This window comes from Mixophyes fleayi, chromosome 3 (assembly GCF_038048845.1).
Source record: "Mixophyes fleayi isolate aMixFle1 chromosome 3, aMixFle1.hap1, whole genome shotgun sequence".
NCBI lineage: Eukaryota > Metazoa > Chordata > Amphibia > Anura > Limnodynastidae > Mixophyes > Mixophyes fleayi.
Window position 1 is genome coordinate 83,792,286 of NC_134404.1, and position 72,089 is coordinate 83,864,374.

The window sequence follows — 72,089 nt, forward strand, 5'->3', positions numbered from 1 at the left end:
CACCTGACAAGCTTCGTTGTGTCTAATAACCACCGGAGGACATCGGTGTAAGATTGTCCAAAGCATTGATATTATCAACACTGTGTAAGTGCCTTTCATTACTAAAATGTAATCTACTTACCACATAGCGTGCACTCTTATACTCTTTTTGATTCTATACTAGAGCTTCAAACATTAAGAGCCAGAATAAACTTTTTTCTGAACTAGATAAACCACAGAAGCAGGATTGCAAGCTTCTCTCTTCCTGGCCGCTATCCTTAACCCTATACATCTTGTCCTATGGCGCTGATTACATTTCTGTTCTAGTGCTGTAAAACGCTAGGCTGCCCATTAGATATCTCACTTCGACCCAACATTCCCACAAATGGGAGAAACATATCCCCCGGGCAGGGCATAGGGACAGAGCTCTAAATTTGGAACTGTCCTGCTGAAATCGGGACAGTTGAGCGGTATGCAGATGGCCGCATATAGACCACTGAGTTTCATGGAGAGACACGGGTTCAGACTACAGCAGCGCTTTACCAAATCAAGTTATTGACAGGAGCAGAGGAATGATACATAATCTAGATACCAGTACTCTCTTGTGCACTGCATCATTGTTATTCCATCTAAATAAATACTCTCTATGGGCTTTATTTACAGTTGTATGTAAATATGCCGCATTGTGTATGAGCATGTCTGTTTTTTGAGTTGCATGCATCTTAAAATGTGGGCAACCCTAAAAGTAGTGTATAGTAGATAGGCCTGATTCATCAAGGCACTTATACTGACATCCTGCATTTGGTTTAAAAAGCACATACTTCCGGTTTGCGCATGTCCAAATTCATCAAGGCACGGAAAATTCCTGCTCTGTTGAATTCGGTTGTAGGTTTGCTGTGCTGTACTTCACAAGACACTGCACAATACGTCCAAAGCCTATATGGATTATAAATTCTCAAAACAAAGCACTGAAAAAACATATAATTAATGCCCCCAATTAATAATAAAGGCATTAATGATAAAACAGTAAAAATGAAATACATTTATTAGGATGCTGTTAATGTCTAATGAACATAAAATACTGTTTAGAGTTGCTCCTGATTGCAGACACATGTTATAGCCTGCATACAAGACTTTATTTGTGATCCGGACTTAGACTAGCCCTGTAGCTGGTGTGAGAGATACGGCATAAAAACAAGTAACTTTGCGATGCCCAGAGCTTGATTCGGACGTGGCTGCGTGCGCTTGAGTTTGACACTCCCTTACTGTACTTTGACTATGGCAAAATATCCCATCCCCAACCCGTTCACTCCCCAAAATCGTAGGCTGAAGTAAGTGTCCTTCGAGCTCGAAGATGGTGTAGACAAGGTTGCATTTACTGGCATATGTCCCATTCTGGGCATGTGCTGAGTAATTTTGCTTAAGATACACTCAAAATCAGCAGATACCTGCCTTGATGAATCAGGCCCGATGTGTCCAAAGCAAAGATACAAAAATCATCACCTCCAAAGCTTTCACCTGGTATCCTAGTGTACATATGTCAAGATGTAAATAAATGTTAATGTTTAATAATATATGTTATTCAAAATAAGATGCTGCACAAAATGGTATGCTTAACTTGCTTCTGGATCACCTTTAATGTACTGCACTTACTCATTAATGCCCCAGATTCACCCCTCCAAGCACAAGTAGCTGCAAGTGCAAGATGCAAGAAATTCTAAATACAGACACAAGATGTGCACGTGCAAAGTGCACCAGTTTTATACCACAATGCAGTTAAGTTGTTTGAAGATCTTTATGTGCAATTCTAAACCAACTGTATATGCCTTTCCTCATTTGACTTGCCAAAAAATGGAACACAGGAGAGACAGATGAAAAAAAACAGGCATGTATGAGGGGCAAACTCCAGATTTCTAGAGGGGGGGGTTCCAAATGCTGATTTTAAAACAAGTGAGTTCAGTCCATGGAGGAGGCATTAATAGCAAATACCAAAAGATAATACAAAGAACAGTGCATGTAGTTCCATAGTATCTATCTATCTATCTATCTATCTAATCTAATCTACTCTTATCTATACAGTCTAAATCACTAGTCTGTTTGTCTGTCTGGTTATGCATTCAGACACCCTTGCACCGATTGTGATTAAACCAACCGAGGTGATCCACTTGGATCCTAGCCAGGTTTTAGTAGGGTTAGGGTCCCTGGTGGACCTCCTGTTGGTGTACACTGAGCAGAACTTTGACCCAGGGAGCCTATTCTGAGCCTCCTTTCGGACACCCCTGCACCGTTTGGGATGAAACTAATACAAGGTGGTCCAATTGGATTCTGGCCAGGATTTAGGGGAGGTTCGGGTCTCAGTCGACCCTCCCGTTAGTGTACACTTTAACTTTGACCCAGGAGCTTGTTCTGGGCCTTCCACTGGATGGATTTGGATGAAAACTCCCCAGACTGGTAACACTGAATCCCAGAAGACATACTACGGGGTTGAGGTCCAAGTTGGACCTCCCTTTGGTGTACGCTTGGCAAAACTTTGACCCAGGGAGCCTGTTCTGGGCCTTCCACGTGATAGATTTGAATGACATTTAATATAAAAACAAAAACGACAATGGCCAGCCACCTCATGGGTGTATTGGAAAAGCTGATAAGCTGATAATTGTTTTTAAAATGTCGATAGTTACATCCAACTCATTGAAAGCTTAATAATTTGAAGATTTAAACCCGGGCAATGCTGAGTACTATTCCATAGACCAAAAATCTTACGGTTTAACATGTCCGATTAAGGCTTGCTACACTTACATAATATCTAAAATTTAAGAAAATGATTGCAACTCTTCTACTCAAAATTCAAAAACAAATTTAATTAAGAGAGAAAATAGATGTATTCCTTGCACAAAACAAACATGGTATGCCATCAAATCATGTGGCTAGCTGCAGGTTCAGCACTATCATGGAGTGAGATTGATGTCACTCGCAAACTGGTGGAGCTGCTAATTCAGAATGAAGCATGCCATCTATACAAACATGGTGCTACTTACTGGAGCCTGGTTTGTGAATTGGTGGTGCTATATACATAAATGATGATGACGATGATAAATGTATAGATATTTGGCGGAATAGAACCCTATATTGAGGATATAGAGCCTGAGCATGAGGAGAGCAAAGCAAAATAAAAAGGAGTAAGTTTGCTCCTGAATAAACCATTTTACAATGCAAGGGGTGCAAATTAGTTTATTACTTTGCAAATAAGGAAAATAAGGGCTGCTTTTTCATGTAGCACACAAATACTTGACTGCTTTATTTTTACTCTGAAATTTAAAGATGATCTAGGACATCCCCTTTCCCAACTATACATTTTTCCCACATTTTAAATTTTCCTCCCGCTCCAATGCAACATGGTTTTGACAAGGTGCAAATTCACTCCTTTTTATGCTATGTTCTTCTTAATGTTTTTACTAGAGCATAACTCAAGTTTGACCACCAGTACCAGTTAATAAACTGGCTGATTAATTTTGATATAAGACCTTGTCCAATGGAAGACATTTCACTTTCATCAGAGAGGGACTAATTTGATTCCTCAATTTTCTCTGATAATTTAAAACATTTATGTCTATCTGTATATGCTGATTTGAGCACTTATTGCACTAGTTTAACTTACTTTCTATTACTGTTGGCTATCCATTTGCATGAAGTTTTTATGTTAAAATAAATCTGATATGTTTTGATAAATCTAAAATGTTCTGATGAATACATCTGAAATGCTTTATTATTATATTAAAATAAACAAATTTTTATTTTATTTTAATGTGGGAACATATTCTAATATTATGTATATACCTCTTGCTGCTTTGATCTATGGAGGGTTGTTTTGCGGTGTTTTTATTTCAAATAAAATTATTTTTAAACTTATGTGTGTGTGTCTACTTTACATTTTTCTGTGGTGCACTACAAATTCCCCTGGGTGCTAAGGCATGCTGGTGGATTTCCAAGTGCCAGCATGCCCTGACAGCCATGGGTATACTGGTACTTGTAATACTACAAGTGCTGGCGTGCCCAAGCACTTAATGGTAGACAGGTCATGCTGGGACCTATTGTGCTTCAGGGACAAATTATTTTTATCATTGAATTCAATATTATTACCCCACTCTCACCGCCCCAGGGGTGTGTGAAAAGCCCTAGTGCTTTTAAGCACAAGTTTAATTAAACCTAGTGGGGTGGGGTCTGGAATTTTTTTATGGACTCAATCTCCATAGGTAATTCAGCCCTGTGCTGACTAGCTTGGGTTGGTTTGGCATGATGGCAAGGGGACCCCAGGTTGTGGGTTTCCCTGCTATAATGCCACCAGCCCAGGCTGGCAAAGTCTAGTGCTGGTATTTGTACATTTAATGGGACCCCACCCTTTTTGACCCCTGATATTGCCTAACCTGGCAGCGCTAGGTCTGGTTAAAATTTATAATGGGGGGGCACTCTGTTTTAAAAAAAATAAAATTGTTTATTTATTGGCTTATGGAGCCACTCGCAGCAGCACAGAGAACAATAAAACAGATACAGTTGCAGCCTTTGGCAGAGCATGGACTAATTAACTTTATAATCAGTCTAATATAATCAGGGCTAATATTAGTACAGTGTACCCCACACCAGCCCAAAAACACCTACCAGCCCCATTGTGGCTGACGAATGTCTAATACACTCCCTTTCAGAGAAGAACATTTTTATGCTAAGAAGTCAGCCATATTTGTGAAGCCACTCTGAGTACACCCAGCACACACTTCTATTTGATATGCGCAATGCTATGAAATCCGCTATCTTTAAAATGGTGCATTATTTACCTAGCTGTAAAAACCCAAAACATTGCACAAATACATTACCCCTCAAAGGCACTCCGTTGTCACAATAGCTGTCTAACATAACAAAACCCACCCAGGGGCAAACGCAGGATTTGTAGAGGGAGGTTTCCACACCATGCCACCAGTGGGCGCGACAAGCATGCATGGGGTCATGGCTATAATTTTAGATAGTGCTTGGCTGCACTCCAACTCTTCTTATCTCTATAATATACATGGGCAATGCTGCATGCTCTACTGTTAGGTACATGCAGCTCTCCCTTTTCAAGCAGAGCCATGTGAAGCGGGGGCAGGGTACAGCCACCTCAATTATACAGTGCCTCAGGCTTGGAGGGGGGTTTTCAGGCACTAGGAAACCCCCCTTCGGTTTGCCTATGCCACCCCTAGCCTTTAAATTCCCTGTACACTGAGTTACGGTCTCAACAAAAACAGATATCTTTTTTACTTTTTGCAAAACAGAAAGTAGAAGAAAACATCAAGATTTTAAAATTACAAACATAATCGAAAGTATACTGCAAGTGTAGTTTGAAAGCACTGCCTATTTATACTTAATGTAACATTTATAATGCAGTGGTATAATTTTGTTTTCACAGTTTTTCTCGGTACTGAAAAGAGCAACAAGTATGAAATAAAGGACAACTTTGGACAAAGACTTTATTTTGCAAGAGAAGAAAATGCCTATCTTAATAAAAACTTGTGTGCACCATTACGGCCTTTCACCATACGCATTTCTAATAACACAGGCCGGGAAGTAATCACAGTTATTAGACCCTTGAGGTGCATTACTTGCTGCTTTCCCTGCTACTTACAAGAGGTTAGTGGCTTTTTGTTGATCACGCTTGTTCTAATCGTAGCAATTTTTGATGAGCAACACAAGTTCTTTGTTAAACCCTTTAAAATGTCCTAGTAAGGATAAAAATAGTTCCAATATAAGTCCCTAATGAAAATATTGTCATTTGTGAAAATACAAGAAATGACATAAAATATTAATACATTTTCAGAGAAAATGATGTCAGGCATATTAATCAAAATAAATATTAAAAACAATAGTAAGAATGTAAAAAATGTAATTCCTTTAGAGTGGTTCAGAAACTATTTAGTCCAACATAATTTATTTGTGTAAAACAGAAGAGTTTTATTCAGTGATGAAAGGGTTTAGTTATAAAGTGGTAGAAGTTTGCACTGTGATGTCATATTTACACATTTGTATAGTGTGCCTCTTTAAATGTTTTTGTCTTTTAGTTTGTGGAGGTATTTCCCAGGAGTGCAGAGTAGGTGGGCACCTTAATTTAATTTTTAATGTATAGGTATGCCAAATAAGTTCTGAGGGAAGGAAGTAAAATTATGTTTTATTATGTTTTTATTTTACTATTAGTAGTAAAAATAGGAGAGACCTACGTAAATGGGATCTATTAGTAATTGTAAAATGTGATAATAGTATTTTTCATAGAGTAGCTGGTTCAACTATCTGATGCAAGCTTCCATGCCTGTCTACCCGGAGGAAATCAATAATGGTGTCACATGGGGATGTCACTGGCATTGGAAGCAGTCTTTGGATAACCCTAGGGATATCTTTGGCCCTATGCATAATTGGCTGATCAGAAGGAACCAGACTCTGGATGGCCATACAGGGTACAGCACCCATATTTTAGATGAATGATGTCTAACCAGGAATATCAGGCATGAATCAAAGTTCTCAGGAGACCTTGAGGCTTTCTGCAGAACAGAGGTACATGTCAAAAACCAGGGAACATTGCAATCATCTTCCCAATAATACTTGATACGTTGTGGAAAGACATTCTGCACTTTTTTGAAGTTTCTACAATGCAGTCCTTTGTGTCTAGCCATTTTCCTGGTGATACTGCTAGAGAAATAAAATGGGTATTTAGGTTGAACCCAAGAAATGTGGTGGTCTTGAAAGAGGTCAGTACAGACTTTGGAATGCTCACAAAGAACTCCAGGGGGTAAATGTATCATATCCCGTTTTTTTCATCTTGCAAACTTGCCTTTACAAGCCATCGCCCCTTTAAATTTTAGCTGTGAAGACGCCGATCTCCTGCGAGATTAAAAAAACGGGGTATGATACATTTACCCCCAGGTGTGCTAACAGAGAAAGAGTTAAGTCCCTGTGTCTCAAAAGGGTATCGATGTCTTAGTGCACTAATAGCATGTCTCCAGGTATATGATACATTGGACAGTCTGCTGACGGATATGTAACACCACTGCTTTCATGACTCTTGTAAAAGTGTAGAGGCAGTATATAGCCCAAAAACCATAACTGTCCACTGAAATAAGTGTTCTCTTCAATGGGGATACCTTCCTTATGAAACATGTTCGGTTTCAAATTTCTATTCAAAACTTTGACATTCAGGATTGTTCTTATAGAACCGTCTTGTTTTCTTATAGGTGTCAGGTGCCGTCTCCGCGCTCTCCACAGGCGCCGGAGATGGGCACCTTCTCTCCGCAATCCACGTCCTGTTGCCTAGCAGCAGAACTCTATCTCTACTCACCTGTCTGCAGCCAGCATGTCTAAACCGCCTAAATCTCCCTAACCCAACCAGGAGGCACCTAAGAGTACTTAAAGCAGCCTCTGACACCTGTCTAGTGCCAGAGTATTGGTTCTACCCTGCTCCAGCATTTAGTTTGCATTCCTGTTCCTGAACTCCTGTGTATAGACTCCTTGGCTTGTTTGACCTCTCTTCCGGATTTCCCTTGTACTTCGCTGCCCGCACTGGTATTGACCTTTGGACCGTCCCTGACTACGCTTGCCTACTCTCCGTGGTACCTCGCTTCCTTGGTTTCGACTCGGCCTTTCTGACTACCCTATTCGCTGCACTGGTGACTTCCTGGGAGAACCGCGACCTGCACATCGCACGCAGCCAAGCCCAAACCTCCTTGCGGGGGTCCCTGGTGAACACCGGTGGTGTGTTAGACTCCGCGCCTCTCAGGTTAGTAGTGCAAATACCAGTCGGTGATATTCTCTGTGTAAAGTGTGACAATAGGAAATTGGCTGGTCTAGCCTTTGGGTTCGCCAGTTCTATTTTTCCCTGCCATAGAGCCATTGCCATTATTTTGTCTAACTGAGGACTATGAAATGTCTGGCATAGGAACAAATTAAAGGGAGGTTTAACCTGGACTGGATTGTTTTTAACAACCACCTGTCTGTGGTAATCTGCTGCCAATACAGATATGACTCTGTAAGAGTTTTCTGATGAAGAGGATATATGGGTGAATATACTGTAACTGCAGCCTCTCTTAGCATTAATCCATGTATTTGTGGCTGATCCTCTGCTAGTATCTGGGAATGCCGCCTCTTTGAGCTCTTCTTGTGCCTTGGAAGTCTTGGGCTGGACCAATGGTTCTTAAAATCCAACCCCCTTGAAGAAAAGGCCTCTTGAAAGGCTCATTCACTTTCTTGAGGTCTGAGAAGAATTTTCAGGCTTTATGGCATGCTTTGACCTCTTCTATAAACTGATGCCCAAAAAGGTCTGCGTCTGTCAGATTTGGGAACTTAAAAGATTTGGGAGCAAGGACTGCCAAGCCTGCTCTGGTCAGTAACCTAGACCTACAGGTATTGTTGATGTAATTAAATAATTGGCTTATTATAATAGTTGCTCTGCTAAAGGCTTTAAGTAGAGCTAGCTTGGATGCCACTAGAGAATCTAGTGAACATTGAGGCTCCCCTTCTCTATCTGCTTTATCTAACACAAATTGCAGGGGCCCAGCTGCTTCTGCCATTTTGTATTGGATCTGTCACAGTTCCAAGGGAGCATCAGATCATTGGTCTGCCAAGTTTGGTGCTATTCCTTGCAGAGGTGCAGAATCTAACGAAGCAGATGGTCTTCGACAGACACCCCCGCAAGGAGGTTTGGTTTTTGTAGCTTGTGCTCGACAGGTTTCAGCCCTGTTAGGGAGTACTAAACGAGACCTACTGGAGAGAGTAGGAGCAAGCTGGAATGGTGGTGAGCTGGTTGATGAAATAGTCTGTATGAGAATACCACTGGATAGGCGGAGAGCTGATAGGTACAATAGCTTGTAGATGGTAGGACAATATCACTGGAATGGTGAAGAGATGCAATAGTCTGCAGACTGCAGGAGATTACCACTGGAATGGTGAAATCGGATTTATGCGATAGCCTGTGGACTGCAGGATAATACCACTAGTATGGTGGAGAGATGCAGTAGTCTGCGGCCACTGGAATGGAGGAGAGCCACAGGAGACATGTCCAGAATCCAAAAGGTAGGTGACCCAAAGAACAGGCACAGATTAGTAGGAGGAGGTACCTTTTATTTTCCTATTTGTCTGCCTTGTGCACAACAAGGTTTTTTGATATGGCCATGGTAGATAGAGTAAAAACATCACTTCAAAGATTAGCCTGCTACCATCTTTAGGAACACTGCCTTCATAATTTTAACGTTTTAACTTTTCTGCTTTTTTCCTAAAATACTGCTCAGTTGAGCCTCATTTTTGTTTTAAATAATCAGAGTGAGGACACACCAGGATTATTTTTGTTGTTTGTTTCACCAGGGTCAGAACATGGCATTGCTGGACCTAATAGCAATATTTGGAGGAGGGCCCAATGATTCTGCTCCACCTTTTTGGGCGCTTGCTTTGCTCTCATAAGAGAGCAGAGCGTGGGTCCGAGTGGGTGGAGTACAATTGCTGTGCCTTATCCAAATTTAGCAATGAGGCCCCCTAATCCCTGGGCCCTGTAGTGTCCGCAACCCAGCAGAGGCAGAAGTTCCAGTTCTGTGCCTGTGTGATACTGCTATAAATTTCAATGCATGTATTATATTAATAGAAATCTGCTTTCCCATATAAAATGTGCCTTATTAATAAAATTATCTGCAGTAATTTGTTTTTCAAAAGAAAAAAAAAAGATGAAAGACCTGTCAGAAATAATTTTATAATACCAGTGCATGGGGCCCAAATCCTCTGTTTCTTTGCTTAAAATATGTTTTCAGATTTTTTGCGCTTGCTCTTTCAAGCAAACTTCAATTATTTGATGAAAAAGTGCTTTAAACAAATAAATGTGTATTTATACATAAGCATGCACATAACTACTTTGCCACTTCCATTCAGATGCACAGAGCTTTGAGTAATGCATTTTTGTGCACAATTAAACACTTTGCTGCATTTGTGATGGTTTTTGACACACACAGAAGAAATGTCAGCTTTCTTTGTTTTATAATGGACATATTGCAGAGGATGGATATTGCTGAATGGTTTGCTTTGACAACCAGCCCTAAGTGACAGTCTCCCTCTGCGTACTTCTAATTTCAAGGGTATTGAAAGTTACTGTTTTAGATGCCCTTTTAAAAAAGACATCATTTGGCATTAAGGCTAATTGAAGTTTTCTTTTCAGCTGGAAGTGCAAGCTCCTCCGGGTACAACTGTCGGGTTCATTGTGCAGAAGTGGGATCCTTTTCTGCCAAAATTCACAATTCAAAATGAAAGCAAAGAAGATGTATTGAAGATTGTTGGGCCATATTTAACTTTTAGTTGCTTAGGTGATGTGGATTTTGAGGTATGATTGATTAAACTTTGTTTTATTTTTTTATTTTGCCTGCTTAAATCAAAATAAGTTAAAAGCAGTTTTGAAAAGTGAACAGGTTCCAAGACTACCTTTGTACTATGGCAGTGACTTGGGGGTATATTTACTAAACTGCGGGTTTGAAAAAAATGGAGATGTTGCCTATAGCAACCAATCAGATTCTAGTTGGTGTGATTGTTATTTTCTGTTGAATTCAGGTATGACAATGTGAATATTTTATGCAACCTTGTAATGTAATCTCAACGTGTGCTTTACTAGATGACATAAGTTTGAACTTCCGCAAGTGCCATTAATCTTTTGAAATTGGCCAGGCCCGGGATAGATAAGGATCTTGGAGGAGTTTGAAGCCCCAAAGCTGTAAACCATCTAGCCACTGAAGCAGAGCAGAAGTGAGAGATTCTCTGAGGTTCCCAAACATATTTCTTAGTGATAGATAATTTACTTCGGAAAGCTCTGTGTCATTTTGGGAATCAATCTGACTTAATTGAAAATGAAATTCCTTAGGTGGGGGTGAAGAGCCTTTAAGAAGGGTATAAAATCTTCTGCTTCAGACATTACATTGTGCATTTTTACAAGGGGGTCTATCAAAACTGAAATGTCCCATATTTTCAATCGTGTTCCCTCACACACCAGGGGGTAAATATATAAAGCTGAGAGTTTTCTGGTGGGTTTCAAAAGTGAAGATGTTGCCTATAGCAACCAATCAGAGTCTAGCTATCATTTTGTAGAATGTACTACATAAATAATAGTTAGAATCTGATTGTTTTTTTAAACCTGCCAGAAAACTCTCAACGTGATACATTTACCCCCAGGTCTTCACTAGTAAGCAGTGACTCTGATTTAATTTCCTATTTAATTTTCTGAAAGTTATTTGAGCAATATATTCTATGTCTTGTTATTAATATTTGTAACTAAACTTTGGAATCATTTTCAGATTAAATACATTTAATCTAATGTGTTTTCCGTAATTCTTTATGAACTTAGGAAACCCAGGAGGGCTCATGTTACATGTGTATATAATTTAAGTGTGAAAGATTAATAAGTGGTTCTGGTGAACGTAAGGACACCATAATAAATCCTTTGCGGTGACAGAAAAGGTGTATTCATTGGTAAGTGACTAAGGTGACGGCAGTCACGGGCAGCTGTTCAGATTGCTGTTTTTGGGACAGGCTGGGTGTTTGTGACAGCTGTCATTTTGTAGAATGTACTCAATGAGTGTTAACTAGAATCTGATTGGTTGCTACATGCAACATCTCCATTTCTCAAACCCGCGGTTTAATAAATATACCCCTTGGAGTGGAAACTACTTCACTGATTGTGAAAATTATTTTCACAACTTGAACTTTTTACATTTGTTAAATCTGCATGTATGACCAAAAGAGGAAACAATTTACAACAACACTGTGAATATTAAGTTTTTAATATTATTGGTTTTGCTAGGCAATGCTATTTTAAAGCAGAGAGTCTGTTTTAGAAAGACTCTTACTGTATTGATTAATAGGTGGTGCATTTTGATTTCTTTTAGCCCACTTCACCCTTAACTTAACATCACAGAAGCTATTGTTTCACGTTTTGCTTTCATGAAAGCAAATGAGCTTGAAACGGTTGCTCTCTGCTTTTTGACTAAGAACAAGCATTGCTATAGGTGAACCTAACCTCTAGGTGGCCTAACCTGAGTGGTGGTCAGAGAGAGACTGACTTCACTAGGTGTGTGACCCTACATTTGCACTACTTGCTTTCTTGCTACCTTTGCTTTTCTTGCTATGTTGGACTGGGGTCTTGTGCACTCTTGTAGTTTATTTACAGTGGAGCTATAGTTTGTAATATGTTAGTCCAGCTTTACCCTAAACTACATAGATCTTCTGAAAAGATGTGACCTTTAATGGTTGATTGAAACCTTTTGAACTGCAGGTGAACAGATATACAAGACCTATCCCCTAGCATCAAATTCCAAACCAAAACCAAAACCAAAATAGAAGGTTTAAAGGTACGAGCAATTGAACAGATCAATCTAACTAATAGGGAAGGGGGATCGTTTCAACATTCTCTGTAAGTGTGAAGCATTTTGGATCTTCAGATTAAAAACTTTAATACCGTTCGGCCTTAATGATACCATTGAACTCAACAATATTTAATTGTTTAGTTTAGGTGTATCTTTGTTAACATAGGTATGCCATCTATTTTGTTATATTTTGCCATTCTGACTTAGATTTTTTTTAGTTAGGGTATTTACTTCATTTAATCTATACAAGAATAGCGCAATTCAGGAGAATGGTCAGGAAGCTAAGGTCACAACAGGCGGTAGAAATGGGCACAATCCAGAAGAATAGTCAAGGGAAGCCAAGTCAAACCAAGGAAGTAATAATACACAATAACAGTGCTGGATACAGAAGAGCTGTTACTCTGGCACCCTAATGGTGCTAAAGCACAGATTAGATAGAGGCAGCAGAGATCTGATTGGGGGAAGGAGTAAGTGATTGATACGTGGTATATCAGGTTCTGGGCGCTAGAAGGTATAGCATGTGTGACAAAATGAGTGGTTGATGTTATTTATTAAAACATAATGTACAGGATAAGTATTCCGGCCGGAACCAAAAAAGAAATGACATGAACACTATGTAAACAGTATATGAAACAGACAAAATATATATATATATATATATATATATATATATAGACAGGTATATATATATATATATATATATAGACAGGTAGTGAAATGGTATCAGTCCGTACACATCAATGTCCACTGGGTAGTGTAACCCGTATTGTAAATTGTCCAATATGTCAATATAGACAAATGCCCTTTGAACTTTGTTGATTGTTAACAGATCAAAATGAGTCAGATGTCCCAAATCGGTACTGACATTGGAATAGGTGCACTAAGTGGACCTAGAGGCCATGTCCGTTGAGGCAATGTTAAAAGAAATGTTCGATATGAAAAAAGATATCCCAAACAGTCTGTAGGAAATCCGGGGTAACTTAGCGCTTGGTAATAGATGTCCGATGGGCGGGGGTCCCTCCTACAGACTGACAGCGTCTCCTGCCTTAAGTTTATACAGTGGTGCAGGACGTAGACACACAGCCTGTGTGTGACGGAGGTGGCGTATGCACGCTCTAGGTATCCCTCGCAGACAGCGGTTGCGTGCTCAGTGAGCTGAAATTAGCGATCTAGCATGCTAGAATGAAGGGAATGGAAATGTTTAGCACTTGACAGTGCTGAATGAATAGATGTTAGTGTAGTCATCCAATGCATTTTGCTCGTGGCCGAAAAGGTAGTGAGCTTCCTCAGGGATTATTACCCAAAGGGGTGGGTAGCCCACATTTACAAGATTGGAACCTTGGAACTTGTTTGATAGCACTGTTTCCAACCCCCAATGGAGGATATGTTATCGTAAAAGAAAAATACAGCCTGATACAACCCATTCAAGCTGCAATGAATTTGCTGATATGCTGGTCTGTAAAGCCTTTCCACTGTACGGAAAGCTGAGCTGGTCTATTGCTGGTCTATTGTTTGCTGTAATAATCTCACTTGACAGAAGACTTCTTACTGGTGATTGTGGATTGGCATTCATCAGTATGTTTGATTAGTTTTAGCGTATCTTCTACCATACAACTCTTCTGGAAACATACTACAACCCCTCCATATTGTCAATATTGTCATCAAACCAAGGTGTTGTACAAGGGGTTGTATACAAATAATGGCGATAGTGTTCATTATTGTCATCCCATCTCTATTACAGGAACAGACAAGAGAACAAGATTCCTAACAGGCACCTATTACCCCAGAGAGATCCAGATTTGCTCTAGTAGTCTGAGGAGTAGCCCCCCTCAGTGGACAAAAATTGTTCATCTCAGTGATCTATTTTGAGGGGTTACTACAAATGGGGCTATGGTCTAATAAAGTAACTGGGTTTATCGTTAGGTCAGTGTCTTCTAATCCACTCTGGAAAACAAGATCAAATTTGTGACAACTTTGCGTAGCAGAGGAAATAACTTTTGTAACGACCATAGTGTCCATTGCGCAGAAGAGGCCTTGGAGAGGGGGTAGAATTTATCATTGATCCATTCATTGAAATCCCCCAGGATAAGCCATCTTTGATGCTCCAAAACAAGACCAGAAATATGTCTGAAATTTCTTATAGAAGAAATTACCCATCTCCAGGGGGCAGTAGATGAGAAGGACTCTGAAACCCAAATCTGGACTACTCCAGGGAGCAATACAATCAAATGAGCGAGTTCTTTCCACTGGGTGGGCCCTAAGTATAAGTGGTTTTTTTTTATAAAGCAGTTTCCCACTCCACCTCCCCTGCACTTTTGTCTTGAGCAATGAATAACAGATAACAATAATTGGTTGGGACTGCCGCTACCAAGATAGGAACTATGGTTTCCTCTAAACAGGTCTCCATAATGTGTGCTAAAGCTGGTGATTTATTAAGGTCAGCAATTGTAGCAGTCTTGGATGCAAAAAATTCTTAAAGTGCTCCGAATATTTGAAACTGCAGCCCTAACACAGAACAGCAGTGCAACCACACCCAATATTAATATTCACAATACAAATTAATGATAAACGGAGCTGTTTTCATAAATAGGAACACAGACAAAACAATTCAAATATAATGCCACTCGTTAAAGCAGCAATTATGAGACCGGCCATTTTTAGTTATAAAGGCATAGTGCAGATACCATATGATTGGGTTGGGTACCTTTTAACGATGAAAGCAACGCCCACAGTAGTATGCCCGACTGGAACACTCTGAAGCTGACATGTCCGACCAAACTCTAATTGCGACTGTTAAAGAAAAAAATTACGCTTCATAACAGCGACTATGTGCGCATCCAGTAGTATTAAATTACGTCACTGTAAAACGCAACGCTACTATTAATGATGTTAAGGTATACAAGAAAGTGCCGACTGTACAATGTTTTTTTTATAAACACTTTTACATTGTACAGCCGGCGCTTTCTTGTATATTCTCTTAACAGCATTAATAGTAGCGTCGCATTTTACAGTGACGCCATTTACTAGTATCGGGAACGCGTATAGTCGCTGTTATGAAAAGTTATTTTTTTGTAACAGCGGCCATTAGAGTTCGGTTCTGCATGTCAGCTTCGGAGTGTTTCAGTCGGGCATACTGCTGTCGGGTTTGCTTTCATCGTGATTGTCAGTACCACGAATATGATTAGGGAATCCTTTTTTATATACTGTTTTCCACATATGCATTGATGGAAAACCACGTTCCTAAAGTTGCAAGTAAAAAAATCATTAATTTGATATTTATACCCACTTACTTTACTCATAAAATCAGTATTTTTACTATCATCACATTTAATTGCTCTGCAGGTTATACACATAATGCATCTGTGAAATCCTTATGTTTTTATACAGTCATCTGTTTAGGTATTGGCCTTTTCACTAATTTGTCTCTCAGGCTAGGAAAATAGGCTTTTCATAAATAATAGTTTTATGACGGGGTATTTATTACATAATACCCAATATTTCTGAAAGATATTCTGCACCTTTCTGTAATGTGCATTATAACGAGTATTGAAGGCTAGATTATATGTCCCTCTCTTCTTCTCTTTAATTTCTAATTCAATAAAACCTCCCTATCCATTTTTCCTTACCACTTCTAATGCCTTATTTAATAAATTATGAGGATACTCTTCTTTAGGAATAATTCCTTCTTCTGATTTGCCTGTGAGTTGAAATATTATTTATCAGTGAAGTTTATCTTCACATGTTTTAAATTGTCCTGCAGGCATACTACTTAACCAGTTGAAATGGTGATGATTAGTGGATTTGATATGAGTTACAGTATGTTGTTTTTTTTAAAAATTGTATTAATTTGGCCCTTTTTAATAAATATGTTCAGAACTAAGAAATTGACACTTGTTTTGCTAGTCTCAAATTAAGTTTAAATCCATAGGGATTATTGTTGAGGTATGAGCAAAAATCAAGTTCATCCTTATCTCCTTTCCATATGAAAATAAGGTCATCAATATATCTCTACCAGGTCACCGTATATGTCATTTTTTTCCATATACTATGAAATCCAACGATATATGATAATGAAAGATAAAAAGAACATGTACAAATGAAGATATTAGAACCATGCCTTTATAACTAACAATTGCTGGTCTCGTAATTGCTGCTATAATGAGTGGCATTATATTTAAATTCTAATAATAAGGGGATCATATATACTGGAGCAGATAAAGTTGAAGGCAAGACCTTGCTTGTTTGTGGTAATATTGCAGTAAATTAGAAAGACACATGCGATTAACTTCTTGCCTCTTTACTTTGTTTTAATGTCAGGGTTGTAAAGGAACATAAATATTTCATACAGTTTCTTGTGACCCTAAACACTAAATAAACAGAGACCAGCTCTCTAGCCACCGGCCAGCTTCTCTAGCATCTGTCACACTGAACAGTGAAACAAACAGGTTTTTATAACTGACACTCCTTCCACAGCCCTAGCTCGATGGGCAGATGACACTCCCACCTTCCCTTTAAAGGTGAGTTCTCATCATCTGCTTCTGTTTGATTACTCTTCCTACATACAGGGCCCTACAGCTGTGGGAAAAGGCACTTCCAAATAATGTAAGCTAAATCAAACCTCTATAGCATTATTTTGTCACACATATGTCCTCCAACAGTTTATCTTTAAACTAAGTGCACTGTTGCGCAAATGTGTTAGTCTGCTTGCATTCTTTCTCTGCAGATTGGCAGTTAAATGCCGCCCTTTGTTTCTATAGATATATATAATTTTTTGATTATTTTTTATTCATTTTATGTGGAGCTAACCTTTAACTATGACTTAAAACATCACATTAATTCTAACAACAATGGTACAAAGGATAGACAATAAAGTGCTACTTCCCCCAGCATGGGTGTCATGTTTTCTAGATTGCATTGAATTACACTTGTATAAATGTTTAGCGGGAGGAGGGGTGTATTCTGAAATGATCCCCAAATGGAATGTTAAATGTGAATACTGATCTTCAACTGAGTGCATGTTCACTTTAAATGAGAACATAGGGGGGAATTCAATTGTTAACACGGCGTTAAAACTAATTACTGTTTTTACGGTACCTTTAACGCCAGCTCAGAATTACCGTAATAACGGTAATAGTTTTAACGCTGTGTTACTTTTGCAAGTAACACGGACAATTAAATTCCCCCATAGTTTATTCACACTAGGGGAACAAGAACATAAATGTATTCAGTCTATACAGGGGAATCATTCCAGCATGACTTGTTTGTAACACATGTAAACAGAAAAGAGAGGCAAAAAACACAAAGTCACAAGTAACACTTGAACTCACATTGCCAACCAACCATTTTCCTTCCTTGCAGTAATCAGTTACATGTAAGTATGAATACTCTAGGTGCTATGGAATTATCAGTGTATGCTGTAACTCTAGTAGTGGCTTGATCAATGCATCTGCAATCATAGTCCTGGTTGAACAGTATTGCAGTCTCTCTAAAGTTGGTACTTCATAAAATTATGTTTAGTACATATATCAATGTTCTCTGTTTGTGACTACTTTATATCCATTTGATTTTCCTCCATAATTCATGTATGTAAATAAAAAATCCATCAGTAGTTGATGTAACCTGATACAATTTCCAAAGTCAAAACATAATCCAGTTGTTTTATGTCCTCCCTGTCAGCAGCCCTGTCTACTTAATCAGTCAAATTTGTCACATTTGCTGGTAATTTCAATTTCCAGCAAATGACACATAGCAGAACTCAAGTAACATTGAGAGGGAACTGCAACTTTTATGTATAGTATTTCTACTGCAGTATTTATGTCTAGCCTTGGAATTGTAGATATTGAACAATTGTTTGCCTATGTACTTTTAGTATTGATGGTTGTCTAGTAATAAAGTCCCCTCTTCTTTGGCCTTCAAGAATTCAAGTTAAAAAGGAGTTTTCACTTTCTTTGGTCCATTTCAAAACAGGTTAATATGCTCGAACATGTGCAAACCAGCTCCAGGAAGTTGGAGCCTAATATGTACATTTTTGTTTTACTTGTAAAATGCGACTACTGAATGTGAACTACTAATGGAAAACACAACCCTCAATTTTAAAACTGTGAATTCAAATCATGGTCTTTTGATGATTGTATTATGGACATGTTTGTGGCCATTAAATGGGAGAAATTAGAATGGATTTTAAACTGGAGAGATATTTTTAAAGGTATCTCTACTAATGGCTCTTCCATGCAAGATGACTTGGTTTAACTTCTCATTCCAGGCTCTGACTTCCTGCTTAAATTAATAAATACCCTACTATAGCTTGCACACAGAGGTCTGCTATAACATTGCGCATAAGTGCATTTATGTCATGTAATTGCATAAAATTGATGCACCTCATGTACGCACAACTTGTGTCTATATTTAGAGTTGCACATATCATGTACAGAAACAGAACAGGAGCTTTAAAGTACAAGAGCAGTAATTGCATGCAAGTCATGCATACTCCTTTAGATTTGAAATATGTTAGCTAAGAGATGTTAATTTTGCACCTGCATAAACCTGGTAGTTTTGTAGTTGATGTTGAAGTTTGCCTAGGGCATACTTATACACGAGATATATGCTTGCACGTACCTTAAGATGTGTGCAACTCAAAATAAAGACATCGGGTGTACGTATCAAGGTCCAAATTTTTCAGAGATTTAAAATCGCAGCAAATTGCGGGAGATAACCAGCGATTTGAATCCCAAAGTTGTATTAAGTAGCGATTTTTTGTCTGAACTTCAAAAACGCTGTTCATCTCTTGCGATTTCAACTCTCCCGTGTTTAGCTGAAAATTGCCATTTGAAAAACAAGAATCCTTTATGATTGGTTGCAGGTTTTACATGCAAAACTCTGGCGATTTTAGATTTACTAACATTATATTATTTTTTTTAAAAAAGTGTCAGGTCCCACCTTTAAGCACTATTAACCGTAGTGCTGCCAACCTACTGCTGGTGGCAAAAATATTGGGAAAATGTTTTCATGGGGCCCCTCTGATTTTCAGTCGGGGCAGATGGCATCATAGCAGGGGGACACGCTGCAGGGTTCCTCCTGTCATAAGGACAAACCAACCTCAGACTGTTCAATGCTGGGCTGGATTCCCTAGGGAGTGGGGTCTGCAAAAAAAAATGTGTGGGCTCCCCCCTCTAGGAATAACCAGTCCAGTGCTGAAAGCACTAGGGCTCTTCCTACAAGCGAATATAGTGTAAAAAAGAAAAAACAGATGCCATTTTTGTTTGTGGAACTACAAGGCACAGCCAGGTGGGGCTGCCTTAAACAGTCTGGGCATGCTAGTGCTTTTACAACTGCAAGCACCAGCATACCCATGGCAGTCAGGTGATGATGACACTTGGATAACCACAAGTGCCAACATGGTCTGACACCCATGCCTTACTGTGACCTGTAGTTCCACAAATAAAAATGTTAAATAATCCACAACTCTCTCGTAAAAAAAACCACAACATTTTAATAAAACTAATAAAACCCCAATAAATACACAAAACACCCTCTTTAATGCCACATCTATTTATTAAAAATAATTAAACCCCATATGCTCACCAATATGAAGTCTTCTTCTTTTGTCAGCAGCTTTTAAACTTGCTTGTAAACCATGTCCATATAAATTTGTATTCCCAAATAAGGTCCATGAAAATGTCCCCAATTTATTTGTACATCCAATAGTCCATGCTTGAAAATATCTTCTGATCTTCGGGTCACATAGATCTCCATATTTGTAATACCATACGTCAATGCTTATAAACAATCTTCTGATCTTTGGGTCAGGAGGACCCCCCATTTTTAATTCCATCTTGATTGAAGTCTTCTTGCTTTCGGTTAGAAGGACCCACGATTTGTAAATTCAAACCGGAACATGCTTGACGTTGAATACTGTGCTTGTATCTAATACAAGCACCCTGCCGCGACTGAAATAAACAGATTCACAAGCTCTATTTAAAGACTAAAGGGTTTCCCATGAAAGCATGGGAATTCCCCTAAGTCTGTAAATAGAGTTAGCGGCTTTTTTTATTTCCTAGGCTGGCTTGTCTAGTGCTGGTTGCGTGAAAATCGGGGGGACTCCAAGCAATTTTTTCCCGATTTTCGCACAACCAGCCATAGGCTGGCAGCACCAAAGTTAAAAGTGCAATTGCTTCTTGTGCTACCATTTACAATTTCGTGGCATCCTTTTGTGGTGGTTGACCTCTTTCCAAGAGTTAGCTTTCAATATTTTTATGTGTAACCTTTTATGAGTGTTGGGGAGATGGAATTTCTTTTAATTAACCTTCACAGTTCAGTTGTCTCTTGTCACGAACTTACCTGTGCTGGCTCCGGCGCCATCCCCACTCGCTCTGCTGTGCGGCGCTTCTGGGTGTTGGCTCACGAGACTTGGTAGTCAGGGCGGTCTTTTCAAATGTAGCCAGCTACATAATCTATGCTCTAACACTTGTTCAGTGTCAGATCAACTTTGTTCCTCTGCATCTGACCTCTGGTTCTACTCCTCAATTTGTGTTCCAGTCTCCTCTCCATGTGTGTTTCCTCAGAGCCCAGTGTATTGAACCTCTGCCTGTCTGACATTTCACTGGCTGATATTTGTGTACGGACATGACTTTTTGACACTGATTTTGCTATTTTCCTTGCCTGCTCTGCCTGCACTTGTACCAAACCTGGCTTGTTGTGACCACTCTGCTGTTCCTGTTTGGCTACTCCGCTGCTTCCACGTGTACCGAGTTTGGCTGCTCTGACTACACTTCACTGATTCCAGTGCATACCTGTTTCTGTATCCACCTCTTCTGTTCACAGTGCTACATCCTGAGACAGTCCAGTGGACTACAACCTGTGAGTTTCCGGCAGCAAAGCCCATCCTGCCTTGTGATGGTTCTTGGTGAATACCAGGGAACTCATTAGACTCCACACCTCTGGTCTACGAGTGTCATCTGGGTTAATACTAGAGTCCAACCTATCTCTTCTCACCAGCAATTGTAACACCTCTTCTGGAGTAATTTGCAAATTGCAATCACATGGGTAATAGACACATCAAAATACATTCTGTGTATTACTGTTACTTCCCAGGTTTCATGGATTAAAATTTTCTTTGTTTGAATACTTTGAAAATAAATTATGTTGCTCTGTTCAAATTTGTAGTGATTTTCACTTGGGCTAGGCACCTAGGTCTTGCAGCCAAACAATCTCTAACAGCCCATATTGGTTTTCTTGCCATTACACAGCTCATAATGTGAAGGCATTATTAATTTCATTGGTAGGTCAATTTTGTAAGTAAGTTGCTGTCCTTAGTGCTTGTATCAGAGTTTCTTTATAAGGTCGGCACATATTGGCATACTTCTTGGCATTTCCACATGAGTGTGTTTATTTCTGCAACTCCATTTTGCTTTGGAGAGTCAGCTTCTCTGTTCTTTTACTCCCCTCCATTATCAATACACAGTAGGGATGCTCAGGCTCGCTTTTGGAAATCCGAGCCTCCCTAAACTTAGGCAATCCGAGTACTGAGCCGACCCGGGTCGGTAATTTTGCGTGTCCTCGGAACTGAAATCGAGGCAAAATGTCATTGGCTCTTCGTCGGATCTCAAAAGTTTTGATTTCCATAAGTACCTGCTTCCATAGAGAACCGGCGCCATTTCACAGACAGACACAGAAGTGGTAACAGCGTTCTTGGTAATCTCCAGTGCCATTTTTCAGCATCATTGCTCACACAGAAACTAGAGGGGTGGAAGTGACCTTAACACTTTCATGTCACATTGCTTTGTGCCATTGCTCATACAGGAACAGGAGGGGTGGCAGTGTCATTGTCACTCTCCAGTCACATTGCTTTGTGCCATTGCTCATACAGAGACAAGGGGAGTGGCAGTGTCCTTGTCACTATCCAGTCACATTGCTCTGTGCTATTGCTCATACAGAAACAGGAGGGGTGGTAGTGTCCCTATCAGTCTCCAGTGGCATCGCTGTGTGCCATTGCTCATACAAAAACAGGAGGGGTGGCAGTGTTCTTCTTATCAGTATCCAGTGGCATAGCTGTGTGCCATTGGTCAAACAGAAACAGGAGGGGTGGCAGTGTCCTTGTCACTCTCCAGTCACATTGCTCTTTGCCATTGCTCGTGCAGAAACAGGAGAGGTGGCAGTGTCCTTGTTACTCTTCAGTCACACTGCTCTTTGCCATTGCTCACACAGAAACAGGAGAGGTGGCAGTGTTCTTCTTATCAGTCTCCAGTGACGTAGCTTTTTGACATTGCTTATACAGAAACGGGGGTGGCAGTTTCCTTTCACTCTTCAGTCACATAGCTGTGTGTCATTGCTCATACAGAAACAGGAGGGGTGGCAGTGTCCTTGTCACTCTCCAGTCACATTGCTCTTTGCCATTGCTCGTGCAGAAACAGGAGAGGTGGCAGTGTCCTTGTTACTCTTCAGTCACACTGCTCTTTGCCATTGCTCACACAGAAACAGGAGAGGTGGCAGTGTTCTTCTTATCAGTCTCCAGTGACGTAGCTTTTTGACATTGCTTATACAGAAACGGGGGTGGCAGTTTCCTTTCACTCTCCAGTCACATTGCTCTGTGTCATTGCTCATACAAAAATAGGAGGGATGGCAGTGTTTTTATCAGTCTCCAGTGCCATTGCTCATACAGAAACAGGGGTAGTAAACAGTGTTCTTGTTATTCTCCAGTGCTATTGCTCAGTGCCATTGCTCACACAGAAACAGAAGGGGTGGCAGTGTTCTTGGCCTTCTCTAGTCTCCAGTGTCCTTGTTCAGGGCCATTGCTTTGCTCACACAGAAACAGAAGGAGTAGCAGTGTTCTTGTCAGTCTCCAATGCCATAGCTCAACGCCATCAATATGACAGCCAGCTGCTGGCACCAGTCATAATGAAACTAATCCTTCTACATCATCTACTAAAGCCTATGCTTAAGGGCATTTAAGTCAGGGAAGCTGAAATCCAAAAAACAAGCTTTTACATTGGTAAAGAAAAAAACACCTATCTAATAAAGGGAAAGTTTACTGTAGAAAAACATGAAATTGCTCACATGCCATTCTACCCATAATATTGACAAGCATACCAGCACAAGACACACCCCCAGTAGCCGGAGCAGCAGCAGCGGGCCTAATGCTCAAGGATTCTTCTGAGGAGTCCTGGATAGGGGAGGAGTCATCTAACCTTAGCAACTTGGATGCATGACTAATTCCGATCACTAGTGAGGATATTGATGATGGTGTTGGGGGTGTAGATTGCAGGTGCAGGGATCTAGCTGAGAGAAGGGAGTTCGCTGATGCTGGACTGCTTGTTGTTATTTTATTAGCATAAGGTTCTGATTTTCCCAAGAGCTTGCCATGAAATCATTTCAAAAGACGTAACATGGTTTAGGTTCCTAGATGGTTAAGGTCCCTACCTCTACTGACTGTGGCTTTACAAACTCTACAAATGGCTAGACAACTGTTATCAGGATTTGAATAAAATGAATTCCACACATAAGAGGTGGAATTTTTAGTCTTATGCCCAGGCATGACAATGACCTTCTTCTTATAATTGGAAAGAACTACTTCTACTGGTGCATAACTTGCCACTATAGAGTTCATTAACAGCACTGTTAGCTTAGCTGCATTAAGCCCATTGGTAGCATGTTTTGTAGGGGTCCAAACAAACCAAGCATTTTAGCCACAAAACTGGCACTCCTTGTCGCTGAAGTGCTTGGTTTGTTAATGTGTGCATGTCCTTTTTAAGATCCAACATAAGGGTCGGTGGGAGGGCCCAAGGACAGTTTTATTTTGCACCACTTTTTTTTTCTGCCACTAGTGTCTGGCATTGTTTCCTAGATGTGTTCTGAACTGTTGTGTATTTGTGCAGTTACTCTGTCGATTAGATTGCAGCTACAGTAGGATACAATTTGCACTGCCACCAACTGAAGCAAGAGGTGGTAACAAGGTGGAATTCAACCCTTTCTATGCTTCAGAGGAGGAACAGCGAATAGCCATCAGTCTTAGTTCATTGGTTTGTTAAACTTTACTTGCTATCCCTCCTGATTCTGTGTGAGTTTGTTAAACCTTTTTAACATATTTCCAAAGGACAATTCCATCTTGTACTGTTTGACATTTTGGCCTTGGTCTATCAGCTTGTGTAACAGTTGACAGTTCAGGGCTCAACAATATTATTAGGTCACCAACTCACATGGTGAACAGTATAATTATGGAGGCTTTTCACATGTGGACACTATTATTTTAGGGCTTGGGATATGGTTAAGGACAAGTCTAGGGACAGAGACATCTGTAATGGTGAATTCAAGCGGGTATCAATTAATATTGTGTGAGGATGATGACAGCAACATCTTACCACTCTAGAGTTCATTGACAGCACTGTTGTGCTTAAGGCAGCTAAGCTATTGGCAGCTTGTTTTGTGTGGGCCCAAACTAACCAAGCACTTCAGCCACAAAACTGACACTCCTTGTCACTGGAGTGCTTGGTTTGTTAAACTGTACATGTCCTTTTTAATATCTAACATAAGGGTGGGTCGGAGGGCACAAGGACAATTCCATCTTGCACCCAGTGTCGGACTGGGGCATGAAGGGCCCACCGGGGGACTGCAACACTAGGGGCCCACCAGAGGGGGTGTTGCCAACCATCATAGAGGCGTGACCAAACACTAGAGGGGGGAGTGGTAAGCCCATGAAGGACAGCTAGCACCATAGCGTGGTATGTACAAAATGCAGTGTGTGTATAAAGAGTACACAGTGTTGACCTGTCCCTTAGATTGGGCAGAACAGTCACCAAAAATCAGGATTGTCCCACTAGACCAGGATTGGCTAACCTGTGGCACTCCTGGTGTTGTGAAACTACAAGCCCCAGCATGCTTTGCCAATATATAGCAGCTTATTGCTGTAAGGGTTTGCTGGGACTTGTAGTTTCACAACACCTGGAGTACCACAGGTTAGCCAAGCCTGCAGTAGACTCAGAACATTTGACAGACTGTCCTACCTATTCTTGTCCCTTTTACCACCTGTGGCTGCTGGTTTCTTTAGTTGTGGCATGTCTGGATCCTGGAATGTTGAGGGCCCTATTTGAAAAAAATAATGGGTACATTTAAAAACGCCAACCATCCCTGCCATTAAATCAACAGCACCCACATTTAATAATTAGGCCTCTCTCCAGCCTCAACATTAAAGTAATAGTGCTCACATTTGATAAATAGATCTATTTCCCTCCAACCAACTCCAACATTAATGTTCTCTGTGCAGCCCCCCCACTATAGTTTAGCATAGGCAGCCCCCCTCACTATAGTTTAGCATAGTTAGCCCCCCTATAGTTTAGTATAGATAGGCAGCCCCCCTATGCCACATAGTAGTGCCCCCTTACAACATTATGCCACACAGTAGTGCCCCCAAGCAACGTTATGCCACACAGTAGTGTCCCCAAACAATGTTGTGCCCCAATGTTATGCCACACAGTAATAACCAAAATTCACATATGCCATGCTATTGTGTCGCCAATTGATATTATGCCCACAGTAGTGCCCCCCAAATCACATATTCCATATGCAATAGTGCCCCCAATTCACGTATGCCATGCAATAGTGCTCTCAAATCACACACACACACTTTATATATGTGTGTATATATATATATATATATATATATATATATACACACATATATATACATATACATACATACACACACCATATATGTATATATACGTGTGTATATATATATATATATATATATATATATATATGTATATATATATATATATATATATATATATATATATATATAAACACACATCTATATATACATATATGGTGTGTGTATGTATATATATACATAGTGGTAGCACAAACAATATAAACAAGTGGTTTAAAGTCTACTTACCCATATGTTGAATGCTGCAGCCTCTCTGCTTCTTCTCCCTTCAGCGGCGGCAGGAACATCATCACAGGAGGAGGGGGCGGGTCACATGATCGCAGCTGCGATCGTATTTGAAAGATGACTGGCTGTCACTGACAGCCAGTCATCTGCAGCAGCGGGGACTGCGGAGAGGACTGCGGGCACCCTGGATGACGTCAACAGGCCTCCAGGTAAGCTCCACCCACGACTAAAAGGGGGTGTGGCTGTAAGGTAGCGGGGCCCACCGGTGGTTTTACCGGTAGCCCGCTGGGCCAGTCCGACACTGCTTGCACCCCTTTTCTTTTCTGCCACTGCAGTTAGGCAATGTTTCCTACATGTGCTATGAACTGCCATGTGTTTGTGCCATTGCTCTGTCGCTTAGTATCCAGCCAGCTCGCTGCAGTCTTTGGCTGGAAGTGGATGAGAATAATATTGTGACCTGTGAGGTGTTCAAAATTGACTGGAAATAACTTAAAATTAGTGTTATTGAAGTTAAATAATAATGTAGGAACAAAAAAGATCCAAAACCAAAACATGCGAGGGCGGATTTGCCAAAACCAAAACATGAAGTTAATACAGATCCAAAACCAACATTTCTAATACATAGTAGAAGAATTTAAATGATCTATTATTTTATTTATTATTTACATTACGCAGCTCTGAGATTTTCTAGCATCTCAGTGTTGTGTTTAATTAGATATGCTTTTTTTGCGTGTGTGGAGTAGTTATCTATGAAAGTCACAAAGTACTTTGCAGCTCTAATGGAAGTTACCTCTGCTCTACCTTGCTTTAAGTAGCAGTACCCTTGTGGCTTTTGCTTTTTACAGTACAGTAGATTATAAAAGCCATTTTAATGAGCATTTTAAGTAGATATGACAGGGATTAAGTATTTATTTACCCAATTTGGTACGTGAGATAACAACTCCTCTTTCAGTAATAGAGTCGCTTACCTTCGAGATGTGAAACTGTTTCCTTTTACCCATAGCTGATATGAGAAATTTAGATCATAGCAGACAATTATCTACCAACTTTATTCTGAGTTCCCAGAGGGAGATTCTGCAACCCAGTGATAGCAAGAGGAGCTGAAGATGTTGTTCCGAGTTGAGATCCAGAGTTGGCCTGAGTTCTGATACTGATGGCAATAGGAGAGCTAAAGATAGTTGACAGTACATGATGCTGTTAGACTGACATATCAGGGATGAGTGGTATGAGCATTGGGGTTCACTCTGAGAGAACTTCTGCAGGAGCATGTGATCTGAGTCTGCCCACCTGAGAGTCCTGAGCATGACAGATAGAGCAGAGAGTTAGAATCCTGTGTTGTGTGAGAGCTGGAGAGGACAACAAAGCCCAGTATTGCAGAGATCAGGAACCCAAATTGATGAACAGCTTTCTTTTCCTACTGTGAGTTTTTCATGTGGTTTTATTCAACAATATATTCACCTTTGATAGATTCCAAAGATTATTCTGATTGTGGCCCAGGTAAAGTGGCATCAATTCAGAAAAGCTGCACGTTAATATAGTTACTATATTGCTACCATTAATGATCTCTCTGATTGCTCTCAACTGCTCTAAAATGTCTAAATTTTAGTTTAGAAGCTCTTGCATTTCTTGATGCTTTCACATCTATGCTGAATAATTGCATAGCAGTTACATTTTACTATTTAAATCAAATTTATAATGAAATGTCTGCAGTGTTTTCCGCATATGTTTTGATGGTTTTCCTTCACTAGTAAGTAGATTACTACTTTAGCCTGCATGTTTTTCTTCTATCCAGGTGTACATGGTTGCTTTCTGGTCTGTGTGTGCTGAGTACTTCTCACAGGTGATCTTTACATAAAAAGCATTTCCACTTTGACCTACCATAGCTGGAAATTATTTTTAATCATTGCTATGCCTGATTTAAACTCCAGGGGGTAAATGTATCAAGCTGAGAGTTTTCCAGCGGGTTTGAAAAACCAATCAGATTCTAGCTATCATTTATTTAGTACATTCTACAAAATGATAGCTAGAATCTGAATGGTTGCTATAGGCAATATCTCCACTTTTTCAAACTCGCTGGAAAACTCTCAGCTTGATACATCTACCCCCAGATTGGCAGCCATTTATCATGTAGTCAACTTCATTTTGTGTTTCCAAAAATTTTGAGTATCAGATTACAATAACGATGTAGATTTGGTCAAGGTTCAGGTTCTTTGTAAATGAGGACAGATGGACATACTTGGGCAAAAATTACACTTGTATGCAGTATATACAGTATAAACATTATAGCATGATTTGTCTGAAACACACCTAAACAGACGAACAAAATCTGGGAGCATAACTAGAGATGCTCAAACCATTTTGACAATGGTTCTCAAACTTTAAAAGATTTGACCATGGTATGAGCCTGTTCAAATAGGGTAGAGGTTGTCCAACGTTCATCAAACCTGTTTGACACTTAAGCATGTTCGACCTCTCAAAATTGAATTTGCTCAACGTATGTGTAAGATCGAATATCTACATGGCTTAAACACATTTAATGAATTTGTCATGTGTAGCACATAGCACATTCAGAGGAAACATACAATAGCTATATCCCAATTTATATTCAGTTGATGGAGAACTTAGAAATGTAGGTCAAACAGCAAACAAGCTGGCCTCCAATCATGTGCAACCACAAACAATTTTGAGACCTTTAAACATACCCAGTTCAATTGAATTTTACAGGTGCTTGAATAGTTTGAGCATCTCTAATCCCAACAAATGAACAGGAAGGAATAATCACAGAGTCTTCAGCTCACATTCTTTCCTTGCAGTATCCAGTTATATGTAATTATAAAATTTGAAATTCTGATGCTGTGGAATCATCTATAGAAATAATTTAGTATCATAGCATTTAGTTGCAAACTTTGCATTAAACTAGATCAAACAATAACCAATTAGCTTTTATCTGTCTAGTGCATATAAGACAATGCAAGCAAGTGCCTGGTGGTTCAGTGCAAGTTTTTACACTGTTAATGAATTTGCTATTTTGTATATTGTCACTGTTGTCACTTGTTGTAACAGTTGTCACTGTGCAGTACAAAAATAGATAAAGTACTTGGTGGCATTATCTCTCACTACAACAGTTCTCTGACATTCAAAATTGTTAGGGACCTTTAAGACTTGTTCAAAACTGCAGAATTAAAGGACATATTCCCTGGACAGTATATGATTGGCCAATGACCAAGTCACAAATAACTGGTAAGTAAATAAGGACAAGTAAAACTTAAGTTGCAACTACAGATGAGCAACAGGAGTTGTTTTTTATACCTAGTATGGTTGTTCTAGCACTTGTTCCACTCAGTTTTATTGACTAGGACAGACTGAGAATAGTGAAGCTGTAACTGCTCTTGTATGGACTGAAATTATCCTCTGCAGGTTGTTTCTTCAAATGACTGCTCTGTGGCAGAAGAGTTGTTTACAAAGAATAAACCAGAGCCTTAACGTGTTAGAGGGTGAATGTATTGGACCCACGGTTACAGTGCAACTGTTGCTCTAAACTCTGCAGTATCATTGCTTTTCTGAGGAGAAGAAGGCCTGATAGTGGAGCTTCTGCCACCAATGTGAGAGGCATCTTAGCAACAAATATCATGGGTGACCTCACGGCTTCAAATAAGTGCCATGGATAGGATAGAAAAGTTGCTGTTAATGACAGTCACTCTTTTGCTACCATTACAGGTGTAACATACTGCATACAAACTGCACCTAGGCATTTCTTCCGATTTTCAAATGTTTGTTTACACCTACAGCATGAGTTTGTGGTTACTTGTATGCAACAACATAGTGAGATGGGTGAATGATCATTGTAAGTTGGGTCCACCTCTCACTTTGTACTTTTGGAGAGGCACCGAACAGTTTTTCTGGTGGAATCAGTAGTGGGGGCAGCAGACTCACCTGTACTTGAGCAGAGAAGTGTAGTTTTCTTCTCAGAGTAAGAAAGTCAACGTGGTCATAGGTCCTAAAAACTGTTACGACCCAATATGCTTAATCAGGGGCGGGCTGGGCCGGACAAAAAAAGATGGTTTTGGGCTAGTCCCTAGTCTGTACTAGGTGGCTGGCCCCTCCCCCAGGACCAGCCACCTTCTCCAATTGGCCGCGGATCCTAACGATCTGTCCCCCCTCCCTCCCTTCTACTATGCGATATGCTCTCTATTACTGTCACTTGTGACGCGCACCACGTGACAGGTGCCATCCCATATGTGAAGAGACTACACAGCTCGCGGGCGGATCGAGCTAGGTAAGTAGTAAGTGTGTGTGTGTGTGTGTGTGTCAGCCACTAAAAATGTAGTGTCTGTCAGTCACTAAATGAATGTAGTGTGTGTCAGTTACTAAATTAATGTAGTGTGTATCAGCCACTAAATTAATGTCGTGTTTGTCAGTCACTGAATGAATGTAGTGTGTGTTTGTCTCAGTATACTAAATGCATGCAGTGGGTGTGTGTGTGGGTGCCACTAAATGGATGTAGTGTGTCAAAGGGCCAGTATACTAAATGTGCATGTGGGGGTCACTAAGAAAATGTAGTGTATGTGTGGGGGCCACTAAGTGAATGTGGTGTGCGTGTTGGGGCCACTAAGTGAATGTAGTGTGTGAGTGGGGGCCATTATGTGAATGTAGTGTTTCAGTGGGGTCCACTAAATGAATGTAGTGCACATGAAGGAGCCACTAAATGAATGTAGTGTGTGTGAGGGGGCCAGTACACTAAATTAATGTGTGTGTGTGTGTGCCTCAGTATACTAAATGAATGTAGTGTGTGCGTGTGGGGGCCACTAAATGAATGTAGTGTGTGCGTGTGTGGGCCACTAAATGAATGTAGTGTGTGCGTGTGGGGGCCACTAAATGAATGTAGTGTGTGCGTGTGTGGGCCACTAAATGAATGTAGTGGGTGTGTGTGTGTGGCCACTAAATGAATGTAGTGTGTGGGGGGGGGCACTAAATGAATGTAGTGTGTGAGAGGGGGCCAGTAAATGAATGTAGTGTGTGTGTGATGGAGAGGGTCTTAATTTAACCGTGGAGTGCAGGTGGGGGGGGGGGATTATTGTGCTGCTTTATTTGTGGAGTGCTGGTGGTGCAATTTAATTGAATAGTGGGGCCTTTAAATTTATAATGGGGTAATTGGACCTTTCATTTAATGCTGGGGTGGTTTGGGAGCTATTTATTGATTGTGGGCTGTTTGTGGAAAATTAGGTCTATTTATTAAATGTGATTATGTATTATTTAATGCCTCTGATTGTTGTGGAAAATGGTAATATTTGTTAAATGTAAATGCTATTTAAATTCTTACTGGGGCTGTTTGGAGGGAGGGAAATAGGTTTATATATTAACTGTGTTTGCTATCTAATGTCAGGGTTGGTTGGAGGGAAAGAGATCTATTTAGCAAATTTGAATATTATTTTAATGTTGTGGCTGGAGGGAGGTCTAATTATAAAACGTAGGTGCTATTGATTTAACACTGGGACTGGTTGGAGTTTTCTAAAAAAAAAATCCAAATAGGGTGTCCAATATTCCAGGATCCAGACAACCAGCAAATGAGCTGAAGTAACCATCAGCCACAGGTGGTGAAAGTGACAAGAACAGGTAGGAGAGAGCAGAACAGTCTACCAACTGTCCTGAATCTGGTGGGACAGTCCCGAATTTGGGTGGCTGTTTCATTTAGGACAGTTGGGAGGTATGTCCCGCTTCACCGTGTACTGCTCGTGAAGGCAGAACTGTGTGCGCATAACAGTAGTGCACACAGCATTGCCTGTGTATTTGACTAAAATGATAACCATGCTACATCATAGGGAGTTACCCTGTCTAAAGTGCCAAGGCCCCAAAGAACCTTAATTCAGCTCTGGGCCTGGGCATAAAAATACATATATGGATTAAGCAACACTAAAATAGCATCTTTTTATATAGATAAATATATATTGTACCAAAAACCAACCTTTAAGGATGGACCGCTACTTATGGTCCAATGCTGTGTGCTTGCCCCCCGGGCTAAAGTCTGCCAGCCCTCTCCTGATCCCACCTAATGTGTAGTCAGCTGTCAGATAAACATCATCATAGAGAAACTCAGAGTCATCTGCTAGTTATTCATCATCATTATCAGCAACTATTTATATAGCTTCACAAATTCTGCTGCTGTGTACTCAATCACATCAGTCCCTGCCCCATTGGAGCTTACAGTATAAATTACCTAAGGCACACACAGATCGAGAGACACTGTTACGGCCAGTAGCAGATAAGATTGCAGAACAGGGTTTAGTGGTCTTCACCTATAGTAGCCGCCTTACCCGTAGAGCTTGTTATGCTCACAGGTATTCAGATGCCTCCAGATCTTAAACTCAGCGTAGTGTAAGCTTATGAATATCTCCGCAGCGAGGTGCAGGAGGTGGAGACAGGAGATAACCATGGTCAGGAACAAGTCAGAGTCCACAAATAGAAGCAGGCAGAGAAGTAAGGTTTAGGCAAAGGTCAGGGCTAGCAGAAAGCAAGGATATCTGAGTCACAAGCAAAAGGTCAGGGACGCCAGCAATAAATCACAGTCCAGGAAACAAGCTCAAGGTCATACACAGAAAATCAATCCAGGAATCAGCACAATACACAGGAGTTCAGCAACCAGGAACTGAACGCTATAACCGGGAGGGAGACCAAGCATTCCCTGCCTTATATACATAGAAGGGCCGATCAGGAATCAGGGGGCACAGCAGGATAAATCAGCTTAAGAAGGCTGTTAATAAATTTTTACAGTTTGTGCACGTACCCGGCTGCCCCTCAAGCCGGGACGCGTCATCTTGACAGCAAGGTGTCCTGCCATTGCCTTAGCGACAACCTGGCCAAAATCGGAAGCGATGTCCCGGTCATCACGGAGCCAGTTGAGACGCAGCCAGCCTGTAACAGCAAGTTGCAGCGGCTTGAGGCACCGCTGTGGTTCATAAAACCTACTAGTATGTTTTTAGAGTGTGAAAGAAAACCAAAGCACCTGGAAGAAGCCCACGCAAACACAGGGAGAACATAGAAACTCTGCACAGATGGTCAGGAATCAAACTCATAACCCTAGTGCTGTGAGGCAGAAGTGCTAACCATTAAGGCACCATGCCACTTTATTCTTAAAGTGTGATTTGCTGTACATGGGAAGACACACAGCCATCATCCTTGCACAAAATCCTGTTAGCTTCATATTTAGTATGATGAAACAGGACAGAATATGTACAACAAAACTATCTGGTAATGTCTCAGCCACCTAGTACAACAGGGTAATGCTAAACACCAACTTTGGACATTTATTGCCACACCACAAGAACCTGGATTAGGTTCTCTAACACTAGGCTGGGCGCTATGTCTCCTCCTAAATTACAGATTTCTATGCTTAAAAATTGTCAGTTTACTTCTGATATAAATCATATTACTTATATGATAATCTAACAATTTATATTGTTTTATTATCACAAATAATAGATGCATGCTCATATTTGTTGCATATCATAGTTAGAAAAATATTTGCTTCTGTAACTCATAAGGGGACTCAGTACTTGTAAATAATTTCTGATAGGAAATTTAATTTATCCAGTAACCCTGGCTTATACAACCTATGTTGTGCCCTTTCTTACTTTCACAACGTATTGCATGTAGAAGAAGATTCAAGATTGTAAAGAAGTTACAATCACACTGGCAGGATATATAGCCCTATTTTTACTTTAGGGTACTGGGATATTTCCATATACACTATTTCCATTTGTCAGCTAAGGAGTCAATTGGTTATGATGTTGCAGCCACCAATAAGTAGTAATAGTAAATATATAATTTAGCAAAACTTAAAAAATCTAAAATTTATTTAATGCCAGCTGAATTCTTAGTACACGAGGCAGCTTTAAGAAATTATTGGGCACAGGGCAATGACTGCATTAGGGGACCTCAGTCCGCTTTTCAAAACACCAGGGGTAACTTGAGACTGTATCCCAAATGTAGCATGTAGCAGGTTTTCTTGGGAGAAAAGATGACTCCATTGGTAACAGTTACATTTATAATTTGAGGAGCAATAACAAAGATCTTTTAGGACTTTTAGAATAGGAAGCTTACGGTTGGGTTTGTTTTTATTGTTAGGGCTGGTATTGGGGCTGGGCCAAGTATAGGATTAAATCTTCATGAAAGCTTAGATTTAGGACCTCAAATGTTAAGCCAATATAAGTGTCAGTATTGTATTTTTACACTTTATATTTCAGTTAAAAGGAGACTCACCCTTTTAAAGGGTTTCTGGTCATCCTAAGACACCAAGGTGCTGAGATTGAAGCTTTCCAACCTAGGCTCTATTACTAAGAAGTAATCTGTCATGGTAAGCCCAGAACACTTAGGCAGGAGTATTTGTTTTCTAAAAATGACTTGCAAGTTGGTGGGAAATCATACAGGTGGAATTAGTGCTTTGAATAAACATACAGGTACATCAAACTATCCTTTTAAAAACTAAATGAGAAATTAGTTTTGTCTTACTGCCAAATTCTATGTTTCTATGTAACAGGAAAGTAGACTTTTGCATGGTTATGGTTTAGCATAACTAAAAGTATTGATGTCAAGTATTATCGCAAGGTGATAGAGAGCAGATTGGTGATAATTGCATGCATGAACTGAAAAATTCAACAATTTATTGTGGATCTATTGGCAGGGCCCTGGGCTAATGGGGCCTCCATTCCCCTGTGAGGCCCCCCCTGTTAGCCACTCCCCCATGAGGTCCCCCCTGTGAGCCGCCCACCCCATGAGGTCCCCCCTGTGAGCTCCCCACTGAGTAGATCTCGTGACACTCTCACGAGATCTTCTCAGTAAGGAGATTACTGAGCGCGTGGAAGGACTATAGTGACAGGCTCAGCAGCATTGATCTGGCCGGGGGCGCCCCCGCTCCCGGCCCGATCAATAATGCTGCTGAGCACTGTCAAGGGCCCCCTGTATGCCTGAGGCCCCTGGGCTGTAGCCCAGTTAGACCTCAGGTTAATCGGGCCCTGTCTATTGGTACTAGAAGGGGCTATACTTACTACTACCTGAATATAGCATTTATGTCTGATATTTTGTATATGCTTGGATAGAATTCACTAGGATGGTAAGCGGAGAGATTATTTGTGCTCATATGTTGCAGAAATAATTTTTGTTGACATTTTCCTGAGTTAAAGTGTTCAGTGTAAATCCAATGACCTGTACCTGCTGGTATTTGGAAGTCATGCCTTTAGCAAGGTGAGCCACATACGCTATTTGGAACAGTTATCTGTTTAGTCTGGTTAGAATAAAATACCATATTTTGTATCATATCCAATGTATAATTTTGATTAATACTTTTGAAGTGTAATTGATCTGTAATTGTGATTGCAATACATTAGTTAAGTGTTACAATGGTCTAATTTAGAGTCAAATAAGAAATTGCAATTTTGGCAATGTGTGTTTCTGTTTAGATTGTCTTGTATATGTTCTCCAGGAAACAATCTCATAGACAATCTGCCAACTGCAGTTTGATTGATATATCCTATCTTAGTATTATACACTTTTAACAATTTTGATAAAGGTGACAGAAATGTCAAATGAATATTTATACATCTAAACTCTCTCTCTCTCTCTCTCTCTCTCACTACAAGGTAATCTTTTTGTCATATTCCTGTTAATAACCACTTGCAATGCAATCAAATGTTTTATTATCAACAATAAAGTTCAATGACTAGATTAGAATATGCTCTGAAGGCTGTGCGTGCCATAGCGAGAATATTAGTGTCATTCTAACCATTAACTTATATTCCTTCATTTGAGTCTAGGAGCATAAACTGGCTTATGGTTCATTGTACTATTGTACCTGAAGGAAGTAATGAGAATGTAAAAAGTAAAGCAGAGAATAGGACACAGGACCATTGCATTTGTTTCTATGATATTATATTATTGCATTGAATTCCTAATACGGCCCCTAATGGTAGCCTAAAGCAAATCATTTATCTCTACTGTCTGTAGAGGGGAACCTTATACTGCGCAGGTCATCCAACCACTTTAATAGTTCACAATGTAATTCAAATACATACTGTGCATATGCAGCAATGTAATCACTTGGCTAGTATGTATGTCTGAAGGTTCCTGTCTATAATTGCATCCATCACAGTAATTTTCTTCTTCTTCGTGTATTGTTTGTCGTTAAAGAAAATAGCAAATTTTAAAGGACCACTAGTATAATTTGTGATGGAAGCATGTTCTGTGTGCATTAGACTTTGGTTTGTAAGCCTATGGAGAATGGCTAATGAGAGAACATAATAGCTTATACTGAGGACCATTTATATTTAAATGTTAAACTCTTTTGGTAAAGGAACTTTTACCTATGTATTTGGAAGTATTGTAAGATGTATTTTCTTATTGGATGAACTTTTCTACTAATTTAGTGACCCTTTAAAGAAGAAGTCCACCCAAGGCAAATTTCCCACAGACACCTCCTCTCTTACCAACAAGCAGAAATCTGGGGTTGGAAGTCGCACCTATGACCCCACAGTTTGTCATATATACTCAACCCCAGGTCTTCATCTCCCTGGCTACTACTGATCCATGCAATTATTATTCTTTATTTATAAAGCTATGATTTACTATGGGTGTCATGAAATAAACACATTTCATACAATGACATGAAGCAGAAGGTAAAAATGTCCCTGTTCAATTGATCTTGATACATAAGGTATCGGAATAAGAAAATAAAACATATAATCATCATTTAATGTTATGACAACTGTCCAATAAATTGCAATCATCCTGCATTGAGTCATGATTAGCCTTAAACTTGTCTAGGAATCTCCTGTACTGTGGTTTCCCCATGTTCTACTAATGGAGAGGGAGCCAGAGGGCTTTACCCTTGGTGGCAGGGGCAGGCTGGTCTGGAGGGCAGGGGGGCTTCTGCCCCCTGGGCCAGTCCCATACTGCGCTACCTTGGGCTGGGTCACTGGGCCACCTGCATTTTTGTTCCTTTAAAATGTTTCTAATAGGCTGCTGAGTCAAGTCTTGCCCCCAGGCTCAAATTTGCTAAGTTATGAATATATAATATAAATACAATGTTTCTTTTGTTACCGCCAATGATGAGATAAAACAAATACAGGTAACTGAATGGTCTTTTTCGTGCTGTTCACCTTAGATACATAGGGAGTAGACTTTAGAACAGCATGAGCCACATTTAACCCCTTTTCACTTTGATCGCAAAAGTGTGATATTTTGATGGCATTTGGATAGCAATGAGCTTTATCTTGACATATAATACATAAATAGTGAGTATGACAAAAAAAAGACACAAGTCTGCAAATAACAAGCGTTCCACAATATTGTGTTGATCCAGAGGAAGGCAAAACAACACACAGAAAAATGACAATCAACCCTCAGAGGGGAAAAATATTCCATCCTGACCTCATAAAGGCAGTCAGATAAATTATCTGGATTGATCCCATCTATTATACTTTTTTATTTAATATAGCTATAGATCGCATTTCTTCTAAGGAAGCCACCTAAATCATGTTTAACGACTACTAAATATTAAAATTAGTTAGGAGATATTGATGTCCCTTTTTCACATTCAAGCATTTGCCTTCATACATCGATATAAACTGTTGTATGAATAAAACATATTCTATACATTACTTTAAGCTCAACACATTAGTAATTATTTGCACTATTCTAACACCTGGTTATAAACCAAGTGTTCTACATTTGTCATTGACAGACAGCACTAACATGTTATGTTGAGTCCTTCGTAAATTCGCTAGCTTTGCATCTAATTATAATCCTGATTGACTCACTTGGGTCTTTGTTTCTGAAATTCTTTCTGTTGGCACCAAAACCAGCATGCGTTGCAGGTGCAGTGAAGTAAATCTAAGGCTAAAAACAGCCTACGAGGCAAAGACTTCTGCTTTGAGCTTTGAAGATTTTATTAAAAAACACATTAAAAATTCCCTTTCTCTCAGATTACGTTCTGATGAATTCGGTGCTGGCAGTAATATGTTACCTTTGTGAAAGTTCCGGTATCTGGCGACAGAAAAACAGGAGTGAAATCTTTATTGTGCTGTATGAGAGCGTGCGAGTGTGACAGGACTAGTGGGGGGAAAAATCATAACAACATTTAGATTAAACAGAATTGTAAGCCTGAAGAACATATCTGGCCTCTACTTTGTTGCAAATAAAAAGAAAAACGCAGCTATATTTAAAGTCTTATCTATCATACAGCTCACAAAAGGTAAAGATGTTGCCACATGTTAATTTAGTTAAGATAAAAATGTGGTGGTCTTGCAGTATTTTGCCATCACTATTTTTAGGTGATCTTGGATATGTTTCTATGGAAAAACTCACACAATGTACTATTCTGTAGTAATAAAAAGCGTTTAACTTACAGCGCATAAATTCTAAACATTCATAATTATCTTTTAATAATGTAACTGACATGTTTGTCAACCAGTATTTTAACACAATTTTTTTTTGTAACTCACAAATTTTTCCCTTGTTCTGTACATTGTATTTAGTTCTCTAACCTTAATAGATATACATAGAACTTCCCCTAATCTGTCCTCTTTCAAACGAACATTAAAAACCCACCTTTTCCTTAAAGTCTTCCAGTCTAATGCCTAAACTCCCACCGGTCAGCTACCTCTCTTTCTCATCCCTTCTTCCCTTCTCCCCCTTCCTCCCGTCTCTCTCCGTCTCATCCATGTGTCTGTCTGTCTTCCCCTCCCTTTAGATTGTTCGCTCCTTTGAGCAGGGCTCTCCTACCTTCTGTTTCCATCACTTTTAACTGCGCTCTCCAGCTACTCAGCTCACCTACTCTCAGTCCCTCTGCCCTCTGTCTCCTCTCGCTTCTCTCCGCTCCCCTCAGTGACTCTCAACCTGTCATCCGTGCCCACCCTCTTGGGCCATAGTTACCTGCCTGTACTCACTTCCCCCCCCCCTCCTTCTCTTTCATGCTGTGCCTGAGCCCCCAGAGTTATAGTGCTTACTGTTACTTGTACTGTGCTGTTTCACCTTGTACTGTGCCATTGTTTGTCTTTGTACGGCGCTACGGATACTTTGTGGCGCCCTATAAATAAAAATTAATAATAATAATAATAATAATAATAATAATACATGGATAACTGCACAGTGCAACTTCATTTGTTCTGGGTGCCAGATCCTTCTCTTAATATCTGTTCTTATTCTGCATGATAACACTTCTTCTGATTTATATGCTCAACACAGTTCCTAGTATTTGTTTCTAATCTACAGTATACTGTACATATAGACAACTACACTACTCTTGTTCTCTGTACTGGATGTACTTCCCAGTATTTATTATTCTGTACGTATAGCCAATTGAGTAAGGCAATTCATCTTGTTCTTTATACCAAATTAAATTATATTTGTCTTTTTGTAAATACTGCATAATTTAATTAAATATAGTAAGCTAAACATTTGAAATGCAAAAAAAGTAGCATTTTTTTCGGTATGTATCTGATATCTGCCAGTGCATTTTGACAACTTAATAGCTGGAGTTCTGGGTATAAAGCTTCATAATGTATTATGTCTCTGCCCTTAGTTTGTGATCCCTGGCATGTCTAATAAGTTGTCTGAGCTTCCTTGTGACACTTTTTTTGGCTTGTTTATTGTTAGAGTTGAAAAGCTAGAGATTGATCTTCAGTTCACTAGGAGTTCATTTATGCCAACATTCGTAAATGTCTCACTAAAATAGGTCACATTCCCAATCTGCTCAAACCATGGCCATGTTCATCTACATCCATTTAAATCAATGCCATCATCTTATTCAGTGACACCTGTTTTTGTGACCATGACATAATAACTGAAACTGACCTGTAGACTCATTGCAAGTAGGATAGATATAGTCAATCAAGATTCAGGGTCAAATTTTTGGTCTTACAATACATATCACAATCCGATAAACAAGCCTATGTATAGTTTTACAAATAAGTGTATCATAGCACAGAAAATGTATGTAGTAGTATGAGCTATGGAATTAAATGTGATGACACATTGCCTAGAAGCTGGCAGTGAATTACATAATATATTATTTTTATGATAGAATTGCCACCTGTCAAGTTTTTGGATTTAACAAACATGAAAACTGTACATGCTAAATGGTAGATTTCTCAAAACCTTCTAAAAAGGAAAGATGACGTTGTTGTCCAAAGCAGCCAATCACATTGTAGCTCTAATTTATCTAGTCCATTCTAGAAAATGATAGATACAATGAGATTTAGAGCATAATATGTTCTGATAGCGGTGTAAATCGCCAGAGAGTGTAAGATTTATTTACTAACTGCAAAACAGGTGGACATACTGTTATTTAATATGTGGACATATTTGACTTCTGAGCAAATTACAAGGAATGAGCTCATTTTCAACTTTGGGAACTACTACTTTGCAAATGCTCTGGGCAATTTCCACCAAGAGGTCCAAGATTGGAATGTGTATGCCAGAACATAGCCCCAATGTTCTTTCACTCTCAACTTAGTCAAGACTAAGTCAAGACATAAATAAGTCTGTGAGGAATATTATTTAATGAGAAAAGGTAAAACTTGGAATTGATTTAGAGTGTGGCTCAAAAGTGATATCGTTGGCCAAACCACTGAACCTAAAGTGATAGTAGGCAAGACTTTAACGTTTATACTTTTGTCAGTTTGTCAGTGTTGCAGCCAGCCAAGTGTCTGGGATATTGTGATCCCTAATACTCCCTCTAAGCATATATTTCATATTAAAGCCAGAATTAATAAAGGAGTTTATTGTGTAAATGGATGGATTCTTTATGCTTAATGTAGATGTAATGCAGCAAAATGGGGTTTACGTTACACATGCAGCGGGTCCGGCCATCGCCGCCTTAAAACTGGCAATCTCCATTTTAAGTAACAAGAATGTCATTGCCTGTATTTTCTACAGCCGCAATTTGTAGCAGACGTGTATCAGGCGTGTCGGGAATGTTGCCTGTCCCTTATATGGTAGGTCTGTATTTCTTCCTTGTTCCCCTAATAGTAATCTGCATTTTTAGCTCAGTATTACTAGTGTCTGAATTATTGGCAGCGGAAAAACGTACCCCACCCGAGTGCAGGCCACTCCTTGGCTCATGAATCATACACCAATTTAGAAATCAGCTTTGCCTGCCGTAGTATTTCTGGTATGCCTAGTACACTGGGCTGAATTAATGTGTTGGCCACTGGCAAGGCTGTCTTGAGTTTCCTTTACATCAGGCGCTGTGCTGGGCTACTCCCCATGCCCTCTGTTGGTGTGTTCATCCAATGTAATATGGCCTTCCAAGAGTCTGTATTGTCATTGCTAGCTTTTTGCACAGATTCTTCACTATCTTGACAGTTGATTAAGTTTTAGCATTCAATTTTGGGTAGCAAAGAGATGATTTGACATGCTCAAACTCCCATTCAGAGGCAAGCCATCTAAATTCCTCTCATGCACATTGTCTCTAATCACTCAATTGTGCTGGTCATGACACACAATTTGTTCCTTGCAGCACTTGACTGTAGTCTCTGCAGACATGTTTCGGAGTAGCTCAATTATCCAAAAATCAGAGCAGTGGCCAACTATCAACAGAAATTCCTTGCCCACCTAGGGGAATACATCGATGCTGACAATCTGCAATGGATGCTTTGAAATTTCATGTGACATGATGGTTCCTGTCCTATGTGCATTTGTGTATTCTTTACATGCTGAATAGTTGTTAACAAAATATTTGATTTCACTTTGCATGTTACGCCACTACAATGTATCTTTGCTTGTGTATAACATGCATCTACACCAATGTGGTTTAAATATATGTGTTCTAGCATCTCTGATCTTAAATATTTTGGTATTGTGACACTTTGCCACTTGGTGTCTCATCTTTGAAATCTGGCCATCTTGGATTTTAGAGTCTGCAGACTCTTTTCATGGGGGTACTGGCGTTGGCTGGAGTAAATATGATCTTTTCCTGAGACTTTATTTCCTTTAATTCAATTTTATCCTAGCTGCTCAGCCTCCTGTCAACCAGTTGAGATTTCCTGAGATATCACAGAACCACGAAGAATGTGAGGGGTTTATTTTTGAATATTACTGAGGATATTGATATAAACTTAAAAAAAAGAGTTTCCAAGAGGTTTTAGCTATTACATCCTGTGCCATAAATTGCCTGTATTACATTATCCAGGCGTGGGGTCCGGGTATTCCATAGTAAAAGACGTCATTTCAGAGTGTAGGTGTTTAGCCATTCATTTCAAATTGGAAATTCCATCCCAGCACCTCTAAATTTCCACTTCAACCACTGGATCTTAGTGTAAACAGTGATCTGCCCACATGTGATTGTATAAGTGAGGTAAGGGCTGCTTGTGGCATTGTCATGATGTGAAGATGGTAATTGAGGAAAGAAAGAAAGCTGTTGACTGAAAGTCAGATACTGAAAAGAACAGGGTCCCCCAACAGCGCAGAGCACTAATGCAAGGTTTCTGATGCAGGAAGTTAGTGGTGTCAAATTCACTTCTATATGCAATATAATGCAAAAATGCATATATTGGCAGGAAGCTCAGAGCATGATGTTCTGAATGAGGCAAGACTCTAACAGGCAGTGTAGAATAGAACAGGTTATTACGGTCTCTTCTCTTGTAGATAACACGTCGGTCATAAAATTTTTCAGTGTGTACCTAGCCTAAGGCTGGGATTTACTGTGCCATAAAACTAAAAATCACAAGTGTGGGGTTTGGGCAGAAAAAAATACAGGCAATTAGGCAAGACCACATGCTAAAACTCTGTGGGCATGAAACATCTGATTTCTTTAAAAATGAATAATTATAAAATGGGGCAATGTGTCACTCCTCTCAATTCCTTAGCCAGTTCCAGCCCTAGAGAGTCTGGGCTCCACTAAAACAGGGGACCACAAGTGTGGGGGCTGCAAAAAATAACCACCACCCGATGTAACTAGCCCCTGTCAGAAAACCACTGGGGCTCTTCCTAACCCCATTGCCAGGGAAATTAATCCATTTGGGACCCCTGATTTGGCAACTTTGCAAGCTCAGTTGTCCAATTATAATGGGCTGGTTTCCCTGTAAAAATAAGTAAATATGTAAAAAGTAAAAAAACACAGATACAATTGTAAAAAATATTAATTGCATAAAACACTCTCCCAAGCCTCTTGATAACCATTTTATTCAAAGGTTAAAAATGTATTTCTTTTATCTTGAACAGGCATAATATAATTTTGTAATATAAAGGTTTACAAACCCCTTTCTCTTCTTTCTTGATACACCTTATTTCAATGGGATGCAAAACAGGAATAATGACCTTGGTGAACACTATTAGAATGGCTGGGGAGTATCCTCTGTCTGTGTCTCACCCACCAAATGTGGCCATTAGCAGTGCGGCTGCAGGTGAAGCAATCCACTTTTTTTAGAACCCTGTCTTGGCAGGGCTATCGATGGTGAAGGCTGTGCGGCACATATAAACACATATATATGTTTTATTTACTGTTATTTATTTTGGTGTAATTGTCTCTTTTTAGTATTAAGCTATATACATTTATCACATAATCAATTGAGGATATTGATGTATAACAATTATATATTTATGAAATATATTTGCTGTAACTGAAATCAGAAAACATGAAATGCCTCTTGATTAATGAATATCTCTTACACCTTTTATGTTCTTTAGGTGAAAACATTAAATGAAAACTCAATAATTGGGAAGATCTCTAAATACTGGTCAGGATTTGTAAATGATGTTTTTACCAATGCTGATAACTTTGGGATAGAATTTCCAGTGGACCTTGATGTAAAGCTGAAAGCTGCTTTAATTGGCACCTGCTTCCTAATAGTAAGTACATCAGTCATGCAGGTCAGTATGGTCTAATTACAGACTACATATTGACAGTAGGGTCCGGTAAGAGCAAAATAAGTCTAAAATATATTTTAATCTTACTATGGGCCTGCTGCAGAAATACGGAGATGATATCAGTCTACAATAAAGTACCATGATTTTCCTATTCTTGAATTGCCCCATCCCAAATACACACACAACTAACAGAACCACATGAAAATAACAACTTTATTATATATTAAAAATACATAAGTTGGAATGTTTGAAATGGAGCAACAACTGATCACTGCAGAGTCAAACATGTTGAACCTGCTTGATCCCCCAAGCATGTCCACAGTATTGGAGGTACACAGTCATAACCTCACATTTAGTGAACTCATAGTTGACAACAAGCACTATAATTTTGGAGGACTCCATAAACTGTAGCAGCCAATGGTGTTACTACTTCATCCCTGCCTCTACTAGATCACCCCACACCCCCAACTACTAGTTGGCCTGGATAAATCCCCTCTCCCAGCCAGACACTCAACTTTTGTCAACACTGGGTCATTATAACTCTTTTAAAATGAACTAGCATCATCCATCAAGGAAAATGTCCTTTCTAGTGTGGTCTCAAGAACCATATTGCAAATATTAAGGTTGGTATAAGCAAAATGGGCCTCATCCTCTCTGAACAAGCAAACAGTTACTCCATACTAATCAACATGTCAAGAGGACATAAAATACCTTAATATAATCTGCATCTAACTCTCTAAGTCACCACACCATCCCCAAAATCCTCGGCTTGTCAAGATAACCTCTGGAATATATTTGACCACATTAAAAAAGGGATTTGCTAACAAATACATGAAGCACACCAGGGGGTAAATGTATCATACTCCGGTTTCTTCAACTCGCGGGAGTTCGGCGAGATGACAGCTAAAATTTAAAGCGGCACTGCCTTGTAAAGGGAAACTTGCCTTTACAAGGCAGCGCCGCTTTAAATTTTAGCTGTCATCTCGCCGCACTCCCGCGAGTTGAAGAAACCGGAGTATGATACATTTACCCCCAGGTCTGCCATTCCCTTCAGTTAAGCTAAAGACTTGATTTGTGAAAAAGTAATGCTCCCCAACACGTAACAAGACATCCAGCTTGCTCCAAACATGCCAAAACCTCAAAAACTTGCCCCCCAACCAGATAAGAACTTTAACTCATGCATACACCTCCAGATGATTTTAGCAGACAATGCCTAAAGCCCTAGACAGATACCATATGACCTAGTTCTTATCCCTGCCCAAATATGTCTCCATGCAGCCATATGGATAATGGAGAACTCCCTAAAGGAAAAACTACAACATAAAGACCTAATACTAACCATCAGTCTACCTACACAGTTCACTGCAAACCTATTCTTAACATCTAATGTAGCTCGAGAAGCCAAGAGGACCCCAAAATGAGCCATCAGCTCCAGAAACAAATAATTACACATCCAGGAACTCACCCTACCAATAAAAATGCAGTATGTTTGAGGCCAACATGACATCCCCTCACCACACAGTCCAAAAGTGAATTGAAAGTTTAAAAAGAAAAAGCAAGACAATGAGCACCGCATAATAAGGCAAAGATCAATATAATGTTTACCCTCCAAAATAAAATCCAGCACACAAAAATAATCAGAAGGCAGATTTTATATCTGACTTAGCTAGTTATGTTCCAGGAAAACATTACCTTACCACTTACCATCTTCCTAAACTAAGCAAAAGATGTGTATCGAACAAAAGTCAATACCATCATTCACTGACATGGCCTTCAGGTAAGAAAGATCGTAGATAAGGTGATTATAACATTAGTCTCCTTTTTGGTACCACCACCAAAGATGAAATGTAGTCCTTCTAAAAGTAAATAAGTAAAGCACCCAGTCACACATCCTAATGCCACCTCTTTATTGACCTTTGTTGATGCTGCATGAGGTGACCCCCCTTACTAACACAAATTATACTCCCGAACTTCCAAAGTAGGAACAACCAATGGGATTTCAAAACCCAGAGAAAAAAAATCATTCCCTCATCGAGCCTCCTGCTCATAATTTGGATACCGTGTGAGCCACAATCCCATCATTTCAGTCATACCTTCTCTATGATGAGCTACATTGTCTGGGCTTCCTGCAAAGCACTTTCTGCTCAGCCTTATGACTGTACTTGAATTGCTGTGCTTTTTTAAGAAAGGGGAATTGTCATAAACGCTTAATCACTGCTATGGTGACACATTAGGGTGAAAGTAAGCACTCCACCTTATTACATATTAGGAAGTCAGAGCTGAATTTATTCTTGTGTGCAAGGAAAGTAACTTTTTACTGTTTCATTATTGCGTGATTCAGCTCTTATGAACACAGAACTTTTCTAAAGGTTGCATGGGTTTAAGGACTGATTCAGGTTGATGACATAACAGGCCAATTTTATCTCTTCCAGTATATAGCCAGGTAGAATGTCCAGTTTTCTTCCAGGATGTTATGAGACTCACACTTAATACCACATGTTTCCATCAATATCCACTTTATACTGCACCCACTCTTCTCACCAGACGCAGACGGCACCTGATCCTGAGGTTCAGATATTGCAACCGCTGTGCAAATTTCTTTCATTACCTTCAGTTTCTCTGCAAAGTTAATCCTCCCTCCAACATCTCAAATGTTCTGCCAAAGATTTCAAGTCTAAGGTGGTTTTGGTGGGAGCTATAAGGGATTGCTTAATAGAGGAATTTTCAATATACACAATTGGGTCGGCTTAGACACCACACTCTTCATTCAGCAATGGATGTAAAAATGCTGTTTATATTGAGTCCTTTATTTGGACACCATTTACTCAGTGTGGGTATAGACAAATTTTAACTCTCCTGGCTCATCTCTCACTAATGCCACCAATATGTTACATGAGAGTCTGTGAGCTAATGGACTGTGTCATTTAATTTTTCAACTGGTTTACATTTTTTCTTAACAGACATTACTATAATAATTGTATGGATGATAAAATATATTACCTTCAATTAGAAATTAAATATAGAAGGAGAGGGCGCAATTGGTCAAAATATATAATAGGTCAACAATGTATTTATGTACAGCTCTTCATAAAAAGGATTAAGGAATGAATTAAGCACAATGTAAGCAATAGATTCACAGTAGAGCAGTGTGACAATGTCTATAGCTCTTTCTGTGACAGCGTGATTTCTTCTGTAGCGTATAACAAGTCCACGGTAACATGTATCAGATTCTTCTATATCAAACAAATCCAAAGTAATGGTAAGTCTTATCCTATATATCCCTATCGAGTGTGTCCAGGGACACGAAGATCCTTCTGTTAGCAGTCCTCCGTCTGGAACGCGGAAGTGTGACAGTGGACCGCACAGATACGGTGGCTTGGTAGGGTCAATGTCCCAATGCATTTCATCCGATCTAGGGACTTTATCAAGGATAGTATAAGCAAGTATGAGGGATCTTAAATAGAACCTCCTTCTTCTTTATTGGGTAAAATTATTTCCAAAGCAAATAATTTTAAAACAGATTGTTTAATGAATAAAATAAGAAATGAAAAATGCAAAAATATTGAGTAAAATACATATTAAATATATAAAAAGGTTATATAAAAAAAAGTAGATACAAAAGTATATAAAAAAGTATATAAAAATTATATTAAAAAAAAACAAACCTGGACCTCACTATTTATATTGAAAATAATAGCATAGCATCAAAACCAAAAATGACATTAAAGAAGTAGATATCAATAACTTTCTGTTAGCCTCTAGCGACCATCATAAGAATTGGATCCGCAACATACCATCAGGACAATTTAGGAGACTAAGAAGGAATTGCACCAACGAAGAAATTTTTGAAATACAAAGTAATGAATTGAGGCAACAGTTCCTAGAGAGGAGATATGATCTAAAAACAGTTGGCTCAGCATTGGAGAATGTTAAACAATCGGAGAGAGCAAACATTCTCAAATATCATCATAAGAAGAATGCACAAAATGTTCCGGAGATCTCATTTATAACTCAATTCAACAGCAATTCTAAAGCTGTTGAAGATATTATTCGGAAACATTGGCACATTTTGGAGTTGGATGAGGATGCCAAGAAAATTTTGCCCACTAAACCCAAAATTGTTTACAAAAAAGCAAAGAATTTGAGGAATATACTTACTAACAGTTACATTCCACTTTCTGTGATAGAACCAACTTAACTTTTGTCACATGGGTTCCATTACTGCTTGAACTGCAAGGCATGTAGAAATCTTAATTTGACCCAAACGAAAGCTACTACTACCTTTTATTCTACCTCCAATGGAAGATCACTCAGCATTAAACAAGCCATTAGCAGTAATACAGATGGAGTTATCTATATGCTGGAGTACCCTTGTGGCTTCCAAAATATAGGAAGGACAAAACTTGCCTTGAAGATAAGGATTGCGGACATATGTACAATATCAGAAAGGGACTTAAGACTCATAGGGCTAGATTTACTAAGCTGCGGGTTTGAAAAAGTGGGGATGTTGCCTATAGCAACCAATCAGATTCTAGCTTTCATTTATTTAGTACCTTCTACAAAATGACAGCTATAATCTGATTGGTTGCTATAGGCAACATCCCCACTTTTTCAAACCCGCAGCTTAGTAAATCTAGCCCATAGTGTCACTAATCATTTTTCCAATAATCCGAAGTCCAATCCGAATCAGTTAAAATTTCTAGGCATATAATATGTAAATAAGTTTTGGAAAGGCGGTAACTATATGGCGAACATTTCATGTCAGGAGGCCAAATGGATCTATAGGTTAAAAACTCTTACACCATATGGATTAAATAGTGATTTCGATTTAGGTTCATTTCTTACTATATAATGTTTCTTTCTGGTCTCATTTTTTTTTTTTAGATACTTTTTTATATATTTTATATGTATTTTTCATATATTTTACTCAATATTTTTGCAATTTTTGCATATTTTATTCATCTGTTTTAAAATTATTTGTTTTGGAAAAAAATTTACCCAATAAAGAAGGAAGTTCTATTTAAGATCCCTCATACTTGCTTATACTATCCTTGATAAAGTCCCTGGATCAGACAAAACGCGTTGGAACATTGACCCTACCAAGCCACCGTATCTGTGCGGTTCACTGTCACACTTCCGCGTTCCAGATGCGGCAACACGGTTTTCAAACAACATACCTTTTTTTCACTAAGGACTGCTACAGAAGGATCTTCGTGCCCGGGACACACTCAATAGGGATATATAGGGTAAGACTATCCTTCTATTACCGTTACTTTGGATTTGTTTGATGTAGAAGAATCTGATACATGTTACTGTGGACTTGTTATACACTACAGAAGAGATCACGCTGTCACAGAAAGAGCTATAGACATTGTGCTCTACTGTGAATCTATTGCTTACATTGTGCTTAATTCATTTCTTAATCCTTTTTATGAAGAGCTATACATAAATACATTGTTGACCTATTATATATTTTTTACCATTTGCGCCCTCTCCTTATATATTTCATTTTAACCCTTTAAGAGGTGCTGCATTCTGCCGAGAGCGCTTTCCTGTTTTTTCTACATTCAATTAGAAGTTGTGGAGCATTAAACAGAATAGTCCATAACAGTGATATAATAGAAATGAATCAGAATATATCAATGAATAATCTTTAATATCTCACATAATAGCAATAAAGTTTGCTATTCTCTTTTTTCAGTCTTATCTTTAGGTAGCACAGTCATTTAAATAATCAAATTCTTGGTTGATTTCACAGCATCCCCAATCAATGGCTACTGCTCAGTTTCACTGAAGCCCTTGCTTGAAGCTGCTTCATTCCTAATAACTTAAATACTTACTTTCATTCAGGAGAACTTAACAGCTTGCTACTTACTATCAACATTTATAACTGTCACTCTCAAACTAGATATTCTAAGATCTGCAACTATAGTAATTATGAGTGGCAAAGTCTTAATAAAAATGATTTATGTTCTTAAGGCCACACAGCTACATGTACCAACCAACCAATTCAAACAACAGCATTTGTCAGACTTGCCACTTCCGATTTGCTTTTAGTATGGTCCTAAACTCCCTTGTGCATCTAATAGAACAGACCATTCACAATCTTTTAGCTTTGTCTTTCCACAGAATGCCAACACACACTGTATTTGTAAGTTTGTACGTAAGAGAACGAATATGGCTGGGACAACAACAGTCGATTAATTTTCATGTGTGATGTAGTTGGGTTAAGACAGGGAACAAAACTGCTACATATTGCGGTGAAATTTTAGGAGAAAGAGTGAAAAGTTTAATTGAATTAAGTGAGTGGGATTAAAGCTGAAGTACACTGGACTTTCAAGTGATACTTTTACTCTTTCCACTCTGACCATTTTCAGCCTGGCTTATAAACATGAAAAAGGTTCCATAGAATATATATATACAGAGATATTTCCAAAAACCAGAATGCGGAGATGCTTCTTTTTGTGCACAAGGTGAACAACCGGGTGTATTTGCACAAAATAAAATATGCTTCAAGTCTGCAGATTTAGTGGTTTGTAAGTAACTTCTGTTTATTTATCTTGTTAACCTACTTTTGTAGTGTATAGTCAGATAGTTATATGAGCAAGGGAAGTTCTTTATTTTTGCTGCCCTTGAGTAAGGCACGGAGCTGCTCCCTGGATAGAAACTGTATCCAATAATAATAATTATAATAATAATAATAATTGTGAAATTCCATATAAACCTACCTTTTTGATGTTACATAAATTATATGAGAAGCTATTTATTAACAAACATTGTTTTAAAAAATTCTCCACTTATCACAGAGACATACACTGTGTTATTGCCACAATTTAACAGTAATATCCCTAGCCAAGTGGAACTGAAAATCTAGCAGACTTGGCATTTCTGTCCCACTTAGTAAAATACTATTCCCCAATGGAATATGAGTTATTCAAACAATGAAGCATTATTTAATAAAAAAAATTCTGTTATCGCCATCCTGAAAGATGGTCCCCATGAGAAGAAGGGGTGTTGCCTAAATTGTTTTTATGCATTTAAATAATCTTTTACTAGCTCTGAGGATACACTCACTTTTCAATAATCCTTCTAGGAGTATTAGACTGGTGTTAAAAAAACATATTAAAAAAAAATTACAGATACAAATATTCAAAACCTGGAATTGTATTAGCAATTTTGGATAGTATTATTATGGTACTATGGTAATTGTGTTGTTCATATAACACTGAGCTCATTTACAAATTAAATAAACTGTGTTGTAACTCATAGCAACAAAATAATTGTCTAACCTGGACTAGATACATCAAAACTAATTGCTACAGGCTACGCCACTTTTGCATTTTGTTAGCAAATGACCTTCCCTGTTTGTTAATTTCCCACATTGGTTCTTCTGTTCCACTTCACTTCACTGAGTTTTGACTTGTGCAAAATGTAGGATCCCTGGAATCTTGAATTTAGGAAATAACTAATTTAAGGTTCAAGTGCCTATCTGTTTTGATTATAATAAAATATCCAATATGAAAAAAAACTCAAACTCATTTGTTGTCAAATCTATCCTTTGGCCACAAGATGGCGATGATTGCACAATATTTCAGCATCCAAAGGAAGGAAAATTTAGTGTGCTAGGCTTGCTTCATCTAGTTCAATCTTTTTTTGTTTGTTTTGACAGTTTACAAACAAAATCCTAATGAGTTATATTGCATAGAGCATAGTTGAAGACAAACTTTAAAACTGATAGTAAAATATTTTGCACATGTAGATGTACAAAGTGATGCAATTTTGTGAAGCAACAAAAAGAATAACAGGTAAATTACACTAAAACGTAGATAAAATAATGAACAGGAAATAGTAAACACCTAATTGAAAAGTATGACTCTAAAAACACTTATGATGTATTTTCTGATATGTTCAAATAATTCAGTGCATTACTTAAAAGAAAGTTGTCTGCTTTAATTATCACCTAGCTTAATCATGCAGCATTTTTGTGTATGACGCTTTATATTACTTTGGTTGGAGTGCCTCTAGAAATGTGGCTCCTTATCAAAACGCAACGGGCAGGTGCATTAAAATTATAGAACAAATCCCAAATAAGCTAGATGAAAATTAATTTTGAGGAATGGAAATTGACTGGGTGTCTCTCCACACCGCAAGGAATACTCCTTAATATGTGCCTTCTCCACCACTTTATTCAATTTCCATAATCACTTTCCAAAAAAGGAAGTATTGTGTTTGAAAGTGTACCTAGAAATGTTGTGCAAAATGCGTGATACTGGGATTATAGAATGTGACCCAATCTCTGCAATCTCAGAGTAGGTGCAACACACAGTACAGTATTATCCTCTTTTCCTGTGTGACAATGGCTGTGTGCACTTCAACAAGGCAAGAAATGCGCCCTCTCCACCACTTTATCTCATTTAAATCATCTTAATCTCCGTACTTAGCATGCTCTCCCCCACCAAACTCCGTCTATCGGCTGGCAAAAGCTTCTGCTGTTCTGTAAACACTGACATATTATTTCACAAACTCATGTACTTTGTTGGAAATCTAGATTCACCAGCCCAAATCAGATATTTTGCACTATGTAACTAAGACCCCAGGGGGTATATTTACTAAACTGCAGGTTTGAAAAAGTGGAGATGTTGCCTATAGCAACCAATCAGATTCTAGTTATCATTTACTTACTTTATTCTACAAAATGACAGCTATAATCTGATTGGTTGCTATAGGCAACAACTCCACTTTTTCAAACCCGCAGTTTAGTAAATATACCCCCAGGTCTTCTCCGCATGATAAATATGCATTGACCATAAGCAAATAATGATAAAGCATTACATTTTGGGACTTCAGGAAAACATTAATTTAACATTTTAATTTATCAAATAAACATATTCATGTGAGCAAGTTATTGTATTCTGGAATCAAAAAAAAAAATGAAAAATGATATTTTTATTTTTCAGGATTTAATGTACTTTGAGCAATCTTCAGATGGGATTTGAAAATCCTAAATAGAACATTTTTTTTTAACAAAGACTCTTGATCTTATGACCAGGGATGAAAAAAGACTATATTACAAGAAGATGCTGCTAACTGTGGCTGAATTTATTCATCTGGCAGCCCAAACTCTAGAACTATAAATTTCATGAACTTGTAATAAGCTACTGATCTGCATCAGTAAATATTTGTACCAAATAAATTGTGAGACATGGCGTTTTCAGTTGTGTTATTTATCAATGAAGAATTGATTATTTCAGTGTATCCTGTAATTTTGTTGACACATGCCCAGCTAAACATTGTTACAAAATTAGTGAGACAAATAGCACAAGTCCATAGAGTTCAACATGTTTTAAATTCTCTGTTGAGTAAGATGGGCAAACATGCTTCCTTGTCCTAGGTGTTGTTTGAAATGATAATGGGCTACTAAGCAATGGTAAAATGTTCCAAAATGCAATACGCTGAATCTCCAGAAGGTGGCAGCCATATAACGTAGAAAATCATTGTTTTAGGTATATATATTTACAAGAGGGCAGCACACAACGGGTAGAGCACATATTGTTGCACTTAAGAGTAAGAATGCTGTAAGTGCAAATCACAGATGATTCTATAATTTGCAGCAAATGGTTTGTACTTACATCATTCTTACTCTTAAGTATATATATATATATATATATATATATATATATATATATATATATATATATATATATATAAAATTAAACACAATTGTAGCTGTATAAGAGACAACTGTTGGAAAGCTATTTGGTATTTAATGCCCAGCTCTAGCTTGACTATTCCAAAAATACATTTTTGTAGGTGGGAAAAAAAAAGCAGGTAAATTGCTCGCAAATGTGACAAAACCACGGACACCTGCATAGTCAGATACTAACCATTAGGAAACCTGTGACTGGCTCTAGATCTGCGACAACAGATTATATCCTATCAGCCTTCTATTCCTATTATGAACAACTTTATACTGCCACTACCACTAGTCCACTCTAAATTGCTAAGAGATGCAAGACTCCCACCACTTACCTCCGCTAAAAGAGAGCTACTAACTTCTGATATTACTGAAGAGGAGGTCATCTCATCTCTTCACAACAATATATTGTCGGGTCCTAATGGGTTTAGTGCTGAATTTTATAAGATTACACCTTCCAAATCATACCCTCTGAACCCTCACTCTCCTTCTCTTCCTTCGAAGTCCACACTATGGGCCTGATTTAATAAGGGAAGGATAGCAAAAACAAAATGAGTAGCTTTGAATCCTGGCAAAACCATGTTGCATTGGAGGGGGAGATACATTTAAATGTGAGGACAGATTAATAATTAGGGTAGAGCATGTCCTAGAACAACATTAAATTTCAATGTAAAATAAAACTTTCAAGTATTTGTGTGCAAGATGAAAAACAGCCAGTATTGTCCTTATGTGCAAAATAATAGACTCATTTGAATCCCTTGCATTGCAACATGGTTTTACCAAGGTTCAAAGTTACTCATTTTTTTGCTTTACCTTCCTTATGAATCATTCCCTATCCGTCTATTTTATCCTCTCCACCTTCGTGTTGCTGTCATTTATCGCCCCCCAGGTCCAGTTTCCCAATTTCTTAAAAACTTTACGGCCTTCACTTATTTCCTATCCTTTGATTTCAACATTCCCATTGATAAACCCACGGTATCTACCACTAAACTTCTTTCACTTACTTCTCCCTTTGGTCTCTCCCAATGAACCTCATCTCCTACAGACTGTGATGGACACTACCTTGACCTTGTCTTCTCCCACTACTGCTCCATCTCTAGTTTCACCAACTTAGTATTCCACAATCTCTGGCCATAACCTCCTTTCCTTCAGTCTCACCTTACCTCATGCTTTTCCCCTTCACTCAAATCCACACTTACACAGCAACACCTTAGTACTCTTAACTTAATCCACTTCTCATCTTCACTAAAACAACTATCATCATCATCATCATTTATTTATTTATTTATATAGTGCCACTAATTCCACAGCACTGTGCAGAGAATATTTGTCACTCACATCAGTCCCTGCCCCATTGAAACTTACAGTCTAAATTCGCTAAAACACACAGTCAGACAGAAAACTCTCAGCTTGATACATTTACCCCACAGTCTCTGATTATCCAAACCCCAACCATGGCACACCAAAATCACAGTCTACCTGCAAAAGTGCTCCCTTATTGCAGACGCCACTGGAGGAAATCTTGTTACTATCCCAATTTCCTCCACTAGAAATTACTCATTTCATCTTACAGCACTGCCCCTTCAATTGCTAATCAAACATTCTTCAGATCTCTAATATTTACCCAGTCTTCTAACTCACTTTGCCTCTTTGGCACATTCAACTCACTTCTCTGCCCACCTGCACCTTCTCCCCCTCACAACCAATTGATTTTGCCAACTACTTCAAAGAAAAAATCGACACTATTCGACAAGATCATTCCTCATGCCAAATTCCACACATTTCAGCCACTCTACTCACCTTCACCTACACTCCACAATCCACCCTAAGTCATTCTCTCCAGCAATTGAAGTCAAACTCTATACCCATCTAATTAACTCACCCAACAACCTGTCCCCTGAAACCTATTTCCTCACAAATCCTCCGCTCCCTCTCTTCCACTGCATGCCCACCTCTTGCTCATCTCTTTAACCTGTCTCTTTCAGGTTAAAGAGATGAGCACATTCCATCCTCCTTTAAACATGTGCGCATCTCACCAATTCTAAAGAAACCATCTCTCAATCCAACCACTCTCTACAACTACTGCCCTATTTCTCTCTTCCCTTTTGCCTCTAAACTACTTGAGCGAATGGTGTACAAACGACTGTCTCACTTTTTCTCATTCCATTCTCGACTCTCTCTGCAATGAGGCTTCTGTCCCCAACATTCCACTGAAATTGCTCTCACAAAAGCAATCAATTTCTCAGAAGAATATTGTTTAGGCCTACAACCTTGCTCGACATTATATACTTTAGTTTTTGGGACATGTAAGAATTGCAACAATGATTTTCCACAGTTATGTCCTGTTCTCAGGGCCGGATTAAGGGAATGGAGGCCCCTGGGCTAAGGGGGCCTCCATTCCCCCGTGATGGCTCCCCCCGGTGAGCCGAGCCGCCCCCACCCCTTCCCCCCCGGAACTTACTTCCTTCTCCTCCTTCCCCGGCGTGCTGTACGCTCTTTACTGAGGAGATCCCGTGAGAGTGAGACTCGCGAGATCTCCTCAGTAAGGAGACTACAGCGTGCCGGGGAAGGACCGCAGTGAAAGTGCTCAGCAGCACTGATCGCGCCAGGGGCGCCCCTGCCCCTGACCGATCAATACTGCTGCTGAGCACTTTCAAGGGCCCCCTGGATGCACGAGGCCCCTGGGCTGTAGCCCAGTTAGCCCTAGGGTTAATCCGGCCCTGCCTGTTCTAAACAGATTCTGCAAGATATGTATATGCTTTTGTTTACTGATGATATTTACTGATGAAGGACTTTAGGATTTACGTTTGCACAGTGCTAAATTGTCTACGTGACTAAAACACTTTATAGAAGTTGATTTGTTTTGATAAAATCAGAGCTTATGCAACACCCCACCTGCATATGTTCATTTGTCTCTCCGACCGTATTATTACACCTTATCTGATCACTGACCACTCAAGAAATATAGCTGACACTGCATAGTCTAAGGGTCATTTCTACATACTCATTCTCCTGGACCTCTCTGCTGCATTTAACACTGTAAATAACCCTCTTCTCCTACACATCTTTCACTCTATTGGCCTTCATGACACAGTTCTTTCCTGGTTCACTTCCTCCCTATTGAACTGCTCCTTTAGTGTTTCTACCTCTGGCACATCCTTCCCTCCACTCCCACTATCTGCTGGAGTCCCACAAGACTTTGTTCTTGGCCCTTTACATTGTACACCTCTTCTCTTGGGGCATTAATTCGCTCATTTGGCCTCCAGTACCACCTCTTAGCTGTTGACACCCAACTCTATATCTTTGACCTCTACTTTCTGTACTATATTGTGTAACCAACTGTCTTTCAGCTATCTCCCCATGGATGTCCCAATGCTACCTAAAGCTTAACATATCCAAAACAGAGCTTATTATCTTCCCTCCTGCCAGAATCATCACCTCCCTTAAAATCTCCCTCCCTGTTAATAACACCACAATTTCCTCAGTTTCCCAAGCCCACTGCCTTGGTGTTACACTTGCTTTATTCCTCACTTCCAGACTCTCTCCCAGTCCAATTGATTCCACCTTAAAAATATTGCCAGAATATATCCTTTTCTTACTCAACATGCTACCAAATCTCATCCATTCTCTCATTATCTCCTGTTTTTACGGCAACCTCCTGCTATCTGGCATTCCCGACACCCATATATCCACACTTCAATCCATCCTAAATGCTTATGCAAGACTGATCTTCCTCTCTCACCATTCCACATCTGCTGCACCACTTTGCAAATCCCTACAATGACTCCCTGTGTACTCCAGAATCCAATCCAAATTACTCACCCATACCTACAAAGACTTCAACAACACCACCTCTTCATACATCTCAAATCTCATATCAAAATATTCTCCCTCCCACCCTCTTAGTTCTACCTCTGACCTTCACCTTGTCTCTTCTCTGATAACCACCTCTCACTTGTGCCTACAAGATTTCCACCGTGCTGCTCCCCATGTGAGGAACAGACTTGCTCTGAAGATCTTACCTGCTGGTATTGGCGCTGCTAAGCTAGGAGGCGCAGAGTCTAAACATGCCTCTGGTCTGCACATGCGCCCGCACAGCCGGGCTGAACACCGGAAGTAGCGTATCAGAGGCGACCCAGATGGCAGCTGTCCCTGGCACCTAATGTGCATGTGGGGACGGCACCTGACACCCCACTTATGGAATTTCCTACTACGTCCAATCAGGCTTTCCCACAGCCTTCAAATCTTTAAATGGTCTCTAAAATTATATCTCTTTTTTAAAGCTTTTCCTATCCCTGATGATACTATTCACACTAATACACTCTCACAGCAGTCCCAAAGCCCACTCTAAGCCACAATCACTCCTCTTGTTTATGCTGTCCCCTCTTCTACTTAGAATGTAAACTCACTAATGAGCAAGGTCCTCCATACCCTTTATTTTCTCTGCTTTGTATGTCCTTGTTTTATGTAATTCCCTATTGTATGGCACTTCGGAACACTGTGGTGCCCTACAATAATAATAATTTTGTACCCATACTTCACCCCCTTTCTTACCATGCTATACCAAAAACTACGTAGGGACAGCCCCTCCTACCCTAATTTCAATAAAGCCCACACAATCTTCATACTAAAACAAAAAAAATCTCTGCTCTAGTCTCTTTTTACAGACCCATCACCCTACATAATCAGGAATTCAAGTTTGGCAAATATTGTGGCCAATAGACTGCAATCCTTCCTACCTACTCTTCTTACACAACACGAATTAGGGTTCACACTTGGCAGGCACTCTGCTAAAGGACTGCTATTGCTGCCATTTTGGCGGTGTCCCAATGAAAAACTGGTACCTCTGCAGAAATTCTTTTGAGCTTTGATGCTGTGAAAGCATTGATACTGTGTCGTGAATTTATCTCCAACAAATATTTGTAAACCGAGCCTTTGACCACACTCACAATTCATTCAGTTCTTATCCAGTTACATTTCTCAGCATCAATGTCCAAAAATGCATCCCAATCACCATGACCATAGGGACCCACCAGGGATGTCCGTTATCCCCATTATTATATAATTTGACCCTTGATCTTTATTGCGTATCCTAGAGACCATGTCTGACTTTACAGGAATCCAGAATGGTACATCTGCGATTAAGAATACGGCATGTTCCAACAATCTCATGCTTTATATATTCAGTTCTAAACACTCCCTTCCCCTGTCCTGGATACTATTATCCAGTTTGGCATCGTATCTGGATTTACCATTAACCAAGATATATTGATTAGAATGAAGTAATTCTACTTCTATTCCTTACTGTCTTAAACACTTAAAATTATTTTGGGCTAACTTTGCTCTTACTTATCTAGGAGTTTAACTTCCCCAAAACATTTATTAATTGTATTCTGTAAATATGAGATCCCTTATCAAACGGGTTCTGGCAGAAATCCATAGATGGTCACATCTTCCATTGTCATACATGGCCTTCATCAGCTTATTGAAAGTGATCAGTTTTGCAAAATTATTATGCCCTCTGCAAATATTACCTATAATTTTAACTTCAGCTGATGAGACACTTCTTAATGGTGAATTCTGCAATATGTTCTGGAATAATAAGTGGCCATGTATCAGTCTTTCTGAGCTACAACAAAGCCCATCTGATAGCGATGTTAATCTCCCTGACCTAAAAGTGTATAATAACGCCAGTATTCTACGGACTATTCGGGACTGGCTGCATTCTACGGCCTCTTATGCCTATGCTCTCTTAGACTACTTTTTAACTGACTCAGACCTTACCTCCTTCCTTCACACTCATAAAGCTGAACTGTCTCAAGAAATCTTAGATAATCCTCTGCTAATGTCAACATGGACAACATGAAAAGCGGTCTGTAAAAAATGTAACCTTAATAGCCATCAGCCCTTGTTTCTATCGTTCTTAAAAAAACAGACTTTCCATGGTGGCAAAGCTTTCTACCTCTTCTCCGCCTGAAGTGGTTTAGGTGTTAATTATATCCGTTCTCTGATGGACCACAGAGAGCGTAAACCTCTGACAAATACCCAGGTTTTAGAAAATTATGAGTTGTCGGGAACACAACACCTCTCTCCAGGCCAAGCAATACGCTACTACAGTTATCCCCACATGACTGGTCTAATGACCTTATGTACCCATGGAGTTGTCTTACAATTTTTCATGATATTTTCATTGACCACCTTATCAAAACCTTGCCCTACTGATGCTCAGTAATTTTAGCTAGTTCATATAAAGAGAAGCTCCTCAATATTTACCATTGAGGTTATTTATCCCCTTAGCATTGTCATGCCATGGCACTAACTGACAATGATGTTTGTTTGAAATGCCGCACCTCAGGAGCTTCCTTTTTACATTGTATGTTGGAATGTCCCTGAATTAAACACTTCTGGTGAGATGAACCACTTGGTCCATATAATCTACAAATTTTTTAACCTATGGTAACTTCCATCCCTATTTAATTCTTATTTATATTTAAGAATATCCTTATGTCTATCCCAAGCATGTTTAAATTGCTCTACTGTATTAGCCTCTACCACCTCTGATGGGAGGCTATTCCACTTATCCACTACCCTTTCTGTGAATAAATTATTCCTCAAATTTCCTCTGAACCTACTTCCCTCCAGTTTCCGTGCATGTCCTTGTGTTCTTATACTTCTCTTCTTTTGAAGAATGTTTCCCTCCTTAATATATTTGAAAGCTTCTATTATATTCCCCCTTTCTCTTCTCTGCTGTAAACTAAACATATTAAGATCTTTTAGTCTATCTGGGTACGTTGTCTGATATAGGCCATGCACCATGCAGTCTCTAATGTATTTATATCCTTCTGGAGATATGGCCTCCATAATTGTACACAGTATTCTAGATGAGGCCGTACCAATGACCTATACATTGGCATTATTACTTTCTTTCTTTCTGCATTTCTCACCCTTTACAACCAAGCATTTGACTTGATTTTCTCATTGCTTTGTTGCACTGCTTACCTGGTTTTAAGTCACCTGAAATAGTGACTCCTATATCTCTGTCCTCCTCTGCTGTTTGGTATCCTGTAAATACCTGGATTTGAGATATTCTAAAACTCCTTCCTTCAAGAGTGTTTCCATCAATTTACCAACTACTGATGTAAAGCTCACTGATCGGTAGTTTCTTGACTCTTTCTTGTTTCAACATTTGTGCAGTGGGACTACATTCTCTCTTTTCCAGTCTTCTAGAATTCATCCTGTAGATAGTGACTGGTTGAGTAATTCTGTTAATGGTGTTACCAGCACCCCTTTCATCATCATCATCACCATTTATTTATATAGCGCCACACCCCTTTAAGCTCTTTTAGTGTCCTTGGATATATCCCATCTGGCTCCATTGATTTATCCAATTTCAGTTTTGAGAGTAGTGTTAGGACCACCTCCTCTGTAATTGTACTTGTATCTTCCTAATTTCTACAAATATACTTGCAACTTAACTATGGCCCATTTCCCTCTCTTTCTATAGTGAACAAAATCAAAAATAATTATTAAGATGATCTGCCATTTCATTGTATCCCTCAACAAGACTCTCACACTCTGTCTTTAGTCATATTATTCCTCCTTTTGTTTTTCTCCTTTATATAGCTAAAAAAAAAAGGTTTGCCCCTTTTATCTACAGACTGGCCAAATTCTCTTTAGTTTGTACCTTTGCACTTCTGATTAGACTCTTAGGGCTAGATTTACTAAGCTGCGGGTTTGAAAAAGTGGGGATGTTGCCTATAGCAACCAATCAGATTCTAGCTGTCATTTTGTAGAATGTATTAAATAAATGAAAGCTAGAATCTGATTGGTTGCTATAGGCAACATCGCCACTTTTTCAAACCTGCAGCTTAGTAAATCTAGCCCTTAGCCTACTTCTGTCTAACAAGATACACACCTTTTTGTCTTTAGTATCATGAGTCTGCTTGTATTTCCTAAAGGCCATCTTTTTTGCTTTCACAATACTTGGCTACTTCTTTTGCAAACCACACTGGTTTCCTTTTCCTTGTGCTTTTACTAACCCTTTTGTCTGTTGTTTTTAGTATTGCACTTTTTAATTTCCCCACCTCTCGTGCACTCATTTCAAGTTCCTCCACTCTGCCAAAGAGTCACTTACACACTTTCCCATATATATAGTCAGCCTTCCTGAAATGTAACACCTTTCTTTTTGTGTAGTATAAGTCAGTCTCTGTAGTTATACTAAATCATACTGCATGATGGACACTGAATTCCTAGGTTCTCAACCACATTTACGGCAGATATTCTGTAATCAAAAACTGTTGCTAATTATTTCTGCAGTGGCTAGAAAATGTATATTGCATTAATGAATTTATGACCAAACTTTTATTCTATCTTTATTTAAAACCAAACTATTACTTATATTGCAGATGGATTGGCTGGATGCATCATTACACTAAGAATCTCACACTGAAAAACTCTATATAATGTGGAAAAACTTTATTACTGGTTTACCATACTCCACACAATGCCTTATACCACTGCTTCAAACATACTGCCTGGTATGAAACAAACACGTTTGCTATTAGGACATCCCCGCTACTATTGTACACCCCAGCCTGAGTTGCCAATCACTCATGTTATGCCTCCTCGTCCTCTTTACCTGCACATTGGTTAATCGTCTTCCATTGTAATTGCTACTGTATTGTATGGGTTGACTCTCTATCTCTCCCTGATTTGCCTAGAGACTCTACTTGAATGTTGAGCCTTGGCCACACCTGAAACGTTCGCTGCAATTTGTTTATACTACGGCTGATGCTTGATTACCATGCTTTCTTGTAGCTTTTTTTTTTGTTGGGCCATAATATATGTCAATTTTTTGACCCCCTTGCAAACTTTGTATTATATTCTATGTCCTTCTATTTGTTTTTGTCTGTTATCCCAATGAAAAAAAGATCAGATCATAAGACTGAAGGTGGATCACACTTCAATCTGTATAGGTACAAAGTTTCTTCTACATTACTTTCAATACCGATAGCAAGCTTTATGGCATACACACATTCTCATCATAGACACAGGGTTATTTTAGTGTAGTAATAATAACAGATTCAAAAGGTGGTTAGTTAGTATATCAAACTTTGCACTGGAATATACATACAATTTCTGACAATGTATAACATACTACTATAATAAACACATCCATAAACAAATAGCACTGGCTGTTCTAAAGGTTATAATTTAAGCAATATTTTGCTAAAAGAAGATACCTAATTATCAGGTGCTGGCTGGCAGACTTTAGCCCAAGGTGGCAGGTTTACAACACTGGCCCATAAGTAGTGGCCCATCCTTAAATGGTGGTTTTCAGTACAATATATATTTATCATATACATTTCTACAATCACTTATTTTCAGCCATTGTATTTTTAATATTTTGCATGGGACAAAAACATTATATGAAATACATTTTTAATACATTAAGAAATAAAGAATAGTTTTTATTGAATATTAATGGAAGCAATTCTGCCTCAAAAACTGGTAATATACAATGTGGGTCTGATTTTAGAACTTTCTTTTACTCCTTCTGATTTACAAGAGGGATTGTGGAAGTACTTGTACCATAGCAATCCTTGTTAAATAAGTTTTCTCCATGTGGAAGCTATCGCCGAAGAGACCTGATGAATGTTATCACTAGCTGGGGTTATCTCTGGTAATAGCAGTGCATCAGTGATGACCCCTTGATTGATAGGGCTTTTCTCCATTTTATATTGAGAGCAAAGAAAATTATATAATAATGGAAATGTTTTACAGGAAATAAAAAAAGTCTCATGAAGTATGCATTATTGCTAGTCCTAATTATACAACAATACAGAAATGGAAGTTGCTCAATCAATTTATAGGTTCACAACAGGTGCTTAAAGGGTGGGGTTAGCTAGAAAGGTCAAAACTCCCCAGCAACACTGCTGTAATCCAGTAATCCTGCCTTTCAGGCGTTGGCAGCTTTTTCACTGGCTCACAGCGGTGTTGCTGGGGGATTTTTGGCTGGTGGTTTAGGGGCACCAGGGGTGTCTTTCTCCCAGGGCACCAAAATGTCATGGCTCTGCTTACACCAATAAATGCAGGTGCATGCAATTCATGTCTGACCACAAATGACACGTATGACTGCCTGGACGAACATAGGCAATGTACCGTAAGGGCATACCTAGGGCGTACCAATGCAGATGTGACTGATTAAAGTCCTCGGTTTCTCTAAAATAGTTTTTTAGCAGTATCATTGGCACTAGCTACAGGGCAGGTGTAAATGCCAACTGATATTGATGACTGTCATCGTCTTTCTATTAGAAACTACTTGTATGCCTGCCACTAGATATCAAATAACATTTGTATGCAAGTAAGGGAGACTATAAAATGAATTGTATGTACAGTATATATTAAGAACATCCTGATTTATGTATTTAATATAAAAAAAAGATGGAAAAAAATATATATTTTTAAAACACAAATTTTCATTAATGATTACAGTATTAGGAGTTGTTCATTTATTTTATAGAATATTTTATTTGCATGAATTCCAATGGGACTTTATATTGCACATATGCATGTGTGTATCCTGTTCTGTGTGTCAACATATAGCAAGTAATGTTTAGGCAGAGTGTACTTAAACTCAGATTCAAATTGAAACTTATCTTTAGATCCATATGAATTTGAATACGGTCATAATTACGCTGAAGTTCTGTGTTTTTAAGCACAAATTGTCAGGCCCTATATGTCTTACCATGTTTATAAAGTATTTTTAGTTTTAAAAATCAGCAAAAATGTACATGTTTAAAATATACCTATAATTTGTAGGTCCAAATCTTTATTTAGAAAAGCAAACCTTACCCTTATTTCTGTAACCCACTGTCATTGTGTGTAGTCTTGGGGTGCATAGGTGGAAAATGTTCCTCCTTGCTTACAGTTTCCTCTGCTCTGTTTAGCTCTTAGGTGTGGGCATAAGTGACCCACTCATGTATTTTACAGCAATATATAACAACGTTTATGGTGAAACCTCAAGGTGCTCTTACATAATAATGACAAAAATAATAACAATGAAAAAATAATTAATACTTATATTTCATGGAGTTCAAAATCTTCCTGGTGTGAAGTCACTCCGCATTTGATTATTCATGCGAATAAAACAGATAACAAACACATAGCGTGATACTGCATGAGCAAAGTACACACAATTATAATATTCTAAGTTCCTTCTCTTTTAAATCTCTTCAAATAGTGCACTTTTAGAAACAATTATATATATGTGTTTCTAATTAAATAATGAACTGTCTTCTAGATGTGTATTTCCACAACCAATAGATTTTTTCAGGATTTCTCATCCCTTTTGTGCCTATACTCACAAGATATTGTGATTTAGTGAGCGCTGTATATATATCTTTATAATTTCTTTATGATGGATAATTTTCTCCAATCTTGATATAAAATTGATCCAAAAAGTGTTCCTGTGGAAATTCTTTTAATATTGTATAAATATTGGCAAATAGACTAAAATGATGTACAAAAAATATATAAAACATATAAAATAATAAATAAAAAAAATGGACTTCTTGGGATCAAAGAACCAGATGGATTCCTACCAGATATTAATAGGTGTTGCGCAAGGTACTCATCTTTGCAAATCCCAGGACGTTTGCATCGCTCCTTCCCCTAGATGTGGAATTCTGGTAGTTGGTTCTTGTATAACCCCTTTGGTCCTTTAGGCTTTAACCACCAACGCGTTTCAACCTTCTGGTCTTTCTCAAGGATAAGGCCTTTATCCCAATTTCCTCCCTTACATACCATCTGACCCTTCAATCCCATGGTTCAAAGGTCATATGTAGCCTAATACAATAAATAATAATATCCAAAAAATACATACATCCATATCTCACATTGTACAAGTTTGTAATCATTATAACAATCGCATGGTGAACGTAAGATGAACATAAACTTCCAATATATAAATTGTTTATCAGAACAATAAACGTTACAGCCATGCACATATTGTGATTTTACATCAGCATCAAACCCTATATACTTCCTCCCTCTTATTGTATATATCGTGGGAGTATTCCGATTATTTCTCAAGTGATCTATCTTTTGGGGAATCAAATGTTCTATGTTTTATAATTACACTTACCCGATGTGGAACGCAATCGGGTAAGTGTAGTTATAAAACATCTTATTGTTTGCATGGGAACAGGTAACAATTTCCCTATAGGTATATTTTCATTATGTGCTAAGTATCGGAGCTCTGCGGCATCGCCGCTCGCTGGCCCCACTTCCGGGTTGTGACGTCAAAAGTGACGTCAGTTACCCGACATACATTTCACCAATAACAGCTTCAACAGAAGCTTGATTTTTTTGTTTTTTCCCTTGATTGCACATAATAAGATGTAATAGATGTTTCACATTTTAATACTTTCATATTCTGAGCTTAGGGATCTAATATTGGCCGATTACCGGTTGTCAGTAATATGGGACCCTGAGATATACTCGCTACTATACTATAATATGAGATCTAGTGGGAGTGTTAGGTAATGAGATAGATTGCTGATATACACTAGTAGACTGGGTTTTCAGTGGTAGTTTGAGTATTCCCCTTTAGGAAACAGAGGTCTGATTTATGGGATTTGAGAAGTCTGGGACGGGGAGATAAATTAGCCCAGTGTATATAATATTGATTTACAATCCATAATCAGTCCATATAATAATATGACAATCTATATTAGTGCCATTTACAATTTTTCCTAATATTAGATGTAAATTGGCCAATATACCCCCATGTAAAGGAGCATTGATCTATAATTTTATAGCATATAACAATAAATAAAATGTGTAGCAAAAAATATTTTATTATTATTATTTCAGTACCGTGTTAGCCAGAAAAATCTATGTGATGTTAAATACTTTTGTGTCAAAAACGACAAAAGTATTATAGGAGTGATACCGTTATTGGCTAACCAAAAAATTCACTCATTCATTTGTAAACATGCCTGATGAAGGGGTCTCTGTGCTCTGAAAGCTAGCAAATATAATAATTTTTTGGGTTAGCCAATAAAGGTATCACTCCTATACTTTTGTCTTTTTTGACACAAAAGTTTTTAACATCACAACAATAAAAATATAAATGTGCTTTTGGACACTCATATATTACTGGGTGTAACGCTTTTTGAACAGGCAGCAATTGATAATAATTTCTCTATATATAGTTAAGGGACAGAAAAGTGTGTGAAATTCATGGAGGGATACATGAATGTGTGATGAAGAAATTAAGAATATACACAATACATAATAATTTCAACACATTATTAATGCAACTTTGCTTCCAGCTAAATACAAGAAATATTTATTATACATTTAACCCTACTGAAGCTGGCTCCACTTAGGGGTTGAATAAAAGATTTTTTGAATTCACATAATTTTCTTTGTTTGTCACTTTCCTATTATTTGAACAATATTTCAACATTGCTATAATAGATATTTAAAATGGTCAGAGATATCCGTCCAGGTTTTATATTTTAATTGACATACAATAAAGATTATGTGCTTAATATGATTTTCTTCACATGGAGCTGGAGTGCCTTCCTATAGTACTATTTCTTTCCATTCTCCCTTTTTCTGTTTACATGTGAATTATTAGTTGGGAAAGCACCCTCTCACCCTCTCAACATTAATAACAAGAACATGGTATTGAGGGTAATATGAGATAAGTTCCAACTCTGTGCAAATCCAGATCTCTTGTGTATTCTCGTTTATTCACATATAGTCATTAAGTAAAGTAAACTGAGTGAGAACAATATAAAAACTGTTTACCTTGAAAAACAGATGCTGACAACATGTTATAAAGGGGAAGGGGGGGGAGAGATTCGCTGGGAGCACAAAATTAAGAAAGGGAGAGACATAAACCAAAAGTAATTTTAAAACATAAAGGAATAGTTGATCACCAAAGTAAAATAGAAAACATGAAAGAAATGTGTAGAATGGTTTTAATATTGACGTATTTCCATGGTAAAGGCAGAAAACATTGAGTCAGCCGCTTGAGAATAAGTAAATAGGAAAGGCAAGGGTGGTGGAGAGCTGCAGGCGTGACAGCCCTCTCCCATTTCACATCTTCAACCTCAGTAGCGCTCATTCATGCCTCCATTCTGCTTTACAGCTCTGATTTTAATGAAAACGAAATGAGTAACAGATTGCTGAGGCTCTCTAAAAAATGCCAAGTGGAGCTGAGTTTTGAAAACATGGGAACATAAACATTAGTGAGGGGGAAGGCTGAAAGAAGACAGATTTTAAATTAAGGGCAAGTTAATTTTTACCTACCACTTGTTAACCAGGAGTGAAAGTGGAGGCACTATGTGAATATTAGCCTAAGGTGGCCTGAACCCATAATCAGGTCCTGCCTTAGGTCAGGCAGAACATTTTGGAGGACATTACGACCTAGAGAATTTCTTGCTTATGCTGGAAATAATAAGCCGCATATGTTTGTTTTTTTCACTTTTTTCTACTTAATGGAGAAAATACTTAATTATTATTATTAATTTTTATTTATAGGGCGCCACTAGGTATCCGTAGCGCCGTACAGGGAAAAACAAAATTACAATACAAAGGTGAGACAGCACAATACAGTAAACAAAACGCACAGTAACTCAGTGAGCTCAAAGCACAGCTAGAGGGGTGGGGGAGGGGAGAGGGGAAGGTCCCACATACGGCGGAGCCCGAGAGGGAGGGCACGGATGGCAGGAAAACCCCCAGAGTGGAGAGGAGGGAGCAAGAGGGAATGGGGAGAAGAAGGTCCTAGAGGAGGAGGGCAAGGTAGCTGGAGAGCAGAGTTAAAAGTGGTGAAGACAGGAGGAGAGATGACCCTGCTCAAAGGAGCGTACAATCTAAGGGGTTTATGCTTATATTATATTAATGTTTTATGCTTATATTATGTTGTTATATAGGCTTAGATGTTAGTGATGTTTTTTCAAAAAAAGCTCCATTTTGCATTTATAATTTAACAAAATACTACACTCATCTGCTAAATGTTATATGAGATTGATCTAATTTTATTGTGTATTTATTGTTTTATTACTTTATGTCTAGTGGTAATATGTGTATATTTGCAATAAGCATGTGTGGTCCCATAAGCTTCAATGCTTCTCTGTGTTCTCTCTTTTATATCTGTGTGTTAAATAAACACACTCTAATTATATCTTTACAAATCTGTCGAGGGAATTAGCCGTGTTATTCAGTTTGTTCCTGGAAAGTAATCCCTCTGTGATTAATACATATCTTGGTAGTAGTGTATAAACAATTGGAACAATTAGACCACAGTAATGCTAACTAAAATTGTAATGGGCCTGTAAAGTACAGTATAGCAGTAAGGGCTTATAAACACTGTCAATTTGTCCTTGTTTTCAAAGAGTAATCAATGAGCATTTACAGAGCATTTAGGGGTCTACTTATCAAGCCTAAATCCAAGCAGAAAACTATTTTTGCATGGTTTAGGTACAATTAAATTATGTTGCTATTTAACATTAGCCTAACGCAGCCGATATCAGAGATATCTCCTGCCTTAAGCAAACTACTACAGTTCCCATTATTCTCAATGGGGATTGTGGTCTGTACCTATTTCGCAATTACTTTAATAGCAATTATTGACAGTTCTGATCATTTTATCACCATTGATTTAGCTATTCTAAAGTATTTAAATTGTCACAAGTCAGTTACAAAATAAATAAAGGAAAGTTCAATATTCTGAACCAAATCTACTTGTCGATGGAGGAGAATCATTTCCTTATGTGTTTGCGGTCACCAAAGTTCCTTGGTTAGCACCAAATATAATTATGGAATATCCAAAAAGGTGACTTGATTTTCCGGCTACAATTACCGGCCAAACTGTGCATATTACTAAGTAGAATGCAACCTCAAAAATGGAGATTCTTCCATAATGCCATATAACCGACTGTTTCCTATATTGTGATGGTCATAATGGTAACATGCCTTTATTTATTTGTATGCTAAAAAGAGTTACAATTTTGAGAACTCACTTTGCCACAAAATTGGAAGATTTAGCATTGACAGCTTTCATGAAACATGCACTCAAACACATACAAATTACAAATGTGACCAATATTTTGTTGTAAACTTGGTTATGGGGGAAATGTGTCTCGAGTATCGTTATCTTAGCTTTAAGAGCGTGTTGGAATCATTCACATTATGAGAAATCAATGAGAAATTAAGAGGTGTAGGTAATCAGTTTTGGAAATGGTATGGGGAGGTCAATGAAAATTGTACAGGGGTGGAAGACAGCTATCCCAACTAAACAAGGGAGGATTTCCAAACAAGTAAATAAAAAAACTAAAAAGGATGTAAAATAATTTTAAAAAATCATGATTAACAACTCTAAACAGAGCTCTGGGAATAAGCACGTACAAATGGTCCAACAACGATTATAATTTCCAACAATGAAAGAGTGAAAGTATATATGGTAAATTATTAAAATGCCAAACCAAACGTGTCACTGATAATGTTTGCATCAGTCTGGCGTTGTCAGGCCATTTACAGTATTCTTTGTATCCTGGATGATCATGATAATTTGTCCACTAAATTGTACTGTAACTAACACTAACTCACATTCATCTACAAAAATGATAACATCCAAATTCATCTTGTTCTCTGTACAAAACGTCATACATTCATATGTTTTACTGAATATTTACTGTATTGATCAATAAAGTTAAAAAACACCACAATAATTAAATTACATTTTCTTTAAGAAAAGTTATTGCGGTGTCTGGACTGCCCTACTAATATGTTTTAGTGTATAAGTCTGTTAGAATAAAATAAATTATAAAAAATTACATAGGAATTGTAAATAATGTAATAGCATTTGACGCAAATATGTTAAATATGTCAGATGTTTAACTTAGAAATTGATTGTTTGCAATAGAAAGCCACCAAGCTAGTCAAAATCAGCATTTGTGCACCAAACCGACGGCAGAAATCCAGCAGTTTGGAACTGAAAATCTCTGGCTGTGTGTGGCCAAAAAATGATTGCTTAGTAAATTTCCAACCAGTTCTCAATAGTAAGAGCACAGGATATCAGCCTTAGCTCTCAGATCATTTTGAGCTACATCAAGGCAAGCTTATTATGCTGGTGTAGTACAACGAATGGTTATGTCATGGTTTTTCTGTGCTCAATGTGAAAAAATGCCTTAAAACTTTCTGAGCTGTGATGGGCCTCTGAGCTGGCCTCTTGCTTTGTGATGAAGTTTGAGCCAGAAGCACTCCCCCTGTTCCCATTCTTTCATTGGTTAGTCTGTAAAAGTGATTGTTGTTGGCTGTGCTAAAGTTTTGTATTTCTGCTTGTTTCAAAATATTCCCCATTCCTCCATTTTTTTGTCTTTGAAGTTGTGCTGTGTGGGCTATAACTTTTATTTTTTATGTTAAGTTTTATCCAAAAGAATTGTTCACCAATATGTTTCCACTATTGGTATTACTAATTAAAACCAATGAATCCAATTCAACCTGGTTGTAATAGTAATGCCTTGCATGGGTTACCTAATTCAGATGACTCAAGCAAGGGTCCTGGCCTGCGGACCGGCAGGAACGTCACTCTGGTGTTATTGAATTGTACAAATATTCCAGTGCTTTAATCCTATTATGTCAATATTTGAAAAATAACAATATTATTAAATAATTATAATATTCCCTTGCTGTTCCTGCTCTTGACATACCACCCCAGTATGTTGTGATTCTTTTGACAACATTCAGCTATGTATGTTTCTTGCTGATCCTGCTCTTGACATATCACACCAGTCTGGTGTGATTCTTTTGACAACATCCAGGTATGTCTCTTTCTTGCTGGTCCTGTTCTTGATATATCACACCAGTCTGGTGTGATTCTTTTGACAACATTCAGTTATGTCTCTTTCTTGCTGGTCCTGTTCTTGACATATCACACCAGTCTGGTGTGATTCCTTTGACAACATCTAGTAATGTCTCTCTTCCTGTAGCTGTCATTGTAGTCAAGTGTGGACAACTCATACAGCTCTTATGTTCCTCCATCACCTGGACTAGCAACACCATGGAATACACTCACTACTCAACAGCCAGCACTCTGAGGTTGTTCTGGCAATAGTTCAAACACATCCCGATGAATGCTTTCTAAATGATTTCTGAATGCTTCTGGAGGTGCTAACCATTTCTGAATACCCCATGTTGTGGCAACATTGATGTAAACTTTATTTTTAGATCAGTTGATGCTTATATTATTTTTCGATCATTC

The 72,089-nt window shown here is 38.6% G+C and overlaps 1 protein-coding gene across 1 annotated transcript; it reads left to right on the forward strand.

Annotated features, from left to right (window-relative positions):
* Positions 1 to 3,947: 3,947 nt before the first annotated feature.
* Positions 3,948 to 53,310, forward strand: LOC142143151 (phospholipid scramblase family member 5-like). Its single transcript, XM_075200863.1, has 5 exons — positions 3,948 to 3,999; positions 5,414 to 5,634; positions 10,187 to 10,348; positions 43,939 to 44,100; positions 53,076 to 53,310. The coding sequence occupies exons 1-5, from the start codon at positions 3,948 to 3,950 to the stop codon at positions 53,112 to 53,114; spliced, it is 636 nt and encodes a 211-aa protein (XP_075056964.1). The 3' UTR covers positions 53,115 to 53,310.
* Positions 53,311 to 72,089: the final 18,779 nt, after the last annotated feature.

Coding starts and splice junctions, on each gene's coding strand:
- LOC142143151 (XM_075200863.1), top strand. CDS start 3,948: ATGCTGGTGGATTTCCAAGTGCCAGCATGCCCTGACAGCCATGGGTAT. Junction 4,000..5,413: donor TGACAGCCATGGGTATACTG/GTACTTGTAATA, acceptor TTGTTTTCACAG/TTTTTCTCGGTACTGAAAAG. Junction 5,635..10,186: donor TTCCCTGCTACTTACAAGAG/GTTAGTGGCTTT, acceptor TTTTCTTTTCAG/CTGGAAGTGCAAGCTCCTCC.